This window comes from Labrus bergylta, chromosome 2, assembly GCF_963930695.1.
Source record: "Labrus bergylta chromosome 2, fLabBer1.1, whole genome shotgun sequence".
Classification (NCBI taxonomy): domain Eukaryota; kingdom Metazoa; phylum Chordata; class Actinopteri; order Labriformes; family Labridae; genus Labrus; species Labrus bergylta.
In genome coordinates, this window is record NC_089196.1 from 20,759,193 (window position 1) to 20,831,281 (window position 72,089).

At 38.6% G+C, this 72,089-nt stretch overlaps 3 long non-coding RNA genes across 3 annotated transcripts; all 3 read right to left on the reverse strand.

Annotated features, from left to right (window-relative positions):
- Window positions 1-16,800: 16,800 nt before the first annotated feature.
- Window positions 16,801-18,167, reverse strand: LOC136181287 (uncharacterized). Its single transcript, XR_010667645.1, has 2 exons — window positions 17,899-18,167; window positions 16,801-17,284 (listed from the first exon to the last, which is right to left on the reverse strand). It is a non-coding gene; the product is annotated as an uncharacterized lncRNA (long non-coding RNA).
- Window positions 18,168-20,613: 2,446 nt separating this feature from the next.
- LOC136181288 (uncharacterized) lies at window positions 20,614-21,932 on the reverse strand. Its single transcript, XR_010667646.1, has 2 exons — window positions 21,622-21,932; window positions 20,614-21,205 (listed from the first exon to the last, which is right to left on the reverse strand). It is a non-coding gene; the product is annotated as an uncharacterized lncRNA (long non-coding RNA).
- A 2,674-nt stretch (window positions 21,933-24,606) lies between these two features.
- Window positions 24,607-25,771, reverse strand: LOC136181289 (uncharacterized). The gene is made up of 2 exons (XR_010667647.1): window positions 25,519-25,771; window positions 24,607-25,207 (listed from the first exon to the last, which is right to left on the reverse strand). It is a non-coding gene; the product is annotated as an uncharacterized lncRNA (long non-coding RNA).
- Window positions 25,772-72,089: the final 46,318 nt, after the last annotated feature.

The window sequence follows — 72,089 nt, forward strand, 5'->3', positions numbered from 1 at the left end:
TTAGTATAATTATTATTAATTCAAAACACAACTGATTAATATTCTCCATCCCTCTATTTTGTTTGTTTGTTTTGCTGAAAAAAAAGAAAACGTTGGATTTACTTAATTCAATAGTAGACATTGGTTGCAGACAAAATGTTCGCTTTGGTAGTAATTGATAAAATTGTATTAAATTAACACAAAGTATTTATGTTTAATCAACAGAAGTAGTTTGAATTGATACAAAGTTATTGAAATTTGATTCAATAAAGTAATTCAAACACTTTGACCATTTTACTTCAACACAATTTGATCACTTCAGTCCAACACTATTTGCAATTTATAAATCAATTAAATGTTTTCGTAAATTATTCTAAAATGTATAAATTACATTTGTAAATATAACTTACTGAAGGCAGATCTTAAATGTAAATACAATAAAAACGAACATGTCAGCAATCATTTACTTTCAGTAATTTTCTTTACTAAATCTTAAAAATGTCTCTTATTTAATCCATTGAAAACAATAACAGTTTCATTTCAAAACCTTTATTTATTCCAGGGTAGACTTAACACTTTAACAGTTCACCTCTGAACCAACATGAAAGCTTAGTTGTAACACTTGACAGGCGGACAACTTGTACCCTTTAACTGATGTAGTTTTTTAGGACGTTTGGGAACAACAATAACAGCCTTTCCTCTTCACTACTTTCTCAACGGTGCAAGTAATGTGAACACAGAATGAACATAAACAAGGAACCTAAAACAGTGAGCTCTCCTCACTGTATTTTTGTTTTTAAGAGTTGCACTTTCTTCGAAAGTTCAGTTTGATCCAACTCCATGACTACCTTCTGCAGAAAGTATCTTGATAGGGTATCTCATATTAAGAGCGTACAAAACTTCCGAACAGCATGGCAAGGGCCACATTTTCCAGTTGTCTCAGGACCACCACACCCTCTATGATGACTCCCACGTCGGAATATTCCAAGTTGGTACTCTCTCTGGTCACATACAGTTGCAAGATAAAGTATGTGAACCCTTTGGAATTTCCTAGTTTTCTGCATAAATTGGCCATAAAATGTGTTCTGATCTTCATTTAAGTCTCAACAATAGACAAACACAGTCTGCTTAAACTAATATCACAAACAATTATATGTTTTCATGTTTTTGTTGAACACAACATGTAAACAGTCACAGTGCAGGGTGGAAAAAGTTTGTGAACCCTTGGATTTAATAACTGGTTGACCCTCTTTTGGCGGCAATAACCTCAACCAAATGTTTTCTGTAGTTGCAGATCAGACCTGCACAACGGTCAGGAGGAATTTTGGACCATTCCTCTTTCCAAAACTTTTTCAGTTCAGAAATATTCTTGGGATGTCTGGTGTGAATCGCTCTCGAGGTCATGCCACAGCATCTCTATCGGGTTGAGGTCAGGACTCTGACTGGGCCACTCCAGAAGGCGTATTTTCTTCTGTTGAAGCCATTCTGTTGTTGATTTACTTCTGTGCTTTGGGTCGTTGTCCTGTTGCATCACCCATCTTCTGTTGAGCTTCAATTGGTGGACAGATGGCCTTAAGTTTTCCTGCAAAATATCTTGATAAACTTGAGAATTAATTTTTCCGTCGATGATAGCAATCTGTTCAGGCCCTGATGCAGCAAAGCAGCCCCAAACCACGATGCCCCCTCCACCATACTTCACAGTTGGGATGAGGTTTTGATGTTGGTGTGCTGTGCCTTTTTTTCTCCACACATAGTGTTGTGTGTTCCTTCCAAACAACTCAACTTTGGTTTCATCTGTCCACGGGATGTTTTGCCAGTAGTGCTGTGGAACATCCAGGTGCTCTTTTGCAAACTTCAAACGTGCAGCAATGTTTTTTTTAGACAGCAGTGGCTTTCTCCGTGGTGTCCTCACCATGAACTCCATTCTTGTTTAGTGTTTTATGTATCGTAGATTCGTCAACAGAGATGTTAGCATGTGCCAGAGATTTGTGTAAGTCTTTAGCTGACACTCTAGGATTCTTCTTCACCTCATTGAGCATTCTGCACTGTGCTCTTGCAGTCATCTTTACAGGACGGCCACTTCTAGGGAGAGTAGCAGCAGTGCTGAACTTTCTCCATTTATAGACAATTTGTCTTACTTTTAGAGATTCTTTTGTAACCCTTTCCAGCTTTATGCAAGTCAACAATTCTTAATCGTAGGTCTTCTGAGGCATGGTTCACATCAGGCAATGCTTCTTAAGAGTAGCAAACTCAAAGCTGGAGTATGTTTTTTACAGGGCAGGGCAGCTTTAACCAACACCTCCAATCTCGTCTCATTGATTGGACTGCAGGTTGGCTGACTCCTGACTCCAATTAGCTCGGTGAGAAGTCATTAGCCTAGGGGTTCACATACTTTTTCCACCCTGTACTGTGACTGTTTACATGTTGCGTTCAACAAAAACATGAAAACATATAATTGTTTGTGTGGTATTAGTTTAAGCAGACTGTGTTTGTCTATTGTTGAGACTTAGATGAAGATCAGAACACATTTTATGACCAATTTAATCAGAAAACTAAGAAATTCCAAAGGGTTCACATACTTTTTCTTGCAACTGTAGATGCCCACTGTTGCTTGCTCAATAGCAAAAATGTTGTTCTTCTCAGTCATGTCCTGGTAAAAGGAAAATAATACTGGGTAAGTGTAGTGTATTTATTTTGCACCAAACTCAACATTTCACAAGTTTCTTCAATAAAAGTAATCTTTTTCAGACTGACAAACATTTGTTCGACCAAAACTACAACTTCCAATCACATCAGAGCATTCAAGTGCACAATTAGCCAATCATTGATTTCTGTTACCAAATATTCTGAACCACATCCCAATCGAGCTAAGCATTCAAAAGAAGTCACCCAGAGATTCCCACACAGACGATACTCAGACGGGCCAGCCCAGGTATAACTACAACCGCCCAAAGCATATTTCTTGACTTATTTAAATGCCATTGCAAGTTTACCGTATAATCCGGAATATAAGACAAAACTGCCCTGCATGTTTTAGATGTTTCCCTCTTTCAACACACCTGATTCAAATGAACTGGTGATTATCAAGATTCTTGATGAGCTGATCATTTGAATCGGGTGTGTTGGAGGAGGGAAACATCTAAAACATTCAGGGCAGTGGGTCCTCAAGACTAGGGTTGAGAACACTGTAATAGAGGTCGACAGATATTGTTTTACATTGACTGATGCCAATCAAGTAATAGCAGAGCAGCAACATAAAATATTAACTATATTTAAACTATATTTCAAAATGTAAATGACACCATTGTTCTCTGAAATATACATTTGTATAACATTAGTACTCAGAACAACAGGTTCAAAGAGTGAGGCTGGTGGTCATTTGCAGCATTGAACACAGACGAACACACAGACAGAAAGGGAGACGGAGAGACAGAGAGGCAAATCACTGCGTTAGTATTCCGTTAAACATCTTGTAACTATGACTGAGTGGAGTCGGGTTTCAGCCTGTTATTAACAGGGATTAAAGCAAAAAAAAAAATTCTCAACGTATAAATAAGAAGCAAATAACCAATTTTAATTGGTTTTCTTTCTAAGGAATAAAACTGACAATTATTTTTTTGAAAGCTCAAGATCGATGCTGACAGATACAGTATGAACTAGCTTCTTTTTGAAGCTAGTTCATTCAATGCATACAATGCAATTGCATTGTATGCATTGAATTGAATGCAATTGCATTGTATGCCTATATAAATTAACAGTCACAGCAGGTGAAAGTTTGAAAATATATAAAAGTAAATGAAGGTAGGGGGGTCCGGGGGGATTTCCCCCCAGAGGAGAAATTTAGTCAATTTAACTTCAAATTAAGATTTTTGGAGCATTTTTGAGATTAGATCATGAGAAACAAGGGGACCTTGTTTTGATACTTAATAGGATGGTGGAATAAGCCTTCTCTGTTCTTAACCTTTAGCAGCCTAAAGTAGTAACAATACATGAGTAACAAAGGAAAAATAGTTACTTTGGAAACCTTTAAAGAATTTTTATTTTATAATTATTGTTTTTGATGAATTAATGTGTCCCTAATTTTGTTGTCACTGCTACATATGTAGCTAATCCTACTTGAGTAATAGAAATTGTTTTAATTCATCAATTTAAATACGTATAGCCAGGGCATATAATAAAGATATTTTGACAAATAATGTATTCATCCTATTTTACATTACAAATCTGAATCTGAGAAGTAACTAGCAAACAAACTAAATATTTTCTATAAATTCCTTGAAGTAACTTTCACCCACTCAGTCGTTGTAAAAAGTAAACTTGAAGATAATACAACATGTAAGAATTGTGTCATCAAACAGTCAACTTTAAAGGTGATTCATGTCACGTTGCTTTGTGTGATTCATTTGTTGTATCACCTGTTGTCTTGACGCGCCTTCTGGAGTGTGTCCGGTAGCGGGATGTAAAATAAATAAGAAGTGCATAATGTTAGATGTCAACAACATCATTCCAACTCACGGGGGTAAGTAGATAAAGAGATCATCCAAATGTGTCTGATGTCATTACCCTGCCCGGCCTGCAGGTAATGACTGACGGTAAACTCAGTCACGTAACTGATTATCATTCTCCGGTATTTCACTTTGGTCAGGTAAAACAAAGTTACTCACCAAAGCCAAAAAAAACCTCCGGACATGACGGGCGGTGCACGTTAATGTACGCTACTACAATAAAAGCCTCAATCATACATATACGAGGACTTCAACTAGCAGATAGAAGTTCTGACAGTACATTGAAATGCCATACAAACGCAAAACTACACTTGTGTTAGAGGATTCAGATGGCATTAAAAACAGCAGTTTGCACATTCTTTCTTTTTGTCTGATTGACGCTGAATATAAATATTACAATTGTGAAATTGAAGGAAATCCGCCGTAGCGACGAAGAACTTTAATCCCTGCTGTTTTTCTAAGATACAATGCATAATGTTACTTACCACAGATCCGCAGCCACGGTGGAGGCACTAAAGCACGTCTAACAGCTAACTGCTGGAACCACAAAAGCCATGACAAAAAAAAAAACAAGAAAAAAAAACAATACTCCAATCCAATTACCGGTATGTGACTGTCAACAAAAGTGATATACATTATAAAGAATAACAGAATAAGTCTGAATTTACACAATGTCACAATTAAATACTAAAATATTGACTATCGCCTTCAATAGAAATCATCTATTTACCGGGACCCGCTGCTAATGCTGTCTGGTACCGGCCAGACAGCATTAGTTTCAAAGTTGCAAAGTTTCAAAGTTTCAATCTTTCAATTTGCCGTGTGACCGCAGCCAAACGCCGCAGCCACAAACTTACTGGCCATACGCTTACAACTGACTGTTAGCTTTCCCACCGATAGGGCTAACGTCAGCCCTTAACACTACCCTTGACTTTTTCAAACGCGGTACCCATACCTTTAACGACACAGGTCCAATAAAGTAAACGTCAGACAATCAAATGGCCACAGTAAAGCGCTTCTTACCAACCAAAGATAAACTTAATGTTACACGGACTATGCTTCTTCAGATAATGTTACCTAGCTTGAACAGCGTCGTTTAGTAACGTTAACAGTTACTTAATGGCGTCTGCTTGGAAATGTTTACCTCGGCAGGCAGAAGATTAAATAACTTCAGACCAAACAACCTCATGTCATTTCATTAACTGTTTTTGGCAACTAATTTAACTAGATAACACTATTTAATAGCCAAGATTAAAATGTTACCCAGCCATAAAAACTTACCGCGGTGAGGTGTATAATGGCTGTGACCAGGGAGTGACGAGGCAGGTCTCTGTCTTCATCCAATAATGCATTGCACGCATCGCGCGCACTGCGCTCTTGAGCGGGAGTTCAAGGAAACTGATACATTTACATGACATGTTAACCCTATATAAGCTAAACAAGTTAATATGCCTTCTCTGCGTATAATGTAGAGTCTACACAACACTATTAGTTTTTGTCTTAAAGCATGAAATGTTCATGTTAAGTGCACTAAAGATGAATAAGTAAATGCAATAGATGGCAAGAGTCTCTTTTTTCACTGCAGGAAAGAGAAAAAGGGGTGACTCAAGTGTCCTGTGTCTGGTTAAGGATATGCTAGAGTCAGAAGAGGAAAACCGCAGAGGAAGCCAAGCTCAAGTCCAGAATCTTGCTGAAAGAGCAAAATGAAAGAGAGGCTGAAGAACTTGCCCAGCTACGAGCAAAGGCTGTAGAAGCAAGCCAACAGGCTGCTTTTCAAGATGGCCTTTTGACCCTCTTGAACAGGCTTGTGGCAAGGGCACAAGGCCCAGGTCATCTGCACCCTGAATTGGACTGACCCCTCAAGTGTTTTTGTTGTTTGAAAATAATTTCTGCTCAATTGTATTACTTATTTATTAACTTAATTCATATTTTTTATCAACCTATTTATTCTTTAAATTAACATCTAACTTATTTATTAAAATTAAGTAATTCACATGATTTTTTGACTTATCTCTGTATTTATTTCTATTTAAATTATTTATTAAGACATTAAATAAATCAAAGTTCTGTTAAAAATAAATATTTTAGTTGTTATGTAATAAATAAAGGTTTGTGAGGAAGTACAGTTTACTGTAGTTATGTGCAGCCACTCATGTTACAGATGAAGTCATGAAAGAGGAAAAAGCACACAAACTCAGGCCTGAAGTCTTTTTAAAATTATTTCATTACTGTATTAAAATGATATCCCTTCTCACTACGTGAGGTGTAACATTTAAGTACTCATAAATATGTCTGTGAAGCTTCAGTGTGGTGGTCAGTTAGTTGTCAGCCAAAGGGTTCAGATAATTCATCAGGGTTGCACACACTTCTATTCCCTCAGTGTCTGCCCCAGGTGGCAGTAGCACATCTGGCTGGGGAAGGGGAGGAGGTAAACCCCACTCCTCTCTGTACTCCTCATCAAGGCTCTCGCAGAGGTTGTGAAGTACACAACAGGTGATCACCAAGGACTTCACTCCATCAAGACTGCAGTCATAGCGCTTCTGCAGACATCTCCACCTACCTTTCAGCCGGCCGAATGCATTTTCAACCACAACCCTCGCCTTGCTTGTTTTGTGGTTGTAGCGCTTGTCTTGAAAAGGCTTCATGAGCCAGCTAGTGAGTGGATAGGCAGCATCTCCTAGTATGTAGTGGCCAACCTCCTGCCCACCGATGTTCTTATGAACCTGTGAAAACATTTTTCCCCTCTCAGCCAGTTCCCACAGTGCAGACAAGTGCAGGACTCTAGTGTCATGCAGACTGCCAGTCTGCAAGTTTCCACACACGACCGCAACTCTTTTTTTTTAGCGGCACAAAGAGTCGATCATTTGTATCCACTTTGTCCATCACAGGCTTAAGGCGGCGACATATATATTCAAATGTTTCTCTTGACATCCAGAAGTTTTCTATCCACTGCTCTTCATTAAAATTTGAAACAACGAACTTCCACCATTCATCTCCTTTTCATCCAAACGGACGGTGCACAGCACTGTGCCATTATCCGCAGCAACACATTTTTGTGTTTCACTTAAGACTTATTTCTCCACAGTATTGTATTACCGCAAGAATAATTTGAACATACGACATGAAAATAAATGAGCACATATTACACTATAAGCAAACATAAAAGTTACCCGTCTGCAGCGCTCTTGTCTCCTGTCCGCCTCAATCGTGTGAAGTGCTGCCAACTTTTGAATAAGTCGTCTCCTCTTTGCTGTCCGTCTTCTGATTCTCTCAAATGCTTTTTCTCTTGCACGTCTCCTTTCAAACTCAGTTTCATTCATGACCCAATCACACACAACACACAAACAGCTCCCACCACGGTATCCTCCATATTTTCTGTTGTGTCGCAGGAATGACGTTGCTATAGCAACTGTCGGCTGGCTCAAGTCACTTTAAGGTTCATATGAACCAGCACCATGGCGGTGCGAATGCAGACAGAATTTAAGTCCCCATGGTGTGTAGTTCTCAGGGAACTCCCTAGTGGATAGTTCCTCTTCAAAAAGTCCCTAGAACTGTTTGGTCGGAAAACAATTGATGTGCACAAAGTATGCAAGTTAGTAACCTATGAGCTACCACAACAAATTAACACTATTTTTATGTTTGTATCTCAAGTGTAATATCTTATATTTGCATAATAGTAATAATCATTTGCTTCATGCAAATAAGCCTACCTTTATAAGGCCCATTTTCACAACACTTTTTAAATGTCGATTGGGCTGAGCTTCTCTGCTCTCTGATCTCGGGATCCACTACATAATGAAAAAAAGGGAGACAGAACTGCCATTCACTCCTACTATACCAATATTTTTAATTGACCTCTGTGTCCCTTTATAATAGCTCCCCTGGGTGCTAAAAGTAGTTATAGATAAACCATAAATCATGATTTTCTAAAAGAAAAAAAACTAAATGATAGCAAAATCCAATTTGCCCTGAGGAACCAGCATACTTCTCATGTTAAGGATGAAGTTGAGTTTGATGCTGACATTGATTGCATTAGATCAGCATCGTGACAGTTCATTGGATCTGACAAAAAAATGACAACTACAGAAACCCCTTAGAACTCCTCTTTCCCAGAACATGAGATCTTAGACCTATGAAAGCATATATCACTTTTGATCATCATCGCCATCTGAAAATAACTCATGGTACATTATGCCTTTCATACATTCCATTCCCATCATACTACAGAGTATTACATTTTAGACTAGTAAGACTAGTAAGTTATTGTACATTTATCAGGAGCTAAGGTTAAATTGATTAAGACTGTAACCCAATTTGGAACGTTAAATTGTGCCTGTATGCAAAACTACACACAGATACACGCTGAAATACATAATGCTAGATTTATCACACTAAGATGATGCTTCTCTTCCTGTTTAATCACCCAAAAGCATTATGGGAATTGAAGTGTCACAAACTTAGAAAATGAAGATTCTTATTGCAACTACAGGCTAATTCGACACAAAAAATGCACCTATTATAGTATTCTATCAAAACAGTTTTTATGTCTTATGATGGGCCATTACACTATCACGTGTTTGCTCTGCTGCACAGAGCCACTGTTCCTGCTCTTCTGGATTTAACTCCATCTGCACTGCTGCTTCTAGAGGTCCATCAGTATATTAGCCATATCAAAAGAAACTCCACTAATCTGAGTTTCAGGCCTGAGCTCCACAGATTACCACATGTTCCCACATTAACTGGGTAACAGAAAATGTCCCTATGCCAACTATGACTCAACTCTGACTTTAAAACCCTTCCGTGCTTCATTGCTTGACCCTCGTGACCCTGTGAAATGACTAAACTGGTGATTAAATAAATAAATCATTTTAGAGCTCAAGTGATCGGGTGATGCTTTCTCAGTCTTTGTATTGTGCACAGTTAAAAACAAGGATGAGATGTAACTAGTAACCATTCAGTATCATGTTTAACCAAAGGGAAGCCAACAGTATATAGAACAGACAACACAAGTCTCATAGTTTTTTTTAAAGCAAAGGTAAAAAGAAAGATGTAACCATAGTTCAACCCAGCTATGACTAAAAATCTCTTCCCATATAATTATGAGAAAAATTATTCTGTCAGCATGAAAAGTTACACATTACAATTTGATATTTCTTAAAGTGAAACTTACATTGTAACCTGAATAGATATTTGAAAGAAATTGTGAGATGAAAAAGCCAATTATGTTTCAGTTCTGTCTCTGAGTGAATATTAGATTGTTTACATAAATCAGATAGATTTTTCCTTCATTATAAATAACAGCCTTTCCTATTTTTGAGTCTTTTTGTATGCACCAATCACTCGATGAAATAAGTAATGACTCTGTCGATATAACATGAGCATTGATTGGAAAACACACATACACACACACACACACACACACACACACACACACACACACACACACACACACACACACACACACACACACACACACACACACACACACACACACACACACACACATACAGATGGTTGGATCAATTTAGTGTGAGCTAATTGGCTGTCACAACCTCTTCATTGAGCTGAGGCCATGAAGGCCTTGATCTAGAAAAAAGGCCTGAGGGATACTCTCTGATATACAAGCTGCCAGACACACACATTCACACAGGCGCACACACACACACACACACACACACACACACACACACACACACACACACACACACACACACACACACACACACACACACACACACACACACACACACACACACACACACACACTCTGTATCGTATCTGACATAAACATACAGGTACAGTGAGAGGAGAACAAACATTCTAATGAGATCAAATGTAACAGGATTGCACAATGTTAAATATCAGAGCTGTTTTCTAATGTGTGTGTCTGAGCTCTGATTCGTCTTCTCTCATCTATGTAGCTTGAGGTGTTGCATTTTTCTGCATCATGTCTGAGGAGAACATGTTGCTACTATTGGATATGAATGCTAAGAAATATACATTTTCTGATAAAATATAAACATGGACGGGAATTTAACCGATAAGCCATCAACGGATGGTCTGATATCTGCAGCTGCTGCAGCAGCCCATCTCTTCTAAGCCAAATCACCAGTAACCTCATTTTACCTTTTTTTAATTCTATATTATAAAAGCAAAAAAAGTAGAAATGAAATAAATTCAATTCAATTTTATTTGTATAGCGTCAACTCATAACAAGTGTTATCTCAAGACACTTTACAAAAAGTACTACTCTTTGTCTGTTAACATTACAAAAGAGCAGGTAAAAAGACCTTACTCATTGTTATGTTACAAAAAGCAGGTAAAAGACCTTACTCATTGTTATGTTACAAAAAGCAGGTAAAAGACCTTACTATGTTACAAAGATCCGGCCTATCCATCAAAATAAATGCATCAGATCTGTCTGAAAAAAACGAATCTCTGATATCCCAAACCTTCAGGCAGTCTTGTAACAAAGAAGAAAATAGATGTATGCTTGCACACTAGAATAAGAAGAGGGAAGTGTATTTAAGCAGGGCATACATTTTTTCACATATGACAGATAACAGTGTAATTGTTCACTTTTATCATTAACCTGGGCTTAAATCAAACTTCTTTAGTTGATATGGTCAATGTAACACCAATCTTCACATCTCCAAATCTCATCAAAGAGTCTGAAATCTTGTTATTTTTTCTGTTTTAATAATAATTGATAATAATTAGGAAATGTTACCTCTGCTGCTGTCGATCTGATCCCTTTATTTTGTTTTATTCTCAGACACTTTACATGAGTTTAGTTCATGTGATAACAATAAATGGAGCAACGCCTGCAAGCTAATTCAGACAGATCTTCAGCATCAGTTCTGCTCTCTTGCTTTTAGCCCCTCCATGTACCACTACAGTATCCGCCTGTGGGCTCCGACAGGGGGGGTCATCACTCCTCAAATTCTTGCGTATAAAATAAATCTGCAAGGAGGGATGAGGTCAGAGCCTAGACCCAAAACACAAAATGTGTCCTGCTGCTGCAACAACCAATTTCAAACAAGTGCAAAAAAATAAGACTTTTATAGTAACAAGAGGGAACTTAATCTAATATTTATAATAATAACTCAAATAATAATAGCTTGAATTTATATAGCACCTTTTAAGGGACCCAAGAATGCCTACATCAGAAACTTATATTCAGTCACTTCTAATTCAGTTATCAGTTATGGGGTCAATGGTAAAAGGACAAATACACAAAAGCCGAAGGTCATAGCCTGAATGTTGACGGTTACTATGGCCACAGGCTGATTGTTCCTGTCAAACAAACAGCTCATCAAGTTCAGCATTTTTTTGGTACACAAATTTAAATACAAACAGGATGCTGGTCGAGCCAACAATGTATGTCCAGCCTCAGGGTAAAAGTTCCAGTTATATTCATAAATGTTTAGTTGACTGTGTGTAGTATAAAACCAAACAGTGACTAATGGTACCCTGAAGGGAAAGAGGAAAACGCTCACTTAACAAACAATACAATAAACTGCTGTCGACAAAACTGTAAGTGTGATTCTGACCATAAAATGGTGTAAAAAGAGTTAAGGAAAATCACATTGACGGTGTAGAATATGCAGAGGCAGAAACAGAAATATATAAAACTTAAACCTAGCAGTGGGCTGGACCGAAGTGAATATGCTAAAATCCAGATTTCATCGGATAATAAAAATGTCAAAAAAAATAACGAAAAACAGGCTAAAGTTAAAAGGTAACAGTGTTGAAAGCTTCTTTTCATGTTTAATCCACAACAAAAAAATAGTCTTAAGGCAAACTATCATAGTGATGTCAGAAAACAGATCTCCCATCTGTAGATATAATTGCTTGGTCTCTATTATTACGCCTGAATGTTGATTTTTTTCAGAACTATTCTGTTGTAGCTTCTTTTGTGTTTAAAGTCAAAATGGCCGATTACAGAATTTATCAATTGTCAGTCATTAAAAATCCGTAGAGAAGACTAATTGAGGTTGAAGCCAGCAAGCAGTAAAGTCACGACTGTATGCACCCATCTTATAATCCTTTTCTCCTGTCATAATGACTCCCGTCATTAGAGAGATTTGTCAATTAAACCTTTACATAAACTTCATTTAACGGAATTGCTAGATCAACTGATGCTGTCTCTCTTCTTGAGAGGACAGATTTTAAAGTAGGCAGAGTTGCTTTGAAGCAGTTGCCTGAAGCATATGGGATAAAACATGAAGCAGAAATACTGTAAACTAACTCTGGGTTGGATAAATAATCAAAGACATACTAAATGTCCTGACTCGCTGGTCCTCAGTGTGAAAAACAATCAATCTCCAGTGCCAAAGGAGTGCTTGTTTTGACCGAGCAGAACGGATCAGTTACAGGGCTTCAAGCACAGAACAGACACGCTAGTTAAAGTATGCATGCATCACTGCACAACCGGCCACTGTTCTGACTGCTGAAGCCAGCGGACCAATGCCAGTGGGATGTATCCTCGATGTCTTACAAAGGCTGTAACATCTTCATAATTAGAAATGTCTGGCATTTGCCCTCTCAACGAAGTGCCTGGCTCTCCGGCCGGGCCCTTAGTTCCCAACGTAAGACACAGTGATCCGGATGTCAGCCTGCTTAAGTACATGAGAGATCAAACCCTACTTCCACTCTGAGCTCCTCAGCTCATATCCATCCTCCCCCCCATCCCAGTCTACTTTACCTCCTGCTGAGCTCTGAGCAGGTGTTAAAAAGCTGAGCAGGAAAAAAAGACAAAAAGAAATGTTCTAACATTCTTTACACTGTCTCTGCCACTTTAGAACACTCTCAGCGGTTTCTCATCCAAATCCAATTTAGCTCATGTTACCCTCCCCACCTCCCTCAATCTTTCTCTTTCTTCCTATCCTTTTCTTTTGCCATTACTTCCTACCTCCTTCCTCCTCTCTCTTCTCTGTTTTTCCTCCATCTCTCCTTCACCTCCTCTCTGCTGTTCCTCCCTCTATCTCTCGGTGGCAACATGAAAGGCTACCTGTGCGCTGATAGCCAGGGGAGAAGGAGGGCAGAGAGTTAATTAACTTGCTATCTGGGACTCACTGTTAATAGGAATTGGACCTGTTAATAAGAATGTAGTGTTGCGTACCGTGTTAGCAGAAATATAGCATTAGATGGACCACTCTAGACAGGAGAGTGTGTGCGTTAAACTCAGGCATTGTTTGGTATTCACAGTACACGTATAGGTGCTGGTATGTGGATGAGCATATAAGCAAATATGGAAGTCGATTGTGTGCATGCAAACACACACTCACACATACTCACAGTGCACAGACAGGAAGGTGGCAGGTGTAATTTCACGCATTAGAAGGACTCAAGAAAAAAAATCTTAGTTCACACACGCACGCACACACAAACGCTTCGTCTCGCATCCCCCTGGCTCTCTCCTCTCTTGCCGCCCAAACCCTTTGAAGATAACTTTTTCTTATTACCCTAACAATGGCAGCACGGAATGCAACTTTAATTCACGCTCCGAAAACGAGACAGGGAGGAACAGGACACCACACCGCTCGCTCGCTCTCTCTCTCTCTCTCTCTCTCTCTCTCTCTCTCTCTCTTTTCCCCGCTTGATCCTCCTGCGGGTTGGAAGAGCTAGCAAGCGAGGAGGAGGAGGAGGAGACGGAGGAGGAGGAGAAGTTAAAGAGAAAAAGAGATATGCGAAGCGGGAGAAAAGTTCAAATAGAAATCGCAAGGTAAAGCTTTTTTTTTTTTTTCTTAAGTGTGAAAATGGTCCTGAGTACCTTTTCTGTTTTTTTTTCTTGCCTCTTATTTTTCTCCTCCTAGTTTAAGATTGGGCGAATAGCTGACGTGTGCTCTTCTTACCTCCCGAGCACTCAGGTACTTTCAACACACACTCAACAAAAAACGCACCTCAGTGCTGACGGTACTCATCCGCTGTAGTGCCACCCACTGCACTGGCACTACCTCTTACCTTCTCCTCAAGGACCCCGCTCTCAACTTTTCTGCCTCTCTTCCTCTACTGCTATTTTTTTTTTCTCTGACATCCTTTCCCTTCTGTCTCCCATCGCCTCCCGCTCTCTCTTTCTGTTTTTCTCGCTCTCTTGGCGGTAGGTATGTAGGCAGGCAGGCAGGCAGGGCTGACAGGTCCTCTTACAGACAAGGAGGAAATGGTTGCCCTTTGAAGTGGAATTGGGGGCCTGTGGAACTGTCTAGTGCATGATTAGCGTGGAGCTCAGAGGGGGTAGAAGGAGAGAGGAAGCAGGTTAAATGCAGGGTAAAGGCAGGGAGAGAAGAGATACCACTGGGGGGGGGGGGGAAATGAGGATAAAGGAGGAAATACAAGTCCCTTTAAGAGATACACTTCATTAAATACATATCCCAGCTACGTTAAACTGTCCTTCCAATAAAAATGAAGTATCAGTCACTTTAACCAGAAAGCGATGTGTTTCAGTTCATAATAGTAAATTACAGAATATTGTGTCATCATTGGGTTAGATAAATCATGATAAAGTCTCCTGGTGGTCCTTTGAAGGGGTTTTTTTGTTTGTTTGTTTCAACAGGCATCTTTGGAACATGACAGACGTTACTATACAACTTTAGATATGTGTCTATCACACACACTGATAAAAGCTAATCACTTCAATTAAGGACACTATAAATGAGTTATTTACTATTACCATGAGGAACTTAAACATGAAGGAGGGGACTTTTCTTCCCAAAAGTTGAATCAAACAGTTAATTCAGAGTTTACTCATTAAAGGCTTTATATGCAATATTTTGATCCAGCAGATGTCGCCCCTTGAGCACCAGCATGAAACCAAAACAATTTACGCTGCATTGTTGTGTTAGCATGCTAATGCTAGCGATCTTTATTGTGCTCGCATATTCACACTGCATGTAAATTTACCCGAAATGACTGTGATCTAGAAACGCTTATGTGACATTCAATTAAGCAGTGAGTACAGTATGTTATTCTTCTTTTATCTAGTCCCTCAATTAATCAACTTTTATATGCAAGGGGATGAGCCAGCCAGCCAGCCAGCCGTCCCGACGATGTGAACAAACTGAAGATAGGACTCTGAAAACTCTGAAAGCATCACAGACTGTGGGACTCGGATGTTACACACATTGTAGACAGTCATGACTCACAGAGTTATTTTCAGAGGATATACTTGATTTCTATTATATTTAAGTGTGAAAAATAGCATATTAAGCCTTTAAAGCAACAATATCTTAACTTAACTTTTCCACCTCATAATAAATTGTTTAAAAGTAATATTTAAATAACTTTAAACAGGGAGAACAGCGTCTCTCCTATGTCCACAGCACGTTTATTGCATTATGTAACTTTGACAGCGGGCCGGGATCATCTTGCGAGGAGTGTGTACGGCTTTAAGGCACTAGTCAACACACCAGCATTCAGTTCTTAAAAAGAAGCCAGGAAGCCTGTCTCTTAGGGTTTGATACAATGGCTAAAGCTAAGAGGACGAAGACGCAGTAAAGCTAAGAGGAGAAACAGAGTGACCAAGCAAGAAGCAGAGTGTACCCTGAGGATATTATTCACATCAGATTGTGATGTGAATAATATCCTCAGGGTCTCCACTGACCCTACAGGCAGTATCGTAATCCAAGTCATCGTTGTCTCATAGTTAATTATCCATGTTATGTTTCAGGTTTGCATAAGAATAAACACAAATCCAATCTTACGCTGAAAAGTTGTGCCTTTCCTTATAGATCTTCAATTTAGCTTTAAAGTTTGGAACCTCACAAACCTGTCTCAAATAGTATGTTATAAATGAGCCTCTCCAATGTAGCCATTGAGCCACAGGCTATAGACATCATGGCAACAGTTGCATACACATACACATACTCCACATGCAAACAGTTTAAAAACAACGAGCTGAAGATGTTTGCAGAGTCACATTTAAACAAAATCTGGTAATATTACTGAACATTGTCAGTGGACTTGGCTGTTTGGCTTCTCCTAACGTCTTCACACCTTCTGTTTGTCAACAAATGCATGCTGCCTGATAGGAGTACATGTTCACAGCACCATGTATGTTTTACAACAGAGACGGTGGGCACCAAAGTGCACCAAACAAATTCTTACATATTGCTTTAAGTATGACAATGACAGAGAAGGTACTTTTCAATGGTTTGTATATATGTATAAATATTAAGTCGCTTCTTTAAAAGGATAGTTAACTGTCCTGTCATGATTCAATAATGTTTTTTCTGTCAGTGAAGCATTTTCTTCCTGTTGTTTAAGCTAGAAAGAAGACAAGAAAAGAAAAGAAAAAAAGAAAGCTAAAAACAAATAATGCTGTTGGAATTGTTTTATACATTCACGTTTTCATATGCAACAATTTTATCTTTCACAAGATCAAATGAATGTATTACATCAGTGCATAAAACATACTGTGCAGCTGGAGCCAAATTTAATGACAAATAAAAAAAAAATCACCTAAACATTTCAAAGGAAATTTGCCTTGTCTTCACCACTGTGTTGTTCCTTCAATTGCTAAGAGCAGGTTGTAGTTATAAACACTTGTAATAGAGCCTGACTGTGCCATCATCAGGTGTTTTGCACTGTAATTTCTGCCACCGCTTTCCTTCAGCGTTCATCGGCTCCAGGCAGGTTCCAATGTGGTCATCATCATTACCAACAGTAGCACCGTCAGCTTCCATGACCTCTATTTTCATTATATCGCTGCTGACCTTCTTAAAATGTAACTTCTGATACCAAACTGCGCCAGGTTCACCGTGAAAGATCTTGGTTTTTTCTGTTTCTTTGCCGATGGTCACCTGTAAGATCGAAAGGTGAAGTGTTCATTGTTAATTGTTATGTAATGTAAATCTCTTAACTACATAAAGTAAGATGTGTCCCAGAACTTCCACCAGATACATGTGCATTGTGTGTCCGGTTCGTTATGGCTCCCTGCACCCTCGTGTGCCAAGACAAAGGAATTCTTGTGGTAATTTTACAGAGTCACTATCCTTAGTGCAAATATAATACCGTGTATGTGGTATAAAACGGTACAAAATTGTTTAAAAGACACACATACGGTCATCGTTCTAAACCGTCAAAACAGAGTGTTTTATTCTGAAAATAAACCAGATGTTTCCGTGTCTGACTTCCCGTCCTGCACACACTTTTCTGTGGTAAATTGATGCTCCGTGCTCCGGCTTCCGGTAAAAATTTAAGTCTTGCATATCTGCCACCTTCTGACTCTTATATGTGACTTCAGGCACATTTTTATAAAGTGCATCACTATATAATGATATGCTACATCTGTAGCTTAATTGTTACAAGAGATTCACTGTTGTTTTCTAAAATGACAAGTGTATTTCAAATAGTGAGAACAGTAGCATTGCCCATGTTATGTTTGATTTTACTCTGAGATCTAAGCCACACTCACCTTAACATAGGGATCTGGGTATTGAAGTCCAAGACCATTTCCGTTGATCACCCACACTTCCACTTTTTTACCGACACATGAATCAGCTTGAGTCTGGAACGGTAAAATCAGCAGCAGGGAAGCAAACACAGCAAGCTTCATCTTTAGATGAGATGTTTTCAGCCAAAGAGAGACGACGACAGCAAATATGCTTTTAGTTAAACGTCCAAAACGCTTCACTGTTTTATAGAGACCATCAGAGAGAGAGAGAGAGAGGGAGGGGCTTCACACAGGTGACCCATCAGCATGTATAACCCAAAGTAAAATTACAGGATGAGTTCAACAGTAAGAGAAAATATCTGGAGGCAAAACAACACAGTAGATTTTTATAATTTAAATTAAATAGAACATTTCTGGGATCAGCTGACACAAAATGGACTAACAATTGATAAATGAAACAAACAGCCTGAACTATCTTCCTCAGCATACTGACCCCATTGTACCTCATTTTGAAGATTAAAAAAAGATGACAATATTTTAGTAAAGATGTTATAAACAAAATATTCCTCCTTACTGTGTTGGCAGATATGAACATGTACTATACACTGTTTGTGTTTTTTTTATTTACCTAAATGAAAGAAAACAAAACAGAAAGGGAAAGACTACAAAGGTTTGACAAGCTTGGTTAGAAATAACACATTTTGAGCACTAAACCCTTTAAGGCATTCACAGTCATGTTTGCATTGGGTTGTTTTGTTGTCAAACAAAAACACTAAACAACTAGAATTTAGATTCTATGTACACACAACTGCTCATGTGACGGTTAACTTTTTGTTGTTTTTTCCCTACAAGATGAAGGTAAACTGTGGCTGCAAGGGGTTTTTGAATGTAATCTTTTATATATATAGAAACTTTTCAAATGGACAAAAAGATCAATTCTGTTGTAAAATCCAACTTCTTCCAGCTGAAGCAACTGTCTAAGATTAAGCCTTTTCTTTTTTTTGAATTACTTCGAGAGGGTCATTCATGCTTTTTTCTGAACTTGCCTCGACTGTTGTAATACTCTTTATGTTGGTGTTAGCCAGGCCTCCTTGTTTCGTCTGCAGCTAGTTCAAACTGCTGCGACTCGGCTCCTCACAGAGACACACAAGCGAGAGCACATCACTCCTGTCTTGACCTCCCTTCATTGGCTCCCTGTCAATTTTAGGAGCCATTTTAAGATCTTGCTGTTTGCTTACAAAGCATTGAACAGGCTGGCTCTGCTGATCAGTCACTTCTGGTTGCACCTAACGGTAGGCTGAAGCATAGGGGAAACCGGGCCCTCGCAGTTGTATCCCCTAAACTGTGGAAATATGTAATAGAAATACACAAATATATGGTATACATACATATTTAAAAAAACACATTTGGATCTTGTTACATTTATATGCAAACTGTTCAGTCTGCATTTACAAACTGTTTGTCATTTGTGAACCTCATTGCATTTGTGTGTGGGACTTTTGAGACTCCCCTGCCAGGGTTCGATTCACAAATGCATTTTTTTCAGCAGGGAAATGTCTGGAGCCAGTCAGATGTCTCCTTCTTATTCAGCCAATTACAGTAGCGTAGATTCATGGGTATGTTTTTATGTGATCACTTAAGTGTTACATCTGCGCAGACAGCAGTTAGCCTGGCTGTCTGATTAAGTCATCTTTATTCTGACCTGTACAAATAGTCTCTGCTATTGTCGTACTATATATGGAAAGTTGTTTATCGTGTTGGGTATATTGACTGCGTGTCGTTGGTTTAACTGGTGTTGAATAAACTGGTGATATTCCGGCCGATGTGTTGGGGCCGCGGCTTTCGAAGGACCCATTGTTTACTATCGTTATCACGTTTACAACCAGACCAGGCATTTGCAAAGTCCAACTATATTTTCCGTCTGACATTCGTCGGTTTACAGTCTATGGTTTCAACTTACTTTGTGACTCCACAAACTCTTACCGAGTAGCGCATGTCTGTTTATAGCTCAGTGCGCGTGTTCGGGTGGTGAAGCGAGTGAGGAGAGGGAGAATGGAGGCGAGTGTGTGTGTGTTCGATCGGTGTGTGCGCGCGAGTCTCGTAGTTGATGCCGGGGACCCGAGCAGAGTGAGAGCAGAGAGACGAGTCAGTATCTGAGGTGTATATGAATGATATAGAATGATATATTTTTGTATGTGCTTTGAAATACATTTGTGAATCCTTCTGTGTGCATTTGTGAATAATGAGACTGATCTAACTCCATATGTTTCAATCTCGTTTAAAAAAAATCTGTATGCATTGGCGTTCCTAGACCCAGTATAAGAGTTTGTTTCGTTTTGCTTTGTCAATTGTTATTTTCCCCTTTTTCTTTTGTGCTATTTATCTTTTTGATGTAAAGCACTTTGGTAAACTGTTGTTTTTAAATGTGCTCTATGAATAAAGTTGGATTGGATTGGATTAGACAGTGTACGCAAGGGTTAGAAAACGAGCAGGGATACATGATTGGTTCTTAAAATTGGTACCTTGTGGCAGACAATGGTCAAGGTATTTACATGCTTACAACTGCTACAGATGATGGTTTGTCTTTGTTTGTTTTTCAGAGCACTTGAATTATTAATTTCTGTCAGTACATAAAGACAATTTCAACCAAAATCTTAAAAAGTGTATCTGGTGAAGCATTGTGTTCCTGTTGTTTAAGCCCTCATACAAAAACAAAAACAAACTCAAAACAAATACTGCTGTTGGCATTGTTTTATTCATTCACTATTTCATTAGGACAAATTTTATCTTTCACAAGATAAAATTAATTTACTAAAACAGTGCAGAAAACAGACTGAGCAGCTGGAGCCAACAGGACAGAGACATATAGCTTACTTAACACAAGTTACAGTGACACAGTGATGGGATTGAGTGTTCAATTTTGAAATAAACCAAAATAACAAACAATTTAAAAGTTTAGAGATAAAGTTACATTTTTCTATCACCAAAACATTTCAAAGGAAACATGCCTTTTCTTCACCACTGTGTTGTCACTTCAATTGCTAAGAGCAGGTTGTCCTTAGAAACACTTGTAAAAGACCTTGACTGTGCCATCATGGGGTGTTTTGCACTCTGTATGGCGCCAACGTGTTCCTTCACTGATCATCGGCTCGAAGCAGACTCTCAATAGTTCATCATCATCCGCAGCGATTTCCCCTTCAGCGTGCATGACCTCTATTTTCATCATATCGGCGCTGACTGGCTTTGTAAAATGTAACTTCTCATGCGAAGTTTTGCCAGAATCACCATGAACGATTTTGCTTTTTACGGTGTCACTGCCGATGGTCAACTATAAGATTGAAAGGAGAAATGTTAATTGTTAATTGATATGTAAAGCATCTGGACTTACATAAAGTAAGATGTAAGAACAATTGTCTACTTAAAACAATCCAAAAGCAAAAGGTCAATGTATGATTGATAATTGTTGAATACCTACAATGACAATAAAGCACCCTCCGTCTTTTAATTACTATGTGAGTTCAGGTACATAATCTAATAGTATGAAAATGACTGCAAAAATGAATTCATCACTATATGATGGCATGCTACATATGTCAGTTAAAAGATTCACACATGTTTTCTTTAAAAAATAATTTACTGCATACTGTAATAAAAACGTCACTAAAATGACAAGTGTATTTCAAATGGTAAGAACAGTTGCATATCCCATGTTTGGTTTTAGTCTGAGATGATGGCCGCACTCACCTTAACATAGGTATCGCTGCTGTAATGTTCATGACCACCACTGAGCACCCACACATCCACCTTTTTACCGATACATGTACCAGCTTGAGTCTGGAACGGTAAAATCAGCAGCAGGGAAGCAAACACAGCAAGCTTCATCTTTAGATGAGATGTTTTCAGCCAAAGAGAGACGACGACAGCAAATATGCTTTTAGTTAAACGACCAAAACGCTTCACTGTTTTATAGAGATCATCAGAGAGAGAGAGAGAGAGGGAGGGGCTTCACACAGGTGACCCATCTGCTTGTGTAACAAAACCTCTCAGGTGGTTTAGGTTTTAAGAAGGTCAACATAGAAAGAAAATATCTGGAGGCAAAACAACACAGTATTTAATTTATAGAACATTTCTGGGATCAGCTGACACGAAATGGACTAACAATTGATAAATGAAACAAACAGCCTGAACTATCTTCCTCAGCATACTGACCCCATTGTACCTCATTTTGAAGATTAAAAAAAGTTGACAATATGTTAGTAAAGATGTTCCTAAAAATATTCCTCCTTACTGTGTTGTCAGATATGAACATGTACTACACACTGTTTGTGTTTTTTTCTTTACCTAAATGAAAGAAAACAATACAGAAAGGGAAAGATTACAAAGGTTTGACAAGGTTGGTTAGAAATAACACATTTTGAGCACTAAACCTTTTAAGGCATGCTTGGTGCTTATGCAGGTTTTGAAGGTTATCTGTTTAGGGCTGGGGTCAGCAGCCCACGGATCCAGAGCTGCATGTGGCTCTTTGGCCCCTCTCCAGTGGCTTCCTGTAGCTTTGCCAGAAAAGAGAAGAGTGTTTGATTTTTTTAAAACTTATTTCATTTATTATTATTGTTGTTTCATAACCGTGAAAGGTTTGTAGCCCTTCATTAAATTATAAGGCTACTATTAGGCTATTGTTTATATAAAGCCTATTTTGCAATGTAGGCTAAATGTGCGCCATATCCTGCCTCAGCACAGCTGCGTGAATGGTTGATCTGTTTCCAGAAATTTGAAAATAACAAAAAGTAAGAAACTTTTTTCTAGAACAAGAAACTATTTTGTCTGCTGCAGAAAGCATAGGTATCTTTTAATGTATTTTTAAGAAACTGATTATTTCCCCATAAAATTTCAGGACTGTTGAGAGTTTTGTGGCAGCTCAGGAATTCTTTAGTCCGTTCACTGACTGGGTGAATGTGAAAGAAACATTTCATAAAATATCAGAGCATCAGAACTAAGACCTCAAAAATGAAAATTGAGATCCAGCTGACAGAATGGCACAGATATGGAGGGTGCTGTCTTCAACCTCAAAATTAATTGAGTCCCTTCAATGATGTTAAATATAATCATACTGTCAGATTGTCAACATCCCTGCTCTGCCGTGCTCCCATTCACCGCTCTATCTCTCTGTCGCTGAGACAACTCTCTCTCACTACACTCCGCCTTACTGTGTTAACAGCAGGAGAGACGTCAGAGTGCTCAGGTACAGGAGGAGCTCTAACTATAGACAAAAGAGAGAGTAAGAAGCCATCTCATTTCAAGTTATTTTATTATATAAAATAGCCTGGCATAATCTTACAATAGAACTGTTCAATAGTAAATAAAAGAAATGGAACACCATTTTTCTTCTTATTATTATTAATTTAGGGAAATTGTGTCACCAAGTCAAGTACCAAATTGTCAACATGGTGTAACCACCATTCAAATAATATATTCATCATATCATGTGACAAGAAATGATATCACAAAGAAGAACCCCTGATGATCCTAACTGCTGCAGGCCAAGTTTAGCAACTCTCTTTAAAACATGAGATGATTTGACAATTTTAGGGCGTGGTCCGGCATGTTAAATGGTATGACCTCAGAGAAACATTAACAATTCATGATATTGTTTAAAAATGTGTATTCACTTTTACATTCACTTTTCACTTTCACAATTACATTTGAAATGTTCACACCAGGAAATGTGCTTCCATAGGTCTCAATGATAATGCCTGTCAAATTTGATTTGAAGTGGAAATATCAAATGGTGTAACTGGATACACGATTTGACTTCTATGACAAGCCTTTCTGTTAGAGGCCACTTTTGTCAAATATCAGAAGTTTATAATGTTGGTTAAAGGGGTGATTCATCCACAACCTTATTATCTAAGGTCTATGATAAAATGCTCTGGCATTTTGTAAATGTTTAGCTTCAAATTGTATATTTTTGTTCCATTTACTTACATTTTTAAAGATGCACAATCTAATATATATATATATATCCTGTATTATTGGCACCAGAAGTAGTTGCATTTTAGATGTGTGGGTTATTAGGGGCCATGTGAGCTAGCATGGAGGGGGGTGTCTCTAGGACGCCAAAGCTGACTGGTGAAGGGAGGTTCCCACTTGACAGTCCCAGTGATGACCTGGCACCATTTAAAAGGGAAATAAACAGGCTTTCCAACAGTATAAGATTTATTGCCAAGAAGCATTGTTACAACAAAAAAAGAATCTACCAAACACAAATTTCTTTACTTTTTGTGCGATGTAAATTGATGCTCATTTAGATCTATTAGTAATGTGAATGCTGGGCTTAGAGAAGCTGCATAAACATCATTGAAATGTTCAAAAATATTTTGGGGCTCCAGACGGATTTTTTGGGAGCTACAAGCAAAAAACATTTATTTTGACAGAAAAGGTTGCCGACCCCCGGTATATGTGCATGAAATGGCCAAATAACAACCATCTTCTGATTCAGGACCCAGCCTGCTTTAGATCTCTTTGAATTTCAACAGTACTGAAACCAGCAGTGTAAAACAGGTAAACGCCTCAAATATCTAGTGCAATATGTCTGTTCTATGTCAGCGGAGTGTAGAGATGACAGCTTTTGGGCACAGAGCCATAAATGTTATTTTCTTATCCCCCTTTTTATATGGAAAGCATTAAATCCTTCTTGTAAATGCTCCAAAACACACAACTTCAAAACAAATATTTGCTTCATTAGACGTTTATTCATCACTTTCTCATTTAGAACAGGATTTTTGTCAGAGCAAACTTATCATGGTGGAGAAAACTGAGCAGCGATAGTTTTTATAAAGCCAACAGAGCAGTTGCATATAAGCTATTTTGTACACAGCAGCGATTACATACATACTGTATTTCTGGAGCAGCAAAGATAAAGTTAGAAAGAAAATCAAAGAAACCAAAATATGTTTCAGGAAAAGTCATCTGAAATTCCAAAAATTATTTTGCTCTACCTCCAAACATTTCAAAGAGAAAGTGTCCTTTTTCTTCACCTCTAATTTTCTTCTAACTTTAAGAAATCAGGTTACACTCAGTAACATCTGTAATAGAGCTTGACGTATCCTGAGTCCGTTGCCCTGCACTTTACTTTCTGCCAATAACCTCCTCCTGACTCCAATCTCTCTATGCAGGTTCCCAAGTGGTGATTATATCCACCTCCATCAGCCCTCCGGATGTCGATTCTCATGATATCGCTTGTGGTATCGTAAAAGCGTAACTTCTGGTACCAAACTGGGTCAGAATCGGAATAAATAATTCTGGTCCGCTTGGTGTCGTCGCCGATTGTCACCTGCGTTATGAAAAATGAAAAAAGTAAATTATAATCAAATATTTCCACCCACAAAAAAGTCAGAGATAACTTTTACTCATACAATACAGTTAAATCAAAAATGGATAATTCAATAATTAATACTTTCTCAGATTCCTACTTTTTCTGCCTTTTTTTTTAAATAGTTGAAGTACACACAGATCTACATGAATGGATTTCTAAACTAAATCAAAATCTTTATAATTAGACGATTACTTCCTGATTTAGAATGATGTTACACTTTTACACAAAATTGCAAAGAAAACGACTGAGAAAGGTAGCCAAAAACTCACCTTAACGTAGGGATCTGGGTGTGAAAATCCGTCACCTGTAAGATGGCGGCCTTTAATCACCCACACTTTTACCGTTTTACCGACACATGAACCAGCATCGGCCTTGAATGGTAACAACACCAGCAGAGATGCAAACACAGCAAGCTTCATCTTCAATGTCATCTTTTCCCTAATACAGGGAAAGACAAAGGGAAAGATTGCTTGAAATGCCCAAGATACTTGGATTTTTTATACAGAGCTACTGAGAGAGAGGGAGGGGTTTTACACAGGTGGACTAACACTCCTGTCTGTCCACCTGTGTTTGTATTTGCATAGCTCCACATGCATATGTCATCACTCATTTGATTATAGTTTACTAAAAAGGGGCCAAGGACTCTCATTGGAATCGATTGGTAGTACTATGTTGATGAAAAGCTGCATCAAGGTAAAAGGCAGCCACATTATACATTTTACATTATACATATTGTATTGCTCAAATTAATGCTTAAAAAGCCTTTCCTCTAATAAAAAAGACCTCTCATGGGGGGACACAAACTGGCAGGGGAACATTGTGGTTTGCATAATGCTGTCTAAACTGATCTAACATTAAAAAAACAAAAGTACAGTTTCTTAGATGGCCTTTAGTCTTACAGATTTGATGGAAGGCTGAGTATTTGCAGATACTGTAAGAAGTGATGTCGATTAGCTGAATTAACCATGTGGGGACTGGGGAAATGTTGCAGATAAAACTGACAAAATGCCTTTCCACTTGCAAAGCTTCTAAAAATGTGATTTGAGAAGTAATAAACTGTATATTTCTTGAAGGTTTTTACCATGATTTGAGATATGAGAGTGAGTATTACTTTGTGTGGGTTTTAGTTTGGCTTCATTTGAAAAGTGGATTCATTTTCTATTAAGATAATTGGATTTTTGTGTTCTCGTGGAGAGGATGAGCCACTCTGTAACAAAGACTTGTTGCCCTGCAGATGTAGTAAGCATTCTGATCCTGCTATTTTATTTTGTGACGCGTGTTTGGAGAACAAGGAAGATGACGTTCTTCTATTTGCAAAGCTGTAATTGCTGTTTGTTTAACCTGTATTTAAATTCACAGCAAACTAACCTGTAACAACAAACATGTTTTTTTTCCCCCAAAGGCTTTTATTTACACACACATATATTTATATTATTTCTGTCAAAGCAATGTCATACTCATACACACCAAAGTTAATATTGTCAAGGCACAGTGGCAGCTGAATAACCATTCTTTCCTTTCTAAAACCTAAATTGCATGAAGAGATATTTCGAAGAGCAACAGCATCAAAATGAAGAATTAGATGGATATTAAACTATGGACTCAATACTGTCAAGATGGGAGTTATGGTGAGAGCAAAGGTTAGAAGGAATGAAGAGGGAAAAGGAAAGCTAGATTGACATTCTTTCTGCTGTGTTTCAGCAAGTGAGGAGTGGTATCAATGGTCTTGCTTGGTTAACCATGGTGAAGGCTGAACCCCTCTCTCTCTCTCTCTCTCTCTCTCTTGCTCACCATTTCAATCTGTCCATCTAAAATCAGTTTTCACTATCTTTACTTATTAGTACATGCATACATTAATCATATTTTTTCCTCATTTCCTTCTAGGCTATTTTGTCTCTTTATATTGTATGATATATTTATGGGTATGCAAAATACAAAAAATATTGTCAAATAAAATTCAGAATACATTGAAAAAGACTTACACAGACAATAACCACCAAATAAAGTTTTTTGAAACGTTAAAAAAAGTCAAAAGTACTTTGTTTGGAGATCATTTGTGGCTGCCTCGGGGCTGAGGAGAGCATCCCATCACAAGTTCCTGTTGCTCTGTAAATGTTTGAACATCTTCAGTTTGCTAACTTGTTTAAATTATTGTGTCTATATTGAGCTTTTTATGTTTATTTAGGATAACATTTGTTTTTTGTTTTTCCTGTAGTCAGCGAGACAGAAGCAAAAAGTCAGAGGAACTGAGGAGAAGTTCGTCGAGTTCTCTGATAGGTCTACAAGAACTCGATGAACTTATCAATCAATCCTAATCAATCAATCTTTATTTGTACAGCATCAACTCGTCACAAGTGTAATCTTGAGACACTTTACAAAAAGCAGGTAAAAGATCTTACTCTTTGTTTTCTAATATTACAAAAGAGCAGGTAAAAAGACCTTACTCATTGTTATGTTACAAAAAGCAGGTACTTATCACAAAACCTCTTTCACGTCTTTACTGTGGTCACCACTCAAACGTCAGTCTGAGTGAATTTACATTTTAGCTTATCACTTGTAACGGTTATAAATAACTATACTTACATCCCATGTTATATTAAGGATTTGTGTTTTTTTAAATAACATCAAGATAGAATACAAAAAAATAGAACAGGTGCAATATATTCATCCCTTTATGCCCTTATCACAGTTGTAAGAAATCCATAGATCACATAACACAGCTCGCCTTAAAAACGTTGTGGGGCTGTCCAGATGAACCATGTGTCGCAGAGAAAGTCTTCCTCAAGTATCACTTGAAATGCATTTATTCAGCGAGTGAACATTTAGTGTTTATGTCCCTTAAGTTAGCCTTTGTACTCCTCATGACAGTTAATAACCACACCTGAAATAACAAAGATGTTCTGATGCCAATCTTACCAGATATCAAACCTTTAATTTCATCTCCGGGGATCAATAAAGAATGACCTTATTATTAACTTATCATTTCAAATCCATTCTCTTAATCAGCAGCTGATAGGGTGAGGGTCAGCAGCGGATACAAAGTACAGAATGTATAAAGATGTGATATGATTGCCAGTCAGTCATAGCCAGTGGCAGCCGTGGCTAATAAATGCTGGTTTACGGATCTTTGCATTGGTTGGTGTTCTCACCAATTTGGAAACCCATATTTTAGGTAACATCAGAGGCACAGGTTTGTTACAACTCAAACCAGATGAAGTGTAAATGTCTTTACATTTTAAATAGTTACTCTTGGAGAAAAAGACATAAACGATTAAAATAAAAGTAACTAGGGCAGAGCGTAAGTAAGCTAGAAGAAAAAGCATATTACTCTAGAGATTGGGAACAGTACGTGTAATAGAAAAGTGTATAAAGTGACTGGGAGCAAAAAGAGAGACAGTGAAGTGTCCCCTCAACAGCCGTCTAACCTCTGACCTTTGTAACGAGCCGCTGAGTGTCTAAACGTCATTCTGCTAACGAGTTATGGACCCGTTGACACTAAATGGCAGTCAATGGACAGATAGATGGCCCACTGGGAATGGATGAAGTCAATGGGCAGTGAGAGAGTGAGGTCCATATTGCTTTAATGGGAGCAATACAATATACTAAATGGTATTTAGCAGACACTTTTATCCAAAATGACTTGAAGTACCTCATTGAGTGCTTTTATTTTTAGAAAGGATGGTCTGTCGAAAACCAGGTTCCCAAAGACTTAAAGCACCTGAAACTTACTGTACTTAACAATATTCAGTGGTCAAAAACTTTGACCAATGGCTGAGTTTAGACTACAAGCTATAAGCATGATTTGAGCCTGGTCTAGCAGACGTAGAGATTTGGGACCCGTCTGCCCCGTAAATTGATGTGAACAAAAGTCAAGGCCACATCTGGGATACCTCTCGACCTCCTGACAGAAAGTGTAACATGTTTGGTCTTTCTTTCTGCCTTCTACGATGTGTTCCGTTACAGCTCAGGGCGCTCTGCTCGTACAGTAGTTATGAGCGTAAATGAACAATTTGGCAAAGGGAAAGCCGAATGATGAAGCCGATGCTACGAGATGGAACTATGAGAAAGAGGAAACGTTTTCATTTTAAATTTAATTTATTTCAAAATGTTTACAGTCTTCTTTGTGGGTGTCATCTAGGCCGGCCCCACTTGCTTCCAATATCTTGATGGCCGTAATGAATAGTCGGGTACCACCCATAGACTGTAAATATTACTGGACAAACCCTGACCCGTCTGTTACATAGGCAGAAAATGAGTCCAATCGACGGCCGCATCCATATTGGATTTGCAGTCTCAACCTAACTTCGGATCAATCTAACGACAGCAGTAAGGCGGGACCGGCGGGACTTAACTCTGCCCATTCAGCTCGACGTTAGCAGTCCACTTGACAGCATAGCTAACAGCTAGGCTGCTATCATCCCCTATTCCTGCTCATCCTGAGAAAACTCTACAAACAGTAAGTTAACATTTAACTTTTCTACAACACAGTTAAAACTAATTATATTCAACCCAAATATTTAATTAAAGTCTTAAAACTACACTTTTTTAAATATACAATCATGGTTATTAGTTATTTGTCAGAGCAGTTAGACTTTGTCAGTGTTAGCAGAGCAATACATTAACAAAGTTTTATCCATAAACTGTAAATAAATATTTGAGACATCCAGAAGAAATCAATATTACAAAGCATACAGTTCATGTTACTGTTCTGATGAAAAGAGGAATGTCTGAGTCTTATATTTACTGATGTCAACAGCGATGAGGTGAACATGACAATTGAAAAATAATTATTTAGTATTTATTACAAGACATTTGTTTTCTATTGAACCCCGTGAAGTCATGGAGTCTGTGGACAGTGTCAGCTTCACACCAAAAACTAAGTATTAGAAAAAATAGTTTTTAAGACTGGCATCTATTATTAGGAGTTGCAGCTACCTTGTTCAATATTATTCCTGCAGATGTGGCTAATAACAAAAAAACACCCTGAGCTGTCACATGTAGTTAACTGTACATTTTGTCTGAGGCATTAATTGAACACCTTTGTATTTCTCCTATAGACACAGTGTGGATTATTGGTGACTGGTCCGTCGAGGTGCCCAGAGAGCTGCAGAGACAGAGGAAGAAACCTGAGCCTCAACAACATCTGCATTTGTTGGTTCTTCTGGGGTGGACTTCGGTTGCTTCTCTTCAACAGCTCGCTGTGAGGGAGGTCTCCCCCGGATGGCCTGAGTGATGTTGAAAATTAATATGGTTATTAATATAGTTCTTAATGGTTACAGATGCTCTTACAAAGTGCATTTTTTTTAAATTTGTTAACAGTTTGCTCAAACCTTAAGACACTACATCAACCATGTAACTTTAATGTCATCCTCTATAACCTACACAGCAGATTAGGTTCAGTTCAGTTTATGTTACTGACGGATAATTACTACACAAAGTTTGTTTTTTAATGTCCACATTTACGTGGAGTATAACATTCATCATAACGTCAGATAACCACCGAGGTGAACCTTTAGCTTCTAACATCACACAAACTCATTTTCAACATCTTAACAACAAACATTTCTAAACCATTGACCGTAAATAATGAGCTACACAGTTAGCCGACTGGTTTACAAGCTAACGCTAAACAAGCTAGGTCCGTAAATATAAATACCGACACACAAGTATACAGTAAACATAACACTACTATATCACTTACCAAAGAAAACTGAAGCATCAACTTGTTGGATGGTCTGTTAACCGCACAGCAAGCCATGTATGTTGTCAGATATGTGTTAAACAAACTCTCCAAACGAAGTAAGAAAGAGGAGAAATCAGACAGATCAAGCTGTTAGCCTCCTGACCTGCTGACCTGACAGACAGATGCAGCGCGCAGAGCTGTCAATCAAATCTGACACAACCAAATATGGGCATAGCCGTTTTCCTTAATAGAATAAAATCCGATGAGTTATAAAAAAATTCAACCCCCCCACAGTGTGAGGAGAAGGGGCCGTCAACTTCTATATCTCGTTTTTTGAACCAGGCTGTAAACATGTTGATTCCTGTGGTAAAAACGGGCTTTTTTGGCTGTGGGCTTATGGCACTTCCGGCGCTTCTGCAGCCAGCCTCAAGCGGAACCTCGAGGAACTGCAGTTTTTTGTACTTCCGCATAGGCTTCATTTTTCGAGACCGGAGGTTGCCCCTTGGTACCACCATGTACTCTGTCGGTCAAGTAATGGCAAAAACGAATGGGTCTGTGATCGCTCAAACTCACACAGTGACCATGGTAACAGATAAAAAAAAATGTGTAGTCTTTCATCGACGTAAGTTAAATTCTGAGGGTAAGTAAGAGCCAATGAATCACCCATTAGTACAGTTTCTATTAAGCTAAGGAATACAGTGATACCTGTTGTAGTTTTTGACTAGAATGCATACAATGAATGTTATCAGATATATTGATTTGTATGAATGAAGACATCTTTTAGGTTACTTCTTCAATAATGATCCATATTATGACATCTTCATTAAAAAGTGCTACTCTTGAATTTGTATTAACCACTACAATATTTATTACAATATATATTTATTTGCATTGCCAGTTTATGTTATTTTAAGGACTTGTAGTGCACATCAAAATTAGCATCTTTGCATTGACTGTTTACGTTATTGGGCTGAACAAACCCTCAGCTTAGATGTGTTTTAGTGGTGATAGATTTCTTCTTTGCAATAGTAAAATTACACGACTCAGGCTACCAAGTATGTGCATTAACTTAACTGTAATTTATAACAAGATACATATTAAACCTTCAATCATAAATAACAGATTTTTCATCAAAGCACTCAGCTCTCTGCTGACAGGAATCATCATAAGAGAGGAACTTTGTTGCTTGCTGGTGTTTTAAATGTTCATCAGTGGTTTGATGCTGTCTACAGTGTGCACTTTTGTTTTGTCCTCCTCAAAACTAAATTTCCCATAGGACAACAAATGGCTTTGTACATTACATGATTTTATGTTAGAAATTCTACCTATAACCAGGGATCAGGCTGACCTCATTTCTTTTCTACAGCCCAAACTAAATATGAGTCCAGTGGGAGAAGGAGCTCAGGCCCATGGGAATATAAAAGCGATGGAATGGAGGGGAGTAATCAGTGGTAAAGTGGTAGCACTGCTGCTTTTGCTGTGTCATAAAACTGCAGTCACACTGCTGGTCAGTAAAATGATGGTACAAGTAGGAAAAGGGAGACAGGCTACATATTTTGTGTCAGTCTAAGGGAAAGAGGAGACTGAAGTAATGTGTAGCCCATATGCTGAGAAAGGTCATATGATCTCTGTGGCTGTGGAGTCAGTGAAAACCTAGCTGAGGTTAATATGGCCAAGACTGACGTTGGCCATCTCTCAAAATTGAAATCTATGCAGTTTAAAAGAATGTTTTCTTTTTCCGTGATCTTTCTCAGCTAAATTCAATGAACGTGAGAAGAAAGTATTCTTCTTTAAGAGTAGGCACCAAAGTCTGAATTTGTCCAACGAGTATGTTGGAAAGAAGCAGAATGGTTATAGAAGGTTACATGTGTTGATGATAGTTCAATTTCATATCCAAGATACTTTTAACATAGGGTTTGCTGTGTTTCAGCAAGTGAGCATACTTTTGTTGTATATTTGGGAAATACAGTATATTTTTTGTTCTTGCCATTTTGGATTGATGCAAAAGCTGTTGATGTTTGTTAGCGTAAACATGCTAGCAGGCTAATCCTTTCAACACATCAACACACGCACGAGAGAGAGCTAAAGCAGTGGAATAAGTGCCAATTAGGGATAAGAGACTTTAAGGGCTATCAATGCACGGTTCACGAGACACAGATATCTGACTCAGAGTTGAACACTGAGTAATTCTGAACACTAAATTCTTAGAATTTTCTTAAGAGAGGCCACTTATAGAACACTTACAGCTCAAAGCACTCCATATTGAAGTGCAGGGGTCCTTTCATCGCATTTTCAAAACACAAATTTTGATTAATATTTGCTTCTTACAACTTGTAACAAAACTGTTCCCTCCAACATACCTAGATTAGATTTATTTGGTTATAGTCCAGAGAAATAAACAGCACTGGTTCCTTGAAGGAGCAGTTACTTAACTTCTGTACCAAAAACTGACAAAGGCCTTATTAAGTTCACTGACAAGACAACAATTTTACATTTTAAATCTCTGTTTTTTAAACATTTAAAGCCTTAAATTCCTCTTTACAATTACTGATCACGCTTTCATTTTTTCCACCACTCTGTCCACAAGCCGTTCCCCCAACTTTAGGTCCTTCACTTCCTCTTTTACACAAATTCAACTACCTTACTAAACTGTCATTGTAAAGACGATGGCTTCAATCCACAAAAAGCCATGCCTTATGCCGGGTGTACAATGTTCTATATCAGACTGGTTTAAACAAGTTTTGTTGAGTAGCATGACTGATCTTGAAGTCAGGCCGAAATCGCAATGGCATGTTTGATTTTTAGGTTGTACGACCTCTCTCTTTTGGACATGTTAAGTCTCCATTTGCAGACGTTTTCCCTGTGTGCACTTCAGTCAATTTAAGTATCCTCTTGTATCCATAGTAAAAGACAGGTCGTAGATGTTTGATCATATTTGTGTCTCTTTCAAATCCCACAAAGCCGAACAGCTGATCAGTGTGCTGCAGGTAAAGAAGAAATATGTGGTGCTAAAACAAAGTGGTTTGGTGACGGCAAAGTAAAGTGCTAAAACTTCTTGAAATAACCCCTGCAGATGAGACGACAGGGTGTAAGACGCTGACTAGACTCTTCTCCTCTGTTGCCCCCCCGGTGGTGGAATGAACTTCCAAACTCCATTCGATCTGCAGAGTCCCTCTGCACCTTTAATCAATCAATCAAACTTTATTTATATAGCACCTTTCAGACAAATTAAATTGCAGTTCAAAGTGTTTACAAGAGTGCAGAAAAGTTATTGACAAAAGTAAGAAAGTAGTAGTTTATAAAATCATTGATAAAATAATAATAAAATAATTTTATCATTATCATCATTGATTTATCATTGATAAAATCATCATCATCACCTTTAAGAAAAAGCTAAAGACACAGCTCTTTCATGAATACCTATTAACTTAATGATAAGGCCTCGATATTATTGATGATGATGATGGTAATGACGATGGTTTTTGTTTGATAACGACGACTTATAAGATGGTTTTTATACTGATTAGAGCTCTCAAGAACTGCCGTCAATGTTGTGCTTTGCCTCCGTGCAATGCCTGTCAGCACCTGTGTGTCCAATCAGGACTCAAAGCTGATCGTTTGCACTTACTGACATTGTTCCCTTTTTTCTAGATCCTTGCTTGTGTTGTACTTACTCTCTGATGTACGTCGCTTTGGATAAAAGCGTCTGCTAAGTGAATTGTAGAATTTAAATAAAGTGCACACTTTCATAGTTGTTTATTTCTAGTTGTTTTTTCTGAAGACAAGTTAAATTACTTGAAAATATGGCCTTGATAAAAATCTGCAGCTGTAGACTCTGGCTGGTTTCTCAGTAAAGTGACCCAGCTGACTGGCAAATCCCTTGAAAAGACCAAACTTAAATTGTCTAATTTTGTCTCCTAATAGTTTCCAACTTCCATGAGCTGCCTTCGGCTCTCAGGAGCAAACCCATTCTGTTCCACTGAAAGATGTCAATCTTTAAAAAAGAAAGAATGTAATTTCAAAAAGCATTTCTCAAAAATGATGTTAAAATTGTGACACATTCAAATTGCCTAAATTAATTAAAAATGTCAACTAATTTGTGAAAATCTTGCACTGCCTCCTATCGATCAAGCCTCCACTTCTCTGTAACACTACACTTTCCTCGTATCGACTTGTTTCCTCCTTCCACTTCCGCAACAGCCTCCCCCTGCTGTGTCATCACCTCTTCTGTTGCCTCCTGTTCTCCTCCATTTCCTTCCTCGTTCCTCTCCTTCTCCACTTCAACCTCTCTGTCCTCCCCCACTCCTCCCTCCCAGCTGTCTGCCAACTTCTTACCCTCGCTCTGATTTTCAGCTGGCTCCAGAGCCAAGGGCGGATCTAGAGGAATCAAAGATGTCAGGACGTGGCAGATCTTTTCAATGCCACAATACACAGAGGACATTGTGTGGCCATGCCAAAATCAATCTGACTTCCATTCATCACCTAACCCTGTCTGTAAGGGGCTTTGGAGATGCCTTGCATGTCTAAGTTATGTGTCTGAAGGTCTCCATGTTTGTCTTAAACCATTAACATATCTTTCTGCACATGTGACAAAGTGTCCTCTGGTGTGCTACATCAATCTGTGTCTAAACATATTTTTAATTATCTAAGGATTTCCACCAAAACTCCTGGGGCCAAATTTATCAACAGTGCGTAGAAAGTGTTCTAAATTCTGTCTTACAAATGAAATTTAGAATGTTTCTAAGTACAAAAAAATCTGTATTTATCAAACATGCGGACAGCGATCGTACGCACATCGGTAGGTAATCAGTGTTGATAAATCCCACATGTTCTTAACCAGCAGACTTGTGGATGTTTGGGGACATTTGCATTCAGAAACGCCTCCACTATACCATTTATGGTAACAACACACCTCTTTAAAAACCACGTGAATATGTTTACCTCGGCGGAATAATGCGAGAGCAAAGAAAAGAAGCTTTATAACAGAAATGGAAGTGGATGAGGTTGAATTAAAAAAACGGTAATAAATAAATAGATAAATGAATAAAATAGGGTTAGTAACTCTCACGCTAAGTGATCCAATTAAATTATTAGTATTTTCACTTAGTCGAAGTAACTAACAAAAGAACAAATGCTGCATGAGAGAAGGTGACAGGTCAGACGAGAAAAGACAAAGTTTGAGATTAAGCTCAATGCAAAAAATAAAACGCATCGCGGCACAAAAGCGAGAAGTATTTGCAGCTGGAGCATAAAAGGATAATCCACAATTTCACCCAAGAACGGTGCATTTACAATGTCATCGGGGGCACAGCTCTCTCTGGGAAAAAAATCAAACAGTGACACTCTCACAAGAGGACAAGCTGGACCAAACGGATCAGTGCGCTCTTTTGAAAAGCCCTTACTGTGGAGCGCACTGTTCGCCAAATCTTCTAATAAGGCAAAACGAGCCACAATGTCACATTTCAAACGCCGATCACGTCGGTCTTTTTAAGGTTTTGGAACAAATTAAGGCAACACGTCTGTTTCAAACTAGACAAAATCAATTATTTGGGGTTTTTAATTAAAGAAAACTCGGAATATGCATCAACGTTGACATTGATTCTGGCGTGCTGTGACACTTCACATGACAATGTGAAGATGATGATGTGCCAAAAGCATGTGTAGTTTCATATCTGCATAAGTAAAGCCCCAACACAACTATTTGTGTCTGTTCAGAGCCAGTCTGTGTCCTGTTCATACATCATTTTACAGATTAACAAGGTCTTGCAAGTTGAAGTGAAACTTGATGCTCCATGTTTGTCATTTGAGAACAGGATGCTGCTGCTCTTCTGATATAGACTAAAATAACGACTTTATACTTTTATTCTTTAAAGACTGTAAGAGTTCTACTTTAATCATTTTCGTGCAGGCTGGTCTCAAACTCGTTAATTTATGAGAAATTAAATTTACGACTTTTTTTCGAAAGGCTCTCTGGGTGATGACGTCATAGCCCCACCCCTTCGACGATGTGCAGCTCTACTCACCTCATGTAGTGCTTTTTATTTGTAGTTTCAATGTTCTACCACTAGATTCTGTGCGTAAGCATGCTCAGAGCTGTGCTTATATTTACACACATTTCTAAGTAAAAGTACAAGTTGATAAATCCCACTCTTTGCGTGTGAATGTTCTTACGCACACATTACGCACAGAACCGTGCTTAAGCCCCCTGATCTTCACATGAAACTTGACATGTCCTTAGTCAAAAACATGTCGATCATTGATTTTTTACTCTTTTCTTCTTCTTCTTTTCTCTTTTCTTTTTATAAGCTCATGCAAAGGGGTACATTGTGCCAATTTGGCTTCACAGCATGAAGCGTCACTGAGTGCTATTTGAGCGTGTTTGGAAGAGCCAGTATGCAAACATTTTTGGCAAAATTGGCTCATTTCTAGGTAAATGAAAGTCCTTGCAAAAAAAACATCTCATTCACAAACCATGGCCCTAACAACCACGGACAGTTTAAGTGGGGGATTAAACTACCACCTGCTGAGAGTTGGTGGAAACTGTGCCACATTATCTACAAGAGATATCCTGCTTATATCTTCCAGTGTTCATGACAACAATTCCATCTCTGTACGACTCCAGACAAATTATTTGTAGACGGAAAATATGACTGACACTATATTATGGTAAATCTAAAGTGTTGATTCTTTCGGGGCTGTTCGAGGTGCTCAAAGGGGCAAATGTTTACATGTATGAAGCATCTGTTTTTTATGTTGATGTAAGCCTCTCTGTGTTGATTCTCAGTACTCCCAAAGCAAACAAACTGTTTTCCACAGAATTACTGGTGCATTGGTATTTCCACCTAGGGGAGATTAAGGGCCACGAGGAGGTGGTAACACAATAACTTAAAAAGAGTGTACCTTGAGAAACTCTGATGGTTGATTATGTTGCAGGACTGGTTTGAGAAGCCTCTGAGGACAATTTGATGAAACTGGACTGTTCTGTCTTATATCTCTTTCCTTTTTATTTTTTTTGGAGAGCAACTTGTTACAGCCTTGAATCTAAGTTGACTGAAACTGTCATTGAAGGGAAAGCTTCAGTCTTTTTAGAGACAGCTTTCAATCCTTCGGGCCTAATAATATTTCATATTATAAATAGATTTCCAGGAGAGATTTTCTTTACCAATCAAACCATGTCAAAATTGAACCTTGATCTGAAACCTCTGTCTGTAACCTTAACTAAAAGCATTACAAAAGTCCTGCCAAAGCAAAGTGAATCCAAAGGTAATCAGTTTGTGAAGGTTTATAAATGCAGTTATCAGCAGACATTCATGAAGGAAACTCGGCCTAACATTACATTTAACTCACAACACATGAGCAGTTTCACCTTCAATGAGGATAAATGAGTGAACTTTGGTTTAAAAATGTCAAGTCTTTATAGGTGGTTTATATATCCTTGTTTTTGTCAAAAGCCTTTCAGCTATAATCAAGAAGGTCAGAAGACACATTTACAGCTATAATTTATACCATGTCAAAGAGCTAAAGAAACAAGTATAATCCTTGAGGTGAAAAAATCTTATTGGGGGCATATTGTATAGGCAAACTTTAAAACCAAAGTGAAGTATAATTAAAAGATTGAAGCAATCAAAAAAGAAGGTAATGAGATTTTGGAGACCCACTAATAACTATTTTAAAAGGGAAAATATGTACTGATTGTGGATATGAAAGCTGATATAATGAATGAAAACAGAGCTTTCTTTACAAGCACTGTGCACAGCCCAATATTGGGGAAAAAACATTAGCTTTTAAATGTTAGGTGCCTTAAAAAACAGAGTGATGCCTTTAACAGAGAGATAAGCTACACTGTATGAAAAAATAAAGTGGAAGGTCCTCATAAATACAAAGAAGTTGCCTGAGAGGTTGACTACATTTATATGAGAATAATAACTTTATTTCATATCAGAAAGGATGAAGATTGAATGGTTGAGACAGGCAGAATATGGTATGTGTATGGATAGTATCATGGGGTAGTGCTAAACCTCTTAAGACGTGTGATAAGAACGCCTTGGGATCCCACAAAGATGGGAAGAGGCATCAAGTGAATTATTCTAATGCTATCTTTCTCCCTCCTCCTCCCCATCTCAGCCCCCCCCCCCCCATTTGTAGATGCATTCCCCTTAAGGTTGACAAAAGGGAGCCTGTGTAAAGTTATCGCTGCATTAAAAAAGTTATCGTAAATGCAGCAGCAGCAGGTGTCTCTGAGGCTCAAGTTAAGTCTGAAAGCTGTCATCTCCCCCTCCTATTCCTATCCCTCACCCTTCCAGCCTTTCAATCATGATCTCATTGCCCCTTTTAAATATCTCTTGGCGTTTATCTGATAACAGCATGTGCTTCCTAGAATATGAAAAAAAGTCCCCTTCTTTTTCATCTTGTCCTGACATTACAGGTTCAAACCTTACTCCAAGGCAAAAAAATAACACATACATGTGACTCTAAGGTTTGTAACATGTAGATTTTTCTGGACAGGTATGAGTTCAACTGTTTATACTGTTCAACTGAAAACATTTACAATCCACTTCAGCAAAGCAATCACTTGTTTTAACTTCAGTTAAGACGAAAAATAAACCTACCTCATGACGTGCATGTGCACAAACAATAGCTGTTCTGTTTATGTTTAACTAGCTCGTGTTATACAAATGTTTACATGAAAATGTGTCATGAGGAAAGGAAATCAAGTTCATGCACTTGTTAGACTTTAAAGATGCACAATGCCCCGAAGGCAAACAACCTCTGCATGCAAGAAAACACTACCTGACACCTTTGAGTAGTTTGGTGAAAAAGTCGCATCTCAGAGATGAAAAAAGGTCTGTCACTTTGTTGCTTACAAAGGCATCAGGGTCAGGATTCCAGGTATGGCACTATAGGGCCTTGACCTTAAGTCCATGACCACTATACCTGCCAATTCTCACAATTTGAATGCTTATTCAGTTTTCCCACATATTGTTGTCCTGTTCTTTAGTATTAAGTACATATACTTCTTTCGTTTTTTTTTTTTTTTGTCCTTCCACTACTTGAGTATACTTTCAGACCCAGGCGTCATTCATCCATCATTCTGTTCAGCATCTTCAGCACATGCTAAATGGTCATTTGACATTTATTATTACAATGTAGAGGATGTGAAAAGTAACTCAAATAACTCTTAAACATTTCTCACTAAGCCAAACATTTTAAGTCAGCGTCTTCTGCTGCCTGCTTACTGTGACAGCAATATTTAAAGTTTGATTAAAAAGTTCAGATAGCTGCTGATAACAATTCTTGGTGAAGATACCATTATTTGGATTTCACCTAAAACACATCAGTCACAATAACAGCCTGATTGCATAATAGAGAAATTAAGAAAAAAAACTCAACATTCACACAGATTTGTCATGAAGTGCTGTGTCATATAATGGTATTCTGCTAGTTGGCTTTTCAACAAAAAGTAGCTTTAAAAAGTTTTGTTTTTTTTGTACCAAAGTTCTTCTTTAGCCACACAATGATTTCAAGCTTCATTTTCAGCATTTCATGGCTGACAATCATACCTACAGCTTTTAATTTCAAGCACTGTCTTGCAATGCATTTCAGCAGTTACACACATTTTCTGCAAGGAAATACATGTTTTGTTTTTGTCAGATGCTGTCCTCCAGCTTATTGTTTTGAAGTGATATAGAAGTGGTGTGGAAGTGAAAAATCTTAATAGACAGAAAGGCCGGTCTTATGATGGACAGTGTGATCAGGGCCCTGCAGCTCCAGTCTTTTGGCTGCTCTGACACACTCTGCCACTGTGCTTCAGTGAAGTTGGCAAACCACTTGCAAAACAGACGCTGATAACTTTACAGCCTTCTCTACTCTATGCCATCCACTGTGGTTGACTCAACAGCTGACAGCTCTGTCAGCACCCCGGCAGGAGAGACACTCCCTGGTGCGCTGGGATTTCAAAACTGAATATGAGCACAAAGAATACTTTTACTTTGCCTGTGCGGAAATCACATCACAGAAGTAGAAAGATATTAATACCAAAGCCTTGCAGAGAGGTGGGCAGATACACTGAGGAGGAGACAAAGCTGGAAAAAAGGGAACTAAACTTCAACTGCATTGGTGGTAATCTGCCACACCGCAGAGAGCGTTGTTTGTTTAACCAAAGTAGGAAAAAAGATCTGTCCCTTCACAGCCCCATTGTACCATAATGAATGTAAAGAGAAGCATGATTGAAAATATTTTAACTGACCTGGAAATACATGACAACTATTACAGTTGTAAAAACGTTGCCATTTATTGTAAAAAAAAAAAAAAAGAAAAGAAATAGAAGAAAAAAAAAAAGCATTACATAATCATTATATTTGTCTAATTACCAACACATAGTGCTCAAAATCATTCTTCAGTAGTTTTAGTGAAGTCATAAAGCTCTGGAGTGCATTCAGTAACATTTCTCTATTTCAGTTACTGACTGTAAACAGTATCATTATTGTAACAAATCAGTCTGCAAAGGTACACATGGAAAAACAATGTCCTTCAAATACGGGGAGTTGCCATCTTTCCATTGCTCCCTTCTCTGCACGTATGAGTCTATTTTTGAGTGTGTTGTCTTGGAACCTCAGTAACACTATCCTTCATTTCCTCAAACTTTCTCACTCACCTACACGTATTGGAAGGAAATGATTGCCTTATCATTGTCTAAAAGTTTGACACAAACATCAATTAGTTTTTGTCTAAAACTGAATTATTTGTCTAATGAATACATCAACAAAAGAGTATTTTTGCTGAACACAGGTTCTTATCATCTGATGCGATCACTTTTTTGCACGTCACTCTGTCTTCCTGTTTTAAATCGTTTTGGTAACACTTTTCTTTCCAACAGTATGAAAAGTTAGAAATGAACTAGTCTAGTCTAAGGTAATCTGTATTCTCAACAAGTAAAGAGAGGACTAAAGACAAAGCATTCAAAGCCACCCACCTCTACATTCAGGTGCAGTAAGAAGAGAAATAGTGTGTTGCATAAGGAGACTTCACTTTGGATTTTTTTTTTGTAGTTTGGATGGGAGATTACACAGAACAGATTTAAGGTTTGAAATGGTTTGTAAGCAGTAGGCAGGTAATGACACAACCAGCATGAAAATGAACAGATGCATATCAAGCTCTTTCATTATACTCTTTCATGGGTCACTCTCATAATTACACCCTAGTCTCTTCTGAAATAATGCTATAATTAGACACAAACTAATTGCTATATGAAGGTAAATTAATTAAGGTGTTGAATAGTTTCAGCAAAATGTGTAACAATAGACATTATGTTACCGCATTGTATTTCTATAATAATAGTTTTTTTTTTTTTCATTCATCAGTCAACAAAGTTTCTTGCCTTTGAAAATGTTCCCACAATCAAAAATTGAAGTTCAGGTTCAGTGTGTTCATGTCACACAAATAAGCACATATGAAGACCACAAATCTCCTAACATAGTCACAGAAATGTTCACAATCTGAAAGGCGACAAAACCTGATTTTAAAATACTCGACTTGTGTTATTGTTTTTATGCTGTGGTAAAATATATTTCATGTTGAATCTTCATTTACATTTCGATCTGTGCAGTATTTATTTATATTTATATTTCTGTAATATTTTACATTTCATACTTTATTTTATATTCCTGCAATATCTATTTATATTCTGTTATGCTACTACCTGTAAATAACTCCTACCTATACATTGCCCATCTTACCTGAATGAGAGTTCCTTTTTTTTATTTCTTCTTTTGTTGTTTTTAGCTGTGGATGCTTGTATGTGTGTGCACTTTGAGGTGAAGCCAAATAATTTTGTTGTACAATTGTATAATGACAATAAAGACATTCTATTCTATTTTATTCATCGATCTAACTTGTTTGCATAATTACACAATCCTCTCTCAACTTAGAAATCCAAACATGTCGCACCCTATACTTTCAATGTGTAACGCTATCTTAGCTTTTTTTAATGGGGAAAAGCTGTACTAGAAGTAATCATGTGCTCAATCCAAAAGAAGATTACAAACTGTTAAGTTAGTGGCTCACAACAAAGTTGCCATTATATTTCGATGCTGCACCTCTGCATCTCCGTGGTGATGGATGAAACAGGGCATTGATCAGTTCATCAATAAGGTGATGATGTTGCCACACAGACGAACCTTGGTAACCCAAAAGTCCCCAAAACTGCTGATGGAGGAATGAGTGTGCATGTTGGGTGACAAATACACACATGCACATGTACACAAACAAATACACACCACGCAGAAACCGACAAACACACTTATATACTGTATAAATACTTGACTGTACTAGAAGTAATCATCAACCCTATTTAATTGCTTAATTGTTCTTATTTATGTAAAATGTATTCTGTACACATTTGTACTGTTAACAGTTCAATGCTAATGTACAGTTTGTACTTGTGCAACTTGAGCTATTGTATAACTTGTAACGTTGCCAAACAATGATTCAATGTTTACTACCTAACTTGTTATTTGTTCCCTTCAGTGCTTATTTGTAATTTAGCAAATATTTGCAGAAGTGGAATATGGAAAAACAGTTATTTTCCATTGTGATGTTTTTTTTTTTTTTTTCAAGTGAACATGCGATAAAACTTTAAACATCTTACAAAATCATGATATTTATTTGATTTTTCTTGGAATTTGAGGACACAAGAGAACACTAATGGTCACAATCCTCTCTCTCTTTCAGAAAAAAGACTACATTACAGCTTCTTTTTGAAGTCTGCCCGAGAGGTAAGGTACAAGGGTTTGGAAAAGATATAATGATGTACTCCTTGAAAGTTTGGATTAAAACTTGTGCAGATATAAAATACAAGCTTGATTTTACAGAGTTAACTTTGCAGATTGATTCAGATCAAAACGCTGTCACCTCTCCACAGAACAAGTATACTGCCATCACATCTAAATGGAAATGTATCTCAATCTTTAATAGCTTTATAGCTGTCCTTTATTCAGTCATTCCCTATCATCTATCGCTATTTCAAATTCCATCAGGAATCTTCAAAGAGTCCACCATGTGTTCTTTCTCAACAACCGTTCATTTAACGCCAGCAGAAGGAGCTCACTGACAACTTTATTTGGCTATAAAATGTTAAAATAATGCTGAACTCAGGCTGTAAAAGTAAACAACTTTGTCTTGTATTTAATCTGGATGGTATTCTGGGGCTTAAAGGAGCTGCCAGGCAACTAGATATAGTCCTGCACTATACCTTTAGTAACAAAATGACTTAAGGTTTCTGTACTCTCCTGAAACATTATGTTCACTTCTTAATGTTGCTTGGTAGCCAAGATTGGAATACTGTTCTATTTATATAAAAACGTTCACAGAGCTGTGAATAAATGAACGGGATGGAAAGGAAAAGGTATTTTTTATCATCCTCCATTGATAGATAGATTCAATATAATTTTACTTCTGTGCCTTATAGACTTCGAGAAGTACTTTAGTCACTAAAACTCAGATTACAAAGATGCATATTTAAGGAGTCTGGGGGTATTTTATTTTTAGAAGTGGACCTTGTGCTTTATCTTTTAGTTCTTCAGACTTTTCAGGCGTGACTTCAAGGAATAGTTTGTAATATTGAGGAGGAAATCAAATATAAGATCCATAAGAATATATTAAACAAAGAATAACCGTTAGGAACAAGAGTCATTGTGTTTCATGTACTCAGTATGAGCTCTTTATATCTAAATAAGAAAACAGGTCCTCCTATGAAAGATCAGCCTTGTTTCTACAGTAGCCCATAAGGGACAGACCAAAAAACTGGCACTATCAGGCCTTTTGTGTGTTCCCCTTTGTGTTTTCCCTACAGGTTTGAAAAGTGTTGGTGTTGTTTTTGGTTATCAGTTGTAGGATTGTACTGAATCCTCAACACCAAAATGGTAATTATGTTCAGAAATATACTATAAATTATCTGTATGCAAAAATCCATACTTTAAATACAGGTTCAGGTTGATTACTGAAAAGTGACACTTGTCCTCTTCATATGCCACGGCTTAAGGGACACAAGTGTTTAGCGGTTTGCGTGTTTAGTATTTCAGACCAGTCTGATCCGGTTCCACTTGAATAGAAAATGAACAAAACAAGCACTTTTTTACAGGTGTCCCCCACCAAATAAAGTCATTTCTCCTATTGTCACTTTTGTTTTGTTTTTTTGCTTCATGCTACTTTCTTTTGCTGAAAGAACATCTACCATGTACATTGTTGATTGAACCTGATAAACGTTTTTTAAAAAAAGTGCTGTAATTGTGTCTGCTGCTGGATATGTGAGACTTAACCAGCATGCTGGAGGTTTTAACATTCTGGTGTGTCCTAGTGGCTCTGGTGTAATGGGATCACTGAGGTCCAGACCCTGGAGGACCCTGTAGGCACGGCCCGTCTGCTTAACCAAACAACCCTGAATACATCCTGTCTGCTGGTTAAATATGACATACAGGCGGGCTGACTTATCTACATGTAAGCACCTTTAAACAACACACAAAAGCACACACTGACACACACTAGTTAAATATCATCAAGTCACTTGTGAGCATATCTGCATTCATACGCATACACACAAACATAAAGGCATTCTTACTAAGGCACACCACTGACCTCCATATGGAACTGTTATAACCACACCTTCATTAAATAACACGAGAAATGTTATAATAATGTTCCATTCACTGAGGAAAGCAGTTTTACATTCTGGTTAAAAAGGATGTCATTTTTGGGGTGCGCTGGTGGCGCAATGGTTAGGGCGCGCGTCCCATGTATTGAGGCTCTCATCTTGAGCGGGAGGCCCGGGTTCACTTCCACCCGTGGCCTCTTTCCGCATGTCATTCCCCACTCTCTCTCCCTGGTTTCCGACTCTATCCACTGTCCTATCTCTGCATTAAAGGCACAAAAAGCCCAAAAATAAATCTTTAAAAAAAAAGGATGTCATTTTTATTTTTTGTAATTACTTTTATGCTTTCATATATAGTGCTGTTGAATCTATTGAGTTTGTATTGTGTTTGTTTATTTCTGTGTTCTGTAAAGCACATTGAGTTTAAATTTGTATGAAATGTCCTATAAAATAAGATTGAATTGAATTCATATACTGCTAAAAACTATCCTTAAACATTGTTTTAAATGTGCTGAATGTCTTTTCAATGATACGGTGCACATTAAACTATTCATCTGGCTGCATTAGTACTGGATATAAAAGACTGAAGTGGTTTGAATGCTGAAACTGGTTTTACTTGTAGTTTTGTCAAACAACATCTTAGCTGAAACTTTAGCTTTTTCTGACCTCCAGTGGTAAAAAGTTTGTACCTTTCTGCTGTCATTTCAACGTATACTCAGGGTGTGGTCACTGCGACATCAGCATCAGTAGCTGTCAGGTGAAACAGACATTTCATACTTTTGGAGAACAGTTCATGCAATAAAATCCTCTTTCTGCTCGGTGTTAAGTTTCTGTTTAAAAGGTAATGTGTACAGTAAGTCTTACCATAGCTTAATCCTGAGATGAGCCAACATGCACTGAAGCTGTATTCTACTTGTCTGTTTCTTTCGAAGCACAGTGCTGTCAACAGTTTATGGTGTATTTCTTAACAGCACTTCATGCCAAGTTTTATTCAGTTTGTTATTTTATTTAATTTGATGTTTATTTATTGTTTTGTTGTGTTTCCAAACAATTGTTTAGTTGTGTTTCTCCTGTGGACAGGTGTCGCAAATTAGCATTTTACTAAAAACACTAAGAGCAGTGTATCTGGAAGTTCTGCATGGTTAAATGTTACAGCACCAGTGTTACTGTATGTCCATGTCTAATAAACAAAAAATAAATAAATAAAAAGCAAATGCCAAAACTGAAAATATGACTGTTACAATCATGGCTACCATTGGGATTTTGGAACTCACTGCTGTTAGGGAAATATAGCATTAGAGCAAAAGTACCAAGAATGGCTTTGTGAATACTTCAGAGAGAAAATAAGAAAAATAGTAGCATTACTTCACCAGCATTGCTGCACTGTATAACCAGCAATCACAATGTAAATAGGTTATTTGTTTCCCCCTTGTCTACATGGGCACGCACCTTTTCTTTCATGTTTTTTGACTCCACTATAATGACATTTACCTCTTTTTTTTCCCATCTTACATTCCTCCTCTCTCTCTCTTGTTCCAATAAAATAATACATGCATTCGAGCAGGACTAACTTATCTTGTTGCAGATTCAGCGCCCAGGGTCAATTTCCCTCCAAATGAGAGCATTATCTGCGACAAGCTGTCCCCCGATGTAAGCCAGTGCCCCTGCCGGCTTCATTTGTTTCAAGCGGGCAAACAGAAGGCTAAAAACTCAGGCTGTGTTTTGTTGTCGCTGCCTGATTACTCTGTCAGACATTGTGTTTGTGTTTGTTTGGTCTGAGGCGTGATAAGGAACGACCAACAGACTTGAACAAGATGCCTGAATTCAGGCGAAAAGACTGGGAGAACATTTGGGATAAGAAAGTAGGAGATGTGAAGGGGGCAAATGGAGAACAGGGTTAAACTGGGGTAGGAGGGGCAGAGTACACACGATGAAAAGTAGTAAGGCTTTTTCTTTGTTGGTCAATTCAGTGATTTTGTTTGCTTGGCTAAATTTATCCTGACTGTATCAAAAGCATACTCGGGTGCTCTACTTTTTGCTGTCATAAACATGGGGAGCTTGATGGGAAAATATTTCAATTTAGGGAAGGTCAGAATATAATACTCAGGCTAAAGCTATCCCCACTTTTTTCTTTGAATTGGTTGTCAAACTCTGTGTTTTGTTCCACCCTCCCTGTAACTGGCAACATCTTTCAAACTTCACATGAATAACCGTGTGCTTAATAATTAATCAATATATCAAACTTTTTATTTGTTAAGCACACTTGTGAGATCAGTACAGTATCCTAAGAATGTAAAAAATACTTCAGGCTTCAAAAGTGAGTAAAAAACAAGCGTCTTTGTGGACATGGTTAATTATCTTAAGCATGAGTAAGTACCCAACAGAACCCACATCTTCATGGCTCCTGGTGGTACAGTTAACAACTACACGAGGGTAACCAATGCCAAAATCAAACGAATGAAAGCATACCATATCCTTCGTATGTACCATACCATATCCAGACTTCTTCTGCTTTGAGATTGTGGAGAGAGAAGAGAGGATGCAGGCACAGATGTAGTGAGTGACTTGTCGTTTGACTTAAGGATTATTGGTCTCAGTCTGAGCTTCAGCCTGCTGGGAGGATGTGAAGAGCGCTTTTCCTCTGTGAACATTATCTATTCCTCTCATCACTCTCCACAGCCTGCCTGTTCATGCCGCTGATAAGCCATAAATCTGAAAAAAACGTCACTCTGAGAAGCTGGAAAGTGGCATTTCTTTTCAACTTGAATCCATCAAAAAAAAGAAATGTGAAAAGGTCAGAGTATAGCAGTAAAACGATACTTTTAGGTGTTTAATGCATACTTTTACATATTTCAACCAACAAATTTCGGAGTTCCCTGAAGGCTTATTAAAATGTGTATCAGAAGTCTATTTGTTGAAATGATTGCTTCATTAAACCAAACAAGGTGGAAGAATAAGGAAAATTATGAAAGTCTTGGTGGAGGGGGAGGAAGTGGGCGAAAAATTTAAAAAAAAGAGTCTCATGTGAACGTATTGAAATGGCTGCAAGCTTAGAGTGACAGTCCATTATACTCCCCAGGATTAGTTATATTGGTATAAGAATATAGATCTAATCACTTCAGTCAACTCAGTTAATTAGTTCAAACGGGTACCACGGTACACTGACTACAGTAAAGACTGATACAGAGCAAATATTAGCACTGAACAATCACACACACGCACACACAGAGTTAATTCCCTCTAATGCACACATGCAAACCCAAGCTTTGCCTCTATCCCAGTCAGAATGTATAGTTTGGACTAATCAAATACAATAATTGATTCAATATACATGTGCAAACTAAAATAAAAGAACAGAGGGGACAGCAGAGTCAAGAGAGAAGGAGGATTTGAGGCAGAGGAGACAATTACAAAATGTATACAAGGAGGGAACAATGTCTTAACATGGATGGATATTTGAGCATCGTGGCTGATTTACAGTCAGTTTAACACTTTGCAACTTATATATAAAGTGATTCCAAAAGTTTGTGACCTTTGAACTTGAAGAAAGTTCTAACCGTAACATCTCCCTATTAGGCTGTTTTAGTCAACCATCTACTTAGACCAAAAACACTCTTAAATAAAGAATTTTACAACAACAAAAAAGAATATATACAACATATACAACAAAAATATATACTTTTGAGAGACAGGACTTTTAGTTCTTGTTTCTGACAAGTTTGTTTACATAAAGAGTCTTTCATTAGTCAGACAGTCAGTTTACTCACAATTTCTTGTTGTGTGTCAGTGCCTCTTTGTATGACATCTATCATGACAAACCAAATGGCACACGCATGCTAAAGCCCTTGATTGTCTTGCTTACTCAGCAAAGACCCTTACATCTTGCAACTAGTAAGCCCACAAATCTGTGGCTCAATATTGTGACATGAAGCTATCAAAGCTAAATGTTTACATTTTGCTATGATGGCTGTAAATCTAATTTATCCAGTGGTTGTGAAACTTGAGTTGGATTCATTCTTTGTATGAGACAAAAGAAATAGCTATTATTGAGCTTCACAGTGCTCCATTCTAGCTTTCTACATTAAAGAGGAAAGCATGTGGAGGTGTGTGCAGCCACCATCATCCATTTTCTTACCATTTTTTAACATTACCACTGGAATGCAGCAGAGATAACGAAATTGACTGCCCATGTGCTCATTAGTTTATTACCTTTATCAAGCGCTCATGCATAAGAGGACAATGATACGGAAATATGTCCAAAAAGAAATAAGCTTTGCAAAAAGCATTGAAACCAAAGGTTAAAGGAAAGAAAAGAAAAAAACAAGAAAACATAAAAAATGTAGGACTGAGGAGGAATTCAAATGTCAGAGAAAAGCAAAGTTGTCGTATTTGTAGCTTATTCCCAAATGATTGAACAGGACAAGACTGACAAGAACAAAGGATGAAAGCAGATGGCAGGAAAAACTTGAAAAGACTAGAACACAAGGGGTGAGAGAAAGGGCAGGTGTGCAGGAATTTTTGATGTAAGGAGAGAAAGGAGTAAGAGAAGACGGCATAGAATAATAAATGAATGAGATTAAACAAGTTTAAATATATTTAAATAAAAGAGAAAAGATAATATACAGTGCTGGACAAGCAGGAGTATGAAAGGAAAATGATAATAAATATAGACAGAGAGAAAATACAAAGTATAGAATTTGGGAGTGAAAGGACAAAATTATGTTTGGAGAGAGAGATAGCTTGAAGGAAAGAATATGGAAGAGGAGAGGAAGGATGGAGGGAAAAGTAATAAAAAGATGAGGCAGCAGAAAATGGCAGGCAGGTGGGAGGGGGACTGGATGGATTGGGTGTAAAACAGGTGAAGAAGCAGAAAAGAGGAGAAAAGGGATTGAAGGGAAATGGAGTGAAGGGTGCTGGTGGAAGAAATGAAATTGAAAAAGAAAATGACACGGACCAAGGAAAAGATGAACCTTTTCAAAACAAATTACAGAAAGACAGCAAAACAGAAGAAGACGAGTGAGTGACGCGTAGATGAAGACTGGATGAGTTTGTGATAAAAGGAAAAATAAAGGAGCATTTCAAATACAAGAGGAAAAAAAGAGTAAGGATTACAGCAGAAGAGGAGGCGAGAGTTACATAAGGGTGAGACGGAGAGAGAGATAGAGAGAGAGAGAAGGGAGAGACAGAGAAAGAGAAAGGGAGGGGGAGAGAGAGAGGGAGAGAGAGAGAGAGAGAGAGAGAAAGGGTAAGGTATATTGCAGGACTAAGTGGCCCGAGCACAGCCTGCCAAATATAAAATCAATAGACACTATCTCAGTCCTACCCCCTACTGCTGAATCCATCAAAAAAATTTAATGATTCCTCAGTAAAAGATGCAGCGAGGCAGCAACAGAGAACCTGAGAGCGTGTGTGTGTGTGTGTGTGCAGATTTAAGTAGAGAGAGTGTGTGTGTATGCACAATTGTTTTGCCTGAGTATCCTGAAACGGAGAGGTGTGTGTGGCTGTGTGTTTGTGTGTGGCTGTGTGTGTGTGTGTGGCTGTGGCTGTTGGCCTCTGTGTAAACATGACAGGTATATCTACCTGTGTATCTGAGTGTGTGTGTGTGTGTGTGTGTGTGTGTGTGTGTGTGTGTGTGTGTGTGTGTGTGTGTGTCTCAATGTAAGTGTGTATATTTGTGCGTTATACACCAGAGTGTGTGTGTGCCTGTGTGTAAGCTGACAAGCAGTTTATGCCAGAAGTCATTTCCAGGTACATAAGCTAAAACGATGCAGCCACTTTATGGACTTGCAATTGTGTTGATGTTGTCAAGGTCTCTTATTTCGCTTGACACACACCTACACCTCCACACACACACACACACACACACACACACACACACACACACACACACACACACACACACACACACACACAGACTGCGACATAGACAACAGGAGCTAACTAAATGATCCACTGTTATGCTGTCATCCACTAACACACTCACAGATACACGTACACACAAACACACATACACACACTGCTGACAAGCTGACAACCCTGCTATAAGACTGCTACACTAAAACATGGCCTCTTAGGTGCTGCACACAATAACTGAGTTAATATGAGGGCAACAAAGGGGAAGTAAGGGGGGACCTGCATGAGTGCTAATGCAAGGGGGGAGGAAGTGAGGAGGAAATTTAGGAGGGAGAAAGAGTGATAGAACCAGAGACAGAGAGGGAGGAGTGTAAATTTGAATAGGGGTGAAATTGGAGTAGCTTTAAAAAATAATTGAGCTTAATCAATTTGAAGTCCTCTATTGAAGGACTAGGAGGGGCTAAATAACCAGCGCAATCTTGGAGGACACACACACACACACACACACACACACACACACACACACACACACACACACACACACACACACACACACATTAACACAATGTCTAAATAGGTGGGCAAACATGAAAAGCCCTAAAAAAAAAAAGTCAAAAAGGCATGCACATGCTGGGTGCTGGACCAAAAAACAACAAAGATAGGAAAAAAAGTACTGAGTCTACACACCAGAAGTAGCTCCAATAAATGAATTTGAATGGACTCTGACGTGTAACGTTTCGGGCCTCTCAACCTTCATCAGACATGAACAAGTCAATGGACACACCTCCACATATATACAACCCTGTAGTCACCTGACAAAACCAGGAGCAAAATAGAAATTAGGCTATGCAAAAAATCACGATAGAAGTCCACAGGACCTATGCATAGTTATTAGAAAATGCAAAAGTGAAAACAAAAATGATTTCACATTGGTATACATCTCCAGCAGAAAAAAACATTTACAGTTACAGGAGGATTACCATAACAAGTGACTAACTATAACATCGGGAGACATCGACATAATGACATGTAAGCACAAAAACAATAGAGGCGGCTCTATAATATAGAAAAAGTGGTAGAGACCAATGAAAAAATTCAAATGAAACAGAAAAGTAGAGCAATGTGCCATACAAGTCTACAATCTACAAACATGCAAGCCCTTCACCAGATATACTACTGCACACTAGTCTAAATTTCATCCTTATCAAAGTACCTAGAGAAGCATACACACGCTTAAGCTCCACAGAGCCAGACAGTTTCTTTTAAGCAATGATTTTCAGAGGCAGGAGATCTGGTGCAACAAACTATCCTTCAGTAAATTTTCTGCCACTCCTCATGCGACTCGTTGAGTTTATGACCTCAAAATTGGGCTTTATATACAATCATCCAAATTAAATATTTAAAATATAGGCCATAATTCCATGACTCTTCTTCCCTATCTAGACTTTAACAGCCACATTTGCTAGAAATTTGAGTTTTCATTGTTTGTCCCATTTACCCTTTCTTTCATGTGTTAACAACTCAATCGATCACTAAAAGGATCCTCCATAGTAATCTAGTGATCTAATAAAAATCGACTATGTAAGGGGAAGGATACACTACTTTACTGTTTTTATCATCAGAAATAGTGTAGTGTTGTGCTGTTTAAGGGTCGGTATCATAATATTATAATATCTCAATATTTCTGTGGTTGTCAGAGGAGATATTAACATGCGTCATTTTGAAGAAATGGTAAACAAACAAGCTGAGGCTTCAGCTCCACAGAGTGTTCAATGGTGGCCGCCACTTTCCGAAGCTCTTTTTGCCCTTCAGGCTTTGGTGCCAGTCATGTGACTTAAAGCTATGAAAAGTGAAGTGATATATTTAACAATAAAAGTCCTTATTATCCAAATGGCAGTCTATAGAATTTAAAGCTGAACGTCTGGTTCTTGATCATTTAAGAAAATAAAAATCGGAACAGCATGGGACTTTGGCTGAAACCATATTATTTTAGCCTCAGAAAAGGTGTTGAGCTGCCAAAAAATGCAAAATCCAAATTATGTAAATGTACCCCTTCAATTTTAAACCACTGTGCCAAAGGTCCAGGCAAGCCATGGCATCCAATTTCTTTTATTTCTGGCAAATGTTGCTGACAAGGCAAAGAAATAAAAGCCTTACCCAGAATCCCATTGTTCCCCAGAGATGTTTCAGCATTTTCTGACACACATTTAACATACTTTTTTTTTATAGATTTATTTTTGGGCTTTTCATGCCTTTATTGTAGAGATAGGATAGTGGATAGAGCTGGAAATCAGTGACAGAGAGTGGGAAATGACATGCAGGAAAGGAGCCTCAGGTCACATTTAAAAACAGCCCGCCTGTCTCAAGGACCCCAGCCTCCGCAAATGGAGCGCACGCCCCATCCACTTGGCCACTGGCACCCCCATTCAACTTTCTTCTTCTGCTATCTTTATGTGGTTAATCATTTCTTTATCCCATGGTAGAACTAAAATTATGATTCATAGTCATCTAGTATTTATCAAATCTGTGTACTAGTTTGATTTGAGTGTTTCCCCATTTGTTATAGCACTTGTGGTGTTTGAAGATCAAGGGATTCTTTGATTGGCTGTTAATTGTGGGAATTACTTGTATTAAAACCGTAACAATTTTTACTTGGCTTTCCTCATATCACAGGCATGATAATACTCCTTTGACATTCGTTTTTTATACCGCCAGCATCATTTGATTGTCAGTTGGTCCCCTGGGAGAATAAATCATCCAATTTACACTGAGCTAATGGGCGGGATTTTAATTAGAGCTGTCAACACCCCCCCCTTTCTCTCTCTCTCTGTTATTTCAACAGCTATTCATCTTTTCTTTTCTTTTTTTTTCCAACACACATTTTGTTCTGCTGATTGCTATTCCACAGGGGCTATTCTGCTGACTTCCTCACACACAGTCTCACACACACACACACAAAGAATCCCTCAAATACAATCACCACTGTAAGCACACAAAGCTCTTGAGTGCGCACACACACACACACACACACACACACACACACACACACACACACACACACACACACACACACACACACACACACACACACACACACACACACACACAGGGCCAGTGCTCATCATCAAAGGGATGCTTTGTCAGATTAGCATTGAGAAATGAGAGCCGGGGGAATAGAGAAAATAATAGGTTGAAGTTGTAAACAGAAGGACTTCATGTCACTGTATCATATTATATTCACTGCTCGCAATTTCAGAACAAGTCATTGGGAATGCTTAAGTATGTTATAATCTGTGAGCCTTTCATATAAATACAAATCCATGTTCTCAACAGATGCCTGTACTCTTGTAATTTAATTCACATATTACTAAGTAGTGTTGGACAATATGGCACAAAAATTGATCACAGTAGTTTTTTCTTGTTCTTTGTTATATCAACAAAATATACGATAAAAACTTCCAGTTTTAAGGAGTATCCTGGTAATGAAGGAATCCTCAAGTAACAAGCTGGGTCATTAGTTAAACTTCAGAATATTGATGTTGAATTACAGTGTCTCTCTAACGCTCTTCAGTGGACGCAGTACTTGCAAATGTAATGTTATTTATTGCTGCTTAAGACAATTATAAATAAATAATCCATCCCTCCTTTCAATTGGAAGCAATATGGAAAAAATATTGGCTTTTTGACTCACACTGTTGTTGCATTATGAAGCATATATAACAATCGAACAGAACTCAGTGGAAATAAATCACAATGAAAATAAAAAGTGTGTGTCTCTTTGAACCCAATATAAGCTGTACATATTAGCTATGTATTTCTTTTTTAAACAAAACAAACGTTGACAAAGGCTGCAGGAACTACCCGCATGGCTCCTCTGAGCAACTACATCACAAAACTGTTTGGATTTTTTGTACTATTGCTTTGGACCCGAGTAGAAAACTTAGAGACATTGTGACATATCTTGCTGTCTTTGGAGAAACAAGGTCTACATCACTGTTATTAAATACAAGCTAATGTATTTCCGTTCTGAAAAAGAATCAAGGATTTAAAGGCTGCAGGACATGTCTACGTCAGGTCTCTTTTCACAAAGAACACATTTATTTCAGTTCCTTTTAGTCCTTATCGCAGGGATGGGCTAAGGAAAGGTACTTTTTGGGCCCTTTTGAAACCATTGGCATTTATTCCACATACAGGACAGTGGATTAGTATCTACACTGATTGCAGGAAGGAGCAAGTATACAATTAGATCTCAAAATAAAGTTGTTATTGGTTTTCCTGGCATAGCCCCTCCTGATGTTGCTGTTGACTTGTTCTTCCTTGCAGTGGTGATTTGCTGTAGCAATCCAGATATTCCTTGCGGTGGTGGTGGATGAGGTGCTCTGTGTGGTTGCTGCTGGAGGCTGTTCTGGGTCTATAGGTTCTTGTGCTGAAAGTGGCATTGCTTCATCAGTGCATTCCTTGCTTGTGCCATCCATATTAACAGCAAAGCTTCCCTTGAACCTGGGATCCACAAAACTGTATGTGCATTCTTCATTTCCTCTGTAAATCCTATCTGCTTCAGTAGGCCTTTTCTCATTACATGTTTCATTTGTTTAGGCTGTATTTCACTTGCTCTCTAAGCATCTCACTGTGAACGGGCTCCAACTGGCTTCAGATATTAAAGTGTGACCTGCAAGCTCCCCACAGATGGCCTGCTGCTGCTCCAAGAACCTTGAAATTATTTTAAATGCGGATCCCCATCTGGTGATAACATCTTGTATCAGTGAATACTGAGAGATATTCAATTTTACCTACTTCTCTAGAAGATCACTTTTCCATCTTCAGCCTTAGAATGTCTTTATACCGAATGTCTGCATGCTTTTTTAGCAGATTCTCCCTTCGGGATCTTAAGGACTTTGGGAATGGCCAAATTGATTTTTTTTACTAATGTGGGTAATACACTTAATTAATCTTGAAGCAAGAAAGGGCGGGAGTAGACTGTCACCTGGCTGCATGGAAAACAGACTACCTCACCAACAGACCACAGTACGTAAGGCTTCAGGACTGTGAGTCTGACATGGTGGTCTGCAGTACAGGGGCCCCTCAGGGGACAGTTCTCTCCCCTTTTCTCTTCACCCTGTACACCTCGGACTTCTGTTACAACTCTGGGAGCTGCCACCTGCAGATGTTCTCCGATGACACAGCCATCAGGAGTACAGGCAGGTCATCATGGGCTTTGTCGACTGGAGTGAGCTCAACCACCTCCAGCTCAACGCCAGCAAGACAAAGGAGATGGTGACTGACTTCGCAGGAAGTCACCTCAGACTGCACCGGTGAACATCCAGGGCTTGGACATTGAGATGGTTTAGACGTACAAATACCTGGGTGTTCACCTCAACAATAAACTGGACTGGTCACACAACACAGACGTCCTGTACAAGAAGGGCCAAAGCCGACTGCACCTGCTGAGGCGACTGAGGTCCTTTGGAGTGTGCAGGACTCTGTTACGGACATTCTATGACACTGTGGTGGCATCTGCATTTTTCTATGCAGTGGTCTGCTGGGGAGGAGGGAGCACAGAGAGAGACAGGAAGAGGCTGAACAGACTGGTCAGGAGGGCCAGTTCTGCCTTGGACTGTCCTCTGGACTCTGTAGAGGAGGTGGGTGAGAGGAGGATGTTAGTGAAGCTGACATCCATCATGAACAACCCCTCTCACCCCCTGCATGACACTGTGGGGGCCCTGAGCAGCTCCTTCAGCAGCAGACTCAGACACCCAATTTTTACTAATTATACTACTGTTTTTGAGCTGTTGTAACAAAGAAATATCCCCCAATGGGGGATCAATAAAGTTCATCTTTATCTTATCTTTATCTTGTCATAAACTGTACAAACATTTTCAAAAATAAATGATAACCTGAGGCATGTTATGATAATCCAGTTACACTATTAACCATGGTTGAAAACGACCCTGTTCATTAATCGTAAAGGCTCTGCTACCCCGGGTGTTTCTGTGCCTAGCTAAAAGAAGTGATCATCTCTTCCTCCAGTCTGTGGTGAGTAAACACTCGGCATTGTAGGTTCTGTAGCAGTTGTAAACGCTACATGACATCAGGAGATTGTAACCTTACAGAACTATACTATAGATGTAATTAATTACAATTAAGTTATTAGAAACACTGGGTGTTATATGTGTCTTAGTGTTACTGTGTTCTAGATTTAATTTAATTTACATCATTTCCTACTAAAAGTTTAAACAAAAGCATACTACACAGGACTTTATATTGGCACATGTGGCGTCTGTGTTACCGTATTACAAAGTCTGGCATTTCTCTGTATTGCCTATAATAACCAAGGGCCACCTGCAAAAATAGCTTAATCGAAACACCTCACTTATCAAGAAGAGCGTCGCAATCTTTGCCAATTTGTTGTACCTTTATAAAAAAAATAGGACTACACTTGCTCTATTCATGAAAAGTGCAATGAGATAACTCCTGCTCGAATTTTGAATAATATAATTGATTGATCAGTTGTCATCGTCTCTCTCTCACTCTACCATAAAAACAGTAAGGTGATATACACTAATTATGCCCTTAGTAGCCAACCAAGCATTCACTGCTGAAACTGGAGTTGTCACAATAAATTCAAAGCTTGATCCAAAGGCAACTGGACATTGTTGAAGATCTTAAAGGTGTTTCACCTCTCCTCAGGGTCCAAAATTAACTTTTTGACTCTCCGGCCAAGGTGGCAGGTAGATGAAAAGAGAATTCACTGGCCAAAATAACAAATTGTGTTTTTTGTGTCCCGTACACATCTGTTACAGTACATTTCATTGAGAAGGCATTATGTCCTGTTTAATCAATAACAGATTTAAGTCACAGATTCGATCATTTCATCAGATCAGGAAATTGAGAAATTGTAAAAAAATATATATTTGCTGGCCTTTATTAGTTTTTAAAATGTATTATTTGTAGGCTGTAGTGAAATGCACTCGCCAAATGTGAAAATCTACCCGTATTTGGCGCTTGGCGGGTGTTCATTTCAGACCCTGCCTCTCCTCCGAAAGGCTTATTCAGTTCAAGATCTTCAACAAAGTTCAGCTGCCTTTGTGTTTCTACATGTGATGGACTTTCTGTATCTCTGTGGATGTAAAGAGATCTCACAGTCGCCTGTTAGGACGTGATTACATTTCACTCATGTAATCACTCTATGTCAAGCTCAGGGTCGCAGGCTCTCCAAGTTCAGAGAGGCCTCTGCTCTATCTTACTTTATCTCACTCTCTGGGCCTCACAGCAGTCACAGCTGCACCGATAGCACCGTGTTTTATAATTATGTCTGCCATTGCTAACATGGAGTTGGACCTTTACATTTTATCTGTTCACTACAGGAGCTGCCTTTTTATATTTATAAATCTCAGTAGTGATTTAAATTGGCATCCCGGCTCTGTTGAGCCATTGACACAGCTGAACACTTTCCTAAATGCAGTGGGTGCTATGGTAAACATTGTGACGGGCTTAGAGAGCTGTTGTCTTTCTCTCCCAGTCAGCAACTCATTATTAATGTGAACAATGCAGCATTAAAAATGTTTACCAACTGTTTGACACTGCTTGTATTGGTGTCTGAATGTGGCTGCCAGCTGAATTCCTGTTTGTGTGTGTGTGTGTGTGTGTGTGTGTGTGTGTGTGTGTGTGTGTCTGTGTATGCGTGTGAGTGTGTGTGTGTGCGCGCGCACATATGTGTTTATATGCAGACTGCACCCCATATAACCCAGAGTGTCCTGATGACGACAACAGCTGCTATTAACTATGTATCCTACCCTCTCTCCCTCTTCTTGTATTGGATATATGATATGACTGCAACACAAACACGCTCTTACATGCACATTTACACAAACACTAAATTTCCACCAGTAAAGCCAACTAATCTGACTCTGCATCATGTAATTGTCAATGTGTAAATGTGTGCGTATATAAGGCATTTTTCGACATATTTTCAAGTTGTTTAAACGGAGATGTTAATTTAGACTTACTGACTAGTCTAAAGGTTAGAAAATGAATGGAGCACAATTTATTTAAAATTGCCTGCAGCTAAACAAATAAATTAGCCGAGTGTTGCTAATATTAGCCGTACTAGCGCCATCAGTCTTCGGTCCTCACTTAAGGTTCATTTCACATGCCTGTGCTACATGAGGTTCTGTAGTGCGCCTGTTGATTGCCTGTTTAACCTCCTGACACATCCCACATACATTTTCATCTAAAATGTCTACATGAAAATACTGACAGACCGTGTTGCTCTTACAAGATGCCATCCGTTAACTGTGCTTGTTAACAACAGGTCAGTACAGCCACATAAAGCCGACTAGTGATTCTGGTTCCGACTAGTGAGGGTGACCATGTTAAACTATTACTATCTTCTCCCTAGTGTGTATAGATGTGTGTTTGTTCTCATCTAAATGATCCCAGTTTATGTCCATGGTGCCGATTTGTGTGTGTGTTCATGAATGTCTTTGTGTGCATGTGTGTGTGTTTGTCCTTGTGTTTCGGTAATGAGAACATGTGTAATTTCTCTCTGTCCTGTCTGTTAAAGGTGAGATGTACAACCAGCTTTTAAATAAGTCACACATAACTGCAGGTGTCATGCACACAAAGAAACTAGGATAAGTGGCACTCACTGGAAAGATGCATAGACACCAGTATGATACACAAAACATGAACACACCAACACACACATGTGCACATATCACACATGGTGCAGACTCAGTAGAGAATAACAATATAGAAACAGGGATAAAGCCTGGAAAATGATTTCACTCTGAACTTGAAAAGCAAAGGAAAGAGATAGAGAGAGAGAGAAAGGAGAGATTGAGGCACAACAAAACGGAGATGACAGGAAACAGAGCGAGGCATAAAATCCAGAGTGGAAGAAAATGTGTGTGGCAATGAAAGAGATCAATAGGAAACATGAGGGAGGGATGAAAAGAGGAATCCAGGTAGTTTATGACAAAGTAATACGACCAAGAAATTAATACACATAAAAAGTTCATGGACTGCTGTGTGTGTGTGTCCTAGTAGTTTGTTGCAAACTAGACCAAATTAAGTCATTGTCAGGCAACTTACATGGCATAATAATAATTTCAAATATTGGTTATACAGCTTTCTTATGATCAGGGGTAAAATGGACTTTTATTAACTCAAATAGCCCAAATTCCAAAACTAAATAGTCACAACAATAAGTGTGAAAATCATTGTGTTATAAAGAGCGAAGGAGGTGAATAAGTCTATGATCAAGTGCAGGGGTAAAAAACAAGTAGATAACTGTGTCAAAATAATTACACTGGACCAGGTGACACAGAGTGACAGACATCTGAAGAACAGGGACAGAATGATACCTGATCAAACCCCAAGATACCAGCAGGACCATCACACCTGTCCCAAAGTGGTGTATAGCCTACGTCCTCCTGTTAGCTGTAGCATTAGCCGCATGTAACGCTCGGTTCTAGCTCCCCTCGATAAAAATGTGTCAGTCCGATGTCATTGTCAGTGTGAGATCACTGATCTAAGCCCATTGGCTCGTTGTGGCAAGCCCAGCAGCTCATGTTGCATGCCCGTTAACTTCTGTAGCACGCCCACGATATGCCGTAGCCTGTGGTAGCACAGTAGTGCTAAGGTGCTAATGTTTGTGCTCCCCTCGGACGGAGCCAGTGGCTGCATTCCCAATATGGTAAAAGAGGCGGGACATTTCTGAGAACCGTGCTGAGCAACTGACCAATAACGACAGAGCGGATCGGCAGACCAATCAGAGCAGACTTGGCCCACGTGGGGTCTAACAGTGTGGGCTCAACAGAGTGTAGCTGATGGACTCAGAGTGTAGAGGGAGCAAGGAGGAGCAGTACATGAAAACAGACACTTTTTCGGACTTTAGCTATTGTGAACGTACAAAAGTAGGAACATAGATTAAATATACGAACCCTAAAAAGGGCATAATATGGGCTCTTTAAAATGTAAGGTTGCACAAACATAGAGACCATCCTCTCTAGTAAGATGTTACATATTCATTCAAACACAGCAGGCCACCAAATCAGTTTTAGTACTAGATCATATTAAAGCCCCGATATGTAACACTGTGGTAAAACGGTTACGCTTCCCATCTGAAACAACGTGCATTTGTTGACAAGCAGAGGGTGAGGAAGACGCCGTGAGAAGATAAAGAACCATGTCAACTCAAAAGGTACATTAATATTACCAGATTTTGATAAAACCTGGATGTCTGCAGTCCGATGTTTAGTATGAGTATGTATTCAACTGTTACCATGATATCTGTAGGCCGTAGATAAATAGCTATATGCATACATGCTAGTTAACGGTTTGTAACTTTTTGGAGACAACGTAAGATGAATATATTTATGTATTTGTTTGCAAACCGGAGAAATTACTTGTGTTGACTTTCTGCTCCCGGTAAAGCTGCTAAACGTGAGACAACGATGACACCGGAAATGATGCAGCCTCGCGTTATGTCTAAATCTGTTATACATAATCTGCAAGGATGTTCATTCTGTCATCTAATAGTTGCTTTCCCATTAGACGTGAGAAGGATCATAATACCGATTTGTTTGGGCAATATTATAACTAGTCTGCGACCATGTATATGTAATAAGAGTATGAGGTTTTTGTTTTTCAACATCAGTTTTCCTTTTGTTCCAGGATTCAACGTAAACTTCAACTCGCCATCAGTGATGAGCAGGAGCCCGGAGTGGAGCAGCATCACAAGCCTGCAGCATGTAGACAATGTGTGTTATGATAGCATGGCTGCTTGGGAGAGGGAAACAGAGTTATGAATCAAAGCTGCTGCATCTGGAAAATCAGAAATGCTTTCCCAAGTACAGTAAGCTGGCTACAGGGTGTGTTGCCTTGTGTAAGAATGTGTCTTACAGACTTGTACATACATACCTGTTGTGGCTTTGTTCGATATCTTTGTGCCATTACAAGTTGAGTTTGTATGTTGACACTATCCTGGAGCTTTGTTATGATGGACCTGAGCTGATGATGCACAGCTGTAGATAAAGGCAGGCAGAAAGTTTAGGAGCAGCTTCTCCCTGTGAAATGTGGGTGGTGCCTGCTGATCATCAGCACCAGGCTTTTGTCGGAAGGCCCGTTCATCTTCGAATTCTCTTTTGCATCAATGGCCGTAGTCTCGTCACTTTCAAGGCGTTCACACTCCAGCTCTTTGATTTTTATTGCAGCAACTTCAGGACCTTGGACAATAACATTATTTTGTATTAGAGTGGTTTCATATTTTCAAAACTGTTTAGGTTACAGCAACAATACTTACATCAAAGTCATTATGCTGGTTGATACAACTGTGCAGAGTATGTATAGTAACGTTAGTTTCAACACAAGAAACTTTGCATACGCGCTGCTCAGATAATTAGCAGCCGCAGCTATCATAACCTGAACCCGGGACAATAAGCTGTCTATTTTATCAAGCTACAGGCTAAACTTCTGCAGACATGAGCTGACTTGGCTTTCAACCACCCGCTAATGTGTCTCTTGTTCGGTCACTCTCTCTTTATTCTTTATTTTATTCCTAGCTTCATCCGTCAATGTGCTTTTCCTTTTAGCCTGCATCAAGCAGTACAGAGACGGGCTTACTCCTAATATTTACAGTCTCGGCTAACTCTTGTAAACTAGTGCCGTAAAGTAGTACATACCGCTCGCGAGATGACCACAGCTCGTGGTCACAAACTTACATAGTGGAGTATTTAACTTCGATGACGCTGTTAGACTGATTTACTAGCCATTAATTTACATTATAACATTATACCAATCAGCGCCACAACATAAGACACATATTTCCTTTTCTAACTAAAAGAGAAAAAGTGTAGTTCACAAATCCTTCCACACTTTTATTTCAGTAAAGATAGTCAAAACCGTCAGTCACTTTTTTGTACCCACAGGGTGTGTGACTGTGTGTGTGTGTGTGTGTGTGTGTGTGTGTGTGTGTGCGTGCATGTGTGTGTGTGTGTGTGTGTGTGTGTGTGTGTGTGTGTGTGTGTGTGTGTGTGTGTGTGTGTGTGTGTGTGTGTGTGTGCGTGCATGTGTGTGAGTGTGTGTGTGTGTCTCTGTGTGCCTGTGTGCAAGCGAGACTCAGGTGACTGCTCTTATCCTGCAGAGTGTAACAGAGACCATAGAAATGATCTCTCTGTCCATTACAGCTCATTTATCAAGTCATAAACCCATAAAGAACTACTTTGCCTCTAATGGAGACATTACGCAGTCACTGTTCTGCCATGCAGTGGCCTCCTCTTTCTTCTCCTCTTCACTTTGTTCCACACTCTGCATCACTTTCTCTCTTTGTCACTTTCATTGTGTTTCATCCATCCCTTCAATTAAAGATAAAATAATTCCCTGAATTCCTACCTCTCTCTTTCTCACAAAGAATACTTTCTCAAACTGGATACAGGTCTACATTATCTATGCAGTCTAAAAGTGTCAACGTTGAATTCAATATGAACTTGACCGATGCCAAATGATTAAAAAAAGAAGGTCAAGTGAACAAAGCCGTGGTGATCAGAAACTCATAGCACAAAAGTATTTGAGAAGCAGTATGAATAAGGATTTAGGGTATAACAACACCTGCTAGTTTTGCTTGCTATAACAAGAAACTTGCAAATGCACCTGCTGGCGAGTCAGGCAAGTCCAGCAGTCAACAACCTGGGAATAAATTGGCTTTCATCAGTCGATGATTTATCCTTTGACAGCAAGTCAATTTAATTATAACTCAGTGTATCCACTACCATTCAATGCAACTTCTCGACTTCCAAAAGAAAGGCAAAAAATACTGTAATTATGTAATTTTATTTGCATATCTCCTTCATGGTTTGTCTCAGACGCAGTGCCAGGGTATGAACTTTGGATGAGACTCTTACCTGAAGAAGTTACATTTGCATCCTTTTCACAGAACACATTCAATTGGCTTCTCTGACAGATATTTTTCTAAAGCAATTACAATACTGAGACATCTTTTATTCACCTACCTTTTTGCATTTTTAACTGTCAGCGCAAACATGCGTGTGTCAATGCCATGCTGCTTGTTTAGTGAAAAAATAGTATGGATAGTGCTGACCAATACATTCATTTTTCAAAACAATGATTCTGATTCTGTTTAAGAAAGTTCTCTTTTTTTGATGATTTGGATGTATTATTATTATTAGTATATATTTATAGTGGTGTGAGGGAGAGATGATCGATGGCTACACTGACTTTTAATGAGGGAGAGAGAGTCTGTTTATGAGCTTGTCTCAACAGAAATAGTCCGTTTGTGTTTTTAGAAGAATAAAGAGGCGATCGGACCAGACAGGAAGGTTCAGCACTATCTTCTGCTTCTTTAGTAAATACTTACACAGCTGTGAACTCTCTCATGACTCTCAAAGCAGAAGCAGTGCCAGTCACTGTGGATGAGATCGATGAAGGAAACATTGCAATCATCCGTTGTCTGACTTTTACCTGGGGGAAAGTTGAGTCCCTGTCCTTCACTCCTAACCCCCTCTGTCTTGCTGCTAGTCGAATAAACATGACATGCTTGCAAGCGTGTTAGTTTAACAAGCAGGGGCGAATCCAGACTTTTATGACTGGGGCTGGCCAACTGGGTACCCCCGAATGCAAGGGTGGCATAAAGTTTGTGTGCACATAAAAGATCCAAATGTATTTACCTTTTCCAACTGTCCCCACCATTAACTCTTGAAAGTAAATGTACTGTCAAAAACAAACAAAAGGACAGTAAGAGAATGTCTTTGTTTTATAAAATGTGTACCCTGCTCATGGCCCTCCCCCCACCTGGCGGGACCAGGCCACCAGCACTTACAGAAAACACTGCAACAAGTGCAGCCAGCAGTGATCCAGATAACTGATAACGAATATCTGGGAAAAGTCTACTCTCCATGTGCCTGTTTTTAAAGTATGACTGTAAATTTAACCCAAGCAGTTGGAGTTTAGGGAATTTTTTTTACAGCTGGATTGTCAGCTTGTATTCATATTCAGATGGTCAATGTCTACTTTTTCTTTCCAAAATGTCTCCTCCTCATGTTTTCCTCATGCAACAGGAGCCTGCTTGTTTGTGTCCTCAGTTGTATTGAGCAGACTTCAAATGGAAACCAGAGTGCCTCCAATACCAAAACTGTCTTTCCACACCAACAGATTCTGCCTTCATAAACAGATGTCTGTGTAGATAAATTAGCAGTCAGGTCACCAAGACAAAGCTGGAGCCATATTTTCTTCCCAACCTTGTCTGGCTATATAATTCATCAAATAGAAAGATTTTAACCCAATGCTTTAAGGCCATTTATATTGTTTCAGAGATAAAACGTTGAGATAACAATAAGACTGGAGGCCTTCATCAAATGCTAAGTTGCAACATTATCATAAAACATATACAAGGCTTTTATGACACCAAAATGAAAAGAACATTTCAAAGGTTAAGACACTATGACAATGGTGTGTTTAAATGGGCATGGCAATCTCCAACTTGGCTTTTAAAGGCAAAAAAAAATAACTATAGTCCCTTCTCATCTCCCCTTTATATCCCTTTATTTTCTTCCTCACTCTCTCTCTCTCTCTCTCTAAACCTCGAAAACCTACAGAAAATATTCGCTGCTTTTCTGCTTCATCTCTCAAAGTGAAGCTTTATGTTTTTTTCATATACATTTTCTTAAGCCCAAGAGTCAGAGGTGTTTGTGTGTGTGAGGTTGTATCTGCACGCCTGTCTTGATTATTGGATTATACTTTAGTGGCACCTATTTTTAGTCCAGCACACAGGGAGGAGAGAAAGTTCAGCCACACAGACATCGGTCTTGATATCACCAGGCAGTGGCCTTAAAATCAGATAATCCTGGAGACAGAAGTAATATTATATAGAAATATTCCCACTTTCCTTCTTCTTTTGTCTTTATTATAATTTACAATGAGAGGTAACCAAAATATATATACAGGAGGGATGAAAGAGTCAGAATCAGACTTCGGGAGGGTAAAGAAAAGGTGACGTGTTTGGCTTTCTTCCTCTCAATGACATTACTTGCTTTCTATTTTTTTTTTATTAAATCCTTTAAAATGCTTATTACAATTGCAATTACAGTTTTTCCAAATGATACGTTTTGCTATAAAAGTTTTTTTTAACCATTCTTGCTCAAGTGAAAAAAATAAAAAGACTCAAGAAAAACTCTATATGAAGGTGACAGAAAAAAAGTACTCAAGCTTGTGAACACATCCATCAGAAAAAAATGTTCTGAAGTTGTTTGGTGTTTCAGGCTTTTTCAACACCATGTACCATCCTCCAGGTACCCAAACTGAGGCTGATCAGCCCTCCAGCTGGTTCTACACATGGCCAACTGCCCGACCCCTCCTGGTGCTCCTCTCTTGAGCCTCAGTCATCTTCAGGCTCACTCTGCCGCTTCAGTGCTTACTGGATGTCTGTGCCTGTCCTCTTCCACTCAATGCCCAAAAAGTGAAAGGATATTGACAGAGATCAAATTGAAAAAAGTCTGCGTGCAGCTGACCTTAAAAGATAACCTTATAGCTCCACAGGGGTGACTTGCTGGAATAGAACGATGGTCTACAGTTGCTTCCCCCTTTATTTAGGAATTAAGAATTTAGTCAGGAAGATTTTTTAATTTTATAGTGTGGATCCCTCCTCTGAAAATTAGGACACAACTGAGCTCCAACATCCTCCCCCACCTCTTATATTTACTTAATGGATTTTGGCCAGACTATAAAAATTATTTGCCTTACCGCCATGAAGAGATGTTATTTCTTTATCTGTATTGAAAACAGTTCCCATAAACCTCCGCCAGACATAACCGGAATTATAATGCTACTATAAATTCAGTGACTTACATACAGGCTGCAAAATAAGACTTTCTGTCTATAATTGTTTACATTTGGACAAATTGGTGTCATTAAACTGAGCTAGTAGTATCGAGTGTTTTCATTGTTCACAGGTACAGATAACAACCACATGATGACTTTGAATCATGCTAACAATTACTGATGAGTTGGAAAAGTTAAAAGTTCTGATCTCACATCTTCTGCCTCTTCCACTACCACTAGTACAAGTAGTTAAAGTTAAAGTTAAAGAGCCCTTTATTGAAATAGTGTAGTGTAGCCACTCCAACTCTGCTTGCAAAACACAGTGTTTCCCCTAGGTTTACAGCTTTGGGGGGGTGGGGGACACACGCCGACACGCCGACACGCCGACACACAGACACAAACACTTGAAGGAATCTTGGTATTCATGCGTTACTTTTAATGACAGCTGTCCTTTTCTATCGGAAAGGTATCCTAAAATGACTTCTTCCCCTGATGTCTGCCTCTATCCACTATCCTATCTCTACGATAAAGGCACAAAAAGCCCCCCCCCCCCCTAATATAATGGTAGGGGAACACTGAAACATTATGTTCGGCTTCCTTATGCTTCAAAGCTTTGGGGACCTTCAGATTGTGCAGCTATAATGAAGTCTCTTCTGAGAATCTGAGTGGCTGATAAAGTCTGTTTCTAAGGAGACCTGGTCATCTTGGCGGTTTGCATGTACCCCCCAGCAAGAACTGATACTGAAGATGAGTAAAATTGAATCTATATGATTACAGTATACTAATTCAAAACATAAACATAATAAGAAAGGGATGCAGAAAGAGACAACAACAGAAAGGAGTTCAACAGATAAGAAACATTTGAGATTGGGAGAAAGAAGGAGAATGGAGTCAATCACAGTGAGAGGTAGAGTCAATTATTTTGGCAAGCAGAGAAGATCACAGACTCCAGACAGCCTCAGGACATTTACCTCATACACACACTGATACTGAGCTGGGATTAAAGGAGCGAGAGTTTTAGGTGTGTGTGTGTTTGTTGGTGTATGTCTTTATGTTTCTGCCCTGAAAGAGATATCACAGCACAAACACACGGATGAGAGCTTAGCACCGAAAATGTCAGTAAAACAAAAACATGAATCTTGTGGATTAACGCTAATGGTGATAAGGCTTGTGTACGTTTGTGTGTGTGTGTGTGTGTGTGTGTGTGTGTGTGTGTGTGTGTGTGTGTGTGTGTGTGTGTGTGTGTGTGTGTGTGTGTGTGTGTGTGTGTGCGTGTGTGCGTGCGTGTTTGTAGAGAAACTATTTACTTCATACTGCTGTAGAATCATAAAAATGCATGGTGTATTCTTCTATTTGATTTTAGGTCTCACTTTTCACAGTTCGTCTGAGCCTCATTAGATTCTCGTATTTATTTGTTAATATACCATAATGCACAAACTAATATGCACATTTGTTTGGGGTGCAAGCATATCTTAAATCTAGTCCTCTATAAAAACCATTTCTTTTCAGAGTCCACACTCTAACAACTCCATTTAAGACATTAACAGAAACTGCTGCTGTTTAATTTCACTCATTTGAAGATTGATATTTCTTAAAATAAATACAAATTACAGAAAAGTTGACTCCTTCAGTATTAGGCATTCAAGAGGGCATCAACAAATATGTAGGTCTCCTAACAGACTAATAAGGACATAATTACATTATTATTAATTATCTCACGATGTCATGATGACTGATTAAGCCCCACTTACATAACTACTCACAAGATTAATAACACTCAACATCCTTTACATGCCAGCAAACACACACATCTGAACACATGCCCCTAATTTAAATAAGCATGCTAACAATGACAAAGAGTTTCTTCAATCAGAGGAAACACTCAGTATCCAGAACGACAGTGATGATTTTAGTCCAGCAATTCAGCAAAGAAAATCAACCAGCCATAGCACAAGTGGACATAAAAAAATAAACACATTTTGAAATGACGATGAGAGAATAAGCTATCAAAGGGTGAGAAATCTGCAGAGACAGAACCTCATGAGAGTCTCTAAGGGCAGAAACAAATCAAATAAGAAAAGAGTAACAAGTTAATGCAGAGAGGAATAAATTGATGAGGAAAGAAGGGGTGTTGGTAGGGATGCAGAGTGCAACAAACCAGCAGGAAAAAACAGCAGCATCCTGAAGGACTTCAAGTGCTAAATTAATATAGTTTCAAAATGGCAAGGGAACAAATGTGACAATCGAGAAGTAGGAACACAAAACACAAAACACAGGGACGATTGGGGAAAGACAGGGAACCAAGCCTCAAAGACAAAAACTGGTGAATTAAGTGTTTTTTGACTTTGTACTTTTCAATTAAGGCGCATAGTTTGGCATACAACTAAATTGTTATTGTTATAATTGACAAACACCTAACGATACATGGGTCACCATATGATACATAATTTGGAATTTGGCAATGTGCAGCTCTGATTTAAAGTATGCATGCAGTTGGGTACATTACATTCAAAGTGGAAACACTATAAAAAAGGAGGGAACATCACCCCTGTCTTTGTGCAGATTTGTGTAATATAATTTAAACTAATAGCAGTAGTTAAATGTAGCGTCAGCCTTGAAACAGAAATGGTTACTCTGGCCCAGGCAGAATATAAAGGCTTTGTTCAGTTGATAACAGTTCAGCTTTTTAGAGTTTTCTACATTTAAAAACTTTTTTGGATTATTAAGCAGCTGGTGTGAAACAGTTTTCCAGAGGACACAGAGGCAAATTGGTTATATTTTGGATTAAAGAGAGCTTGTGTCAATACATTTTGCATGAGCCTCCATGTTTCCATCTGATCACTGATAAAGCAACTAAGGTTATCTAATTGCATAGACACGCCAGAAAGTGACAGAACAATAATAAGTGTCTTTTGTCTGAAATGTTTGATTGCAAAAGGAATCACTCAAGATGGAGAGTGTGTGCAAAGCAACTAAAGTATAACATTTAAATCGTAATTGACTGCCTTATGTTGTTGAAATATATCAGCGGGATTTGAAAGAGGTCCCTATGGCCGCATAGCCCCGGCAGGCTGTGAGATTATGTGTTTAAACAAAGGTCTCATCAAAAGAGCTATTAGTACCTCACAAAAGCCTGGGTGGTCCAGCCGGGTATATTTACAGCCACCCAAGTAAAGTTTGATAACTAGTGGACAATCTACCTTTTCTCTCTACTCCTCGTGTATGTGCATCTGCATCCTGCATGTCCGTTGTTTCGATATGCGATCATGTATTAAAGAGGTTTGTCCACAAGCGGAGCACAACGGAATCAAGAGAAACATTTTGTGCGTGGCATCTCTCTCTCTCTCTCTCTGATCCCCTGCAGTCAAAGTGTGCGTCAGGCGCTGCAGTTTATCAGACACGAGGAGGAGAGAGGGATTGAGTATGCCCACTAGTTTATTAATCACAGATGGCTATCTTAAACAAATATTTTAGTAAAAATGGTGAGCAATATACTTGGGCACCCGCAATTTTACTTGGACAGCCCATTTAGGTATAATCTATGTGTAGGGAAACACTGTAATTCAAGAAATTGCCTTTGTTTAAATGCAAGATAGAAGTGAATTTTAATCTCTGTTTGAATGGTCGTGTGTTTTTTGAGCCTCTCAGTAGTTGTAATGTAGTGTAAGCTGGTTTAAGGCTACTACTGCTGCTGTTGTTGGTGTGTTATATTGTGAGAGCCTTCTCATGTTTTATGGCCTTCTGGGGCACTGTTGTCGGCGTAAGTCATGTTTATGCGCCATCAATATTCCATCACTGTAGAGAGCTTTTATCCCCATTAACCCATATGACACAAACAAACACACAGAGACATCAATCTAACTATGTTTGATAAACATTGTCCCAAAATCAAAAAAGGTATGTAAAACACCCAAAAGAGCTGAAATTAAGTTGTCAAAGACTAAGAAAGTCAATAAAAGTCAATTAATCCCAACAGTGGCACTCACCTAAAACTCACATCAAAGCATACATTGCATATTAATGCATTACAGTTTCTTATATTATTGAAGATGTCATGCAGGGGCGCAAAATCCACTCACTTATGCATAAACAGAAAATAAAAATGAAAGACAGAAACATCCTAAACTAACCCAACTGTAAGAAATTAAAACAGATTGTTGTTGGGTTCAAGAGTGCAAAATGCTGTGCTTTAAAATAAATGTATTTTTTTTCCAACAAATCAATCACAGACACTTGCTGGTTGACTGTAACTTAATGCCACCAAAGTGCAAGACGCAGCTTTATGCCTTTTTCAGAAAACTAATCCCGCCCTACACTGCTACTTTTGCTGCTGTACACAGGTATGCATGAAAGACTGTTCTTGCCTGAAATTTGTATTCGATTCTGCTGTTACATTGACATTCTTCAGCTTTTCTGCACTGCTTCTCTTTTATTGCTGATTTCCTCTTCTCGCTCATTTCTCATTTGTTCTCAGCACTTTTGCTGCTCGTACATCCTCTCTCTGCTCGGTCTTTTATCTGAAAACTGAGACTGACTTTCCTCCTGTACCATTCTCTCATTTTAATAACTATTCTGGCTTCTCCTCCCGCCTTTGTATTCTCTCCTTTCTCACAGTTTTTCATCAAATTTTTCCCAGTGTGTCATTCTTCTTCTTTTATTTCTGCAGTAATTTGTGGCGCTTTTGACACCTTTCCTTTCCTCTTATTGGTCTAAGCATAGTTGTCTTTTGCATCTTGTTCAGAGACATTTGCATTTTACATTTAATAAAAGGGAACAGAGTGGAGCACAAGACAGCGTGTAAACAGATTCTTCTTTATGGGTTTTGA